This window comes from Corylus avellana, chromosome 3 (genome assembly GCF_965113065.1).
Source record: "Corylus avellana chromosome 3, dhCorAvel1.hap1.2, whole genome shotgun sequence".
In the NCBI taxonomy this organism is placed as follows: Eukaryota; Viridiplantae; Streptophyta; class Magnoliopsida; order Fagales; family Betulaceae; genus Corylus; species Corylus avellana.
In genome coordinates, this window is record NC_142492.1 from 33,126,441 (window position 1) to 33,197,892 (window position 71,452).

The following is a 71,452-nucleotide window of genomic DNA, read 5'->3' on the forward strand; positions in this document are numbered from 1 at the left end:
AGATTAAAAAAAAAAAAAAAGCTCATGACCTTAAACTAAGGGGAAAATACTATATGGGTTTGACTTTTTCTTTTATCAAATTACTCGATTAAGGTTTAATTCGGTATCAAATTACTCTCCATCCTACTTCTTTTAACTTCTTTGACAGAATGTCACGTCGCATCTAATAGTTTTGCGACATGTGTATACATTGCACAATTAACTTCACAACATCAGACCATACCACAATGCATTGCCATGTCAATGACACATCAATAAAAACTTATGTCATTAAAAATGCCTTTGTCAACAAATTACTAAATCGCATGTTTAAAAGAAAAATAAAGAATGAGAGTGTCAATGACTATGTGACCACCATTTTGTTGTGAAAGCAACGGCCACCCATCTATAGTGCAACCATCCCTTTTTTGGGGAAGGGATAGACAATGTTGTGGCAGCCTTATCCCATTCTTGCATCCTCCAAAACCCAATTGTCCCCTTCTCAAAAACTCCATCAACGCCACCACGTACCTTGACACTCTCCACCTCCCTACCAAGCTCATCACCAGCAAATGGGTGTCACCATAATCTAGACCGATAATCCACACAGATATTCCCTCAATAATAAGATCGAGGTGGTCATACAACCATCCCTACTATAAAATATGGGGTATTATTGTAGTCACCTTTCTCTTATTTTATTTTTTTACACGTTAATGACGTATTATTGTTGTAGCGAATCACCGTGATCTGTGTTTGACATGGTAAAGTTGATTGTGCAATGTATACACGTGTCACAAAACTATTAGATATGATGTGACATTTTGGCAAACAAGGTAAGGAAAACGATTTGATTATATACGATTAAGATCAATTTGATCAATTTCAAACACAAGAAAGTAATTTGATAGAAAGCAATATATATATATATATATATATATATATATATTGCACTCCAATCATTTCATGGATCGATAATACATGGATTATCATTTTCTCCCGATTATATATTATCCCAAAAAAGAAAAGAATTAGAGTGACGTGGGAAGATCAGCACGCATTGGAGAAGGCGTGGACATAAAAACCGGAGAGAACCAGATTCAATCTGATCCAGTGATATTGGAATTCCTGATGTTGACACCTGTGAGACCCAAACCCATCTCCTCCCTCCACGTGTCACCGCAATCCTCATCCACAATTCACCGCCTTTGGCAAATATCTAAGAGCCCTAGAAGTCCCATTTTCTTGGCATAAATCAGACACTGTGGTCAGAATCTGTAGCAAATTCGCGAAAGCAAATATGCTTAGGCTCGCATCGAAGAGGGTTCTAGGGATAGCGTCAAGGGACGGGGCGACACGGCCGGCCCAGGTGCTGCCACGCCTCTACCATGAGAGGGTCATCGAGCACTACGACAAGCCCCTGAACGTCGGATCCTTTGACAAAAATGATCCGGCGGTGGGCACCGGTCTGGTTGGCGCGCCCGCCTGCGGGGACGTCATGAAGCTCCAGATCAAGGTTGACGAGGAGACCGGGAAGATCGTCGACGCTCGCTTCAAGACCTTCGGTTGTGGCTCCGCGATTGCGTCCTCGTCCGTAGGTTGGTGTTTCTCTGTTTCTGTCATTTGTTTATGATTTGTTTGGTTGCTGAGAAATCGAGGGAACGAGAAAGTCGTTGAGGATTGATAGGTTTGTAGGATTTAGGTTTTTTGTGGTGGATTATTGTTTGGTAGTTATGATTGGTTCAATTATTTGAGATGTTTGTCTGACCGGAAAAAATTGAGAGGAAAAGAAATTGATCTTTTGAATTCATTTTCTTTTTTGTTAGGGTTTTATTGTTTGTTTGGTTGAGATTGTTAAGCAAAGGAGTATATGAAACAAAACTGAATTTTATTTTGTGAAATTGTTTAATAAGGTGGGAATTTGGAAAGGAGGCAATAAACGAGAACTTGGATATATATGCATTGCGTTTTGTTAATCAAAATGCCCAAGTCGTTGATCAAAACCTCAAGATGTAAAATTTTTGAGTTTTGTTTACTTTACTGTAACTCGGCATCAAAAGTGCTTAAATGATATTTTTTTGGGTGGTTTAGGTAATTTGTTGATTAGAGTGATGGATTAAAACCTGTCAAATTTCGTGTATGTTGTTTAAAGTACTGAGTTTTATCAAGTAGTGATTGATTCTCTTACATTCTTGGTTTTCTGGAATAACGTTTGTTTCTACATCTTGAAATTCGTTGACAAACTTATACTTGTGAAAATTTGCTTTGGTGTTTGAATGATATTTTGCTTCAATTGCACCAAATTGATTGAGACATATATATCATGTATCCTCCCAGCTTGTGCTCTTGTTGGGAAGTTTTCTTCCGAACACCCCCCCCCCCCCCCCCCCCCCCCCTTCCCTCTTAATGTGGGTGGGCTATATTCTTAAACTAAAGCGTGGTCTCATAGTATAGTTTATTGGGTCATGCATGCACAAATTGTCTAAGATTGTTATGTAGGAATATACTCATTGGGATGACACTAAGGTAGCTTTTTCATGTTTTTAAATTAGTGACTTGTGGGGGCAACATTTTGGTTTCGTTGCTCAACAACCATAATTACCTGTGATAGTCCAGTTATATAAAAATTAGTATGAGTTATTGGCCTGCTTTTTTAACTTATTTGTCAAGTTGCTATTGAGTTTCTGCATTAGCTTGTCGGTTATTTTTCTTGAGCATTTGTGGTCTTTGTTACTACTGTTCTAATTGTTTTCTTGCACATTTTTCAGCTTCTGAATGGGTTAAGGGGAAGCAATTGGAGGAAGTCGTTTCCATTAAAAACACGTGAGTTCTGCCCACTCTCTAAATCTAATCTTAGCGTATGACTTTAACTATTGCATTTTGTGCTTATTATTATCTTATTGCCACTGTAGTTATAGTTGTGTGATGATCCTTGTGTGGTATTTCTGCTGTGTTCGTAGTTACTTTGTAGTTGATCATTGTAGGTTGTTATTTTTCAATTCTTTTTTAGTTTAATTTTTATAGTATGTGCTATGATTTATCAGCGTAAGCAGAAAATTAGATCACATTATAACCTTGTTAGTTGGGGCTGGTGATTGACATGTATCTGGATCCCTTCTGTAAGCTGAAATCAGATTATGAAAGTAATGAAGATCTAAGGAAAAGAATCAAAAGATTGCATGACAGTAAATTTGGAGTAATTTTGTAACTTATATAAAAAGAAACTGAAATCTGATTTTGAAAGTAATGAAGATCAAAGGAAATGTTTTTTTTTTTTTTTTTTTCAATAACCCCAAAACAAAAAGAAAAGGGGGATCTTTTTATATAGTAAAAAGAAAAAATGTTTTTGTATGTCTTTATTGATTTTGTCGTGTTTAAACTTATATGAGTAACTTGTAGATTGATCTCAATTTCTGTTTTATTTAGAGGAAGAAATATATCTCGCCTTTCGTTCCAGATATGGCTACTATTTCAAAACAGAGTCCCAAATATGGTTGTAATGTTTCTGTTTCTTCTTGTTTTTCTTGAGAGTTTTATGCTGATCTAAATGAGGTGTTTTTGAATCTGCTCAGGGAAATTGCAAAATATCTCTCTCTCCCACCAGTAAAGTTGCACTGCAGCATGCTTGCTGAGGATGCAATCAAGGCTGCTGTTAAAGATTATGAAGCTAAACGTACCAACTCAAATGGAAGTACAACGGCAGAACCTGCAGTGAAGGCCGCTGAAGCATGATGATGCCCATGTTATTTGATGACGAAAATATATGGGAGTCGGACTAGTGGTCTCTACGTACTGATTATCTAGTGATTGTATAATAATGAAGTGTACTTAACGAGAACAGCTTCAGAACACAAGCTCTTGGAGATATTCAATTAAGAAGTGTTTTTAAATTTTGTTTCCCTTGGACGATGTTTAAGGTTTGATTTTGTTATATTGCGCGACTGTTTGTGGACCTGTTATACTAAATAGGGTTTCTCCGCATTATAGTATAAAATTCAGTTATCTTTTCTTTGAGGTTTATTTGTAGATGGGAATTCGGAGAACTCCAGCCCTTTACTCGCATACAATGTCGCCTTGGGCAGATTTTACCTTCCAGGTTACGAAGCCGAAATTCCTCCCAAAACCCTTATAGTGGGCAGATTTAACCTTCCCGTCATTAAGTTATAATTAAGATCTCTTAGAATTTGTAATAGTTGTGTACTTTGTTTGACATAATGTTTGAGAATTATAATCCATAAAAACATCATAATTCTCGTAAAATGAAAGAATTTTAGCTCGCATCTTGTAGATAAGAAAACACAATTCTAATATGCATTACTTTAATATTAATATGATACCAACATTTAGACTATGCATCATTACTATCAAAGTATTTAACTTTTTGGGTTTTACATGACAAAAGATAAACAATCATAAGATTACTTTACTAATCTAAAGTTTGTTTTATGAAGTATAGCTTAAATTATGTGTTGGTTATTGATAGAGAAACAATTGATAACCCAAGTTGCCTACAATACGTTGGTTTTTTTAATGGGCTTTCGTGCAGTACTAGGCTACCGAGAAATCTGTCTTTCCTTGTAGATGTTATTTTGTAATTAAGTAATGCTAGATACTATCTGTCCATTGTAGCATTCAAAAGTAACTATAATATCTAGCATTTCTCTTTGTAATTATGCTTATTGATTGATTTTCGAGTTTGTTTTGTTAGATGTTAGGTAGGATTTGTATGGTTTCTTTAGCCTCTAGGAGTTGGTCAACCGTTACTTTCAATGGATAATAATTTTAACAAACCCAATGGTCAAAGTGAGGGCAATAACCTTTAATAAACCCAGTTAGCTAGTGGTTAAATAGAAGCAATACGATTAACAACCCATTATTAAATGAGGACAATACGCTTAACAAATCAATAAACGGAATTAAAAAATGCTTATGTATCTATTTTAAATATGTTCTGAAATTGAAAACCAGCTTTAAAAAATAAATAGAGATAAAGGGTGAGGATTAAGGAAGAGAGACCTAACTGAGCTTAAATTTCTACCCTTGAGATCCGCAGGTGTTCTAAGCTTTTAGAATTAGTTGGACTTTTGTAGATTTTTAGTTGCCATTTAATTTGTAGCATTTTTGTAATTTAAGGCAACATTGTTTTGCCTTAATGTAATGACTCTTAATATATATTTATATGAAGATGTATTTTTAGAGTTCTCACAATCAATTTATATTTATGTCAAGGTGAGTTTGTGATTTAAACAAAAAATACATCCAATTTCTATTGCGTGAATCAAAAATAAAAGTAGTAGTGTCACTAAAATATGCGAATATTTTATTTATTGACTTAATATTTTTAGTCGAGATGTTATATTGAGACTACCCTTAAATGCCAGTTATGGGGCTGGTTGGGCCATTCCCAAACCGCAACTTTTTTATTTTATTTTATTATTGTTATTATTATTTTGCCTTTTTATTTTTATTTTTTTTATTTGGTGGTAATATTATAAGTTCATAAGAATTCCATCAGAAAATGCCAAGATCTGTTTAGGATGATCAATTTTGTATACAAGAGCTTACCACGGGGATCTTTAAGATAACTTTTATACTTCAGATATCAACTTGATACAAGTCTGAACTCTAAGAACTAATTTAATAATTTTTCCTTTGTCAAAATTTCAATAATTTATTTGTAATTATTGGTTGTGATTTCACCACATCAATATATTTTTTATTACACATCAGAAGAAAAAAAAAATGTATTTTTCTATTTTTAAGCCTTATATATATATATATATATATATATATATATATGATTTCACCACATCAATATATTTTTTATTACACATCAGAAGAAAAAAAAAAAATATATATATATATATATATAAGGCTTAAAAATAGAAAAATACATTTTTTTTTTCTTCTGATGTGTAATAAAAAATATATTGATGTGGTGAAATCACAACCAATAATTTAAAATAAATTATTGAAATTTTGACAAAGGAAAAATTATATTAAGAAAGATATAAAAGAGACTTAGGGCCTGTTTGGGATTGCGGTTGAAGGGTCTAAAAGTGCTTTTAACACTCAAAAAGTCCGTTTGAATAAAAAATTATTCATTTGGTAAAAAAATTAAAAGTACTTTTAACAGTTCAAAAAGCTTAAAAATGGTCAAAAAAACACTTTTGGCAAAAACTTAAAAATGAAGTTTTTACTCAAAAACATTTTTTGACTTAAAAGTTCTATTTCTCAAACGCAATCCCAAACAAGCTCTTAAATTGAATTTAGTATTACACATGAAAGACCATATATATGCTCGACCAATCCATGTCAAAAAAAACATGGACCCAAGAGCTTAGAATTTGGGTCAGGTTGATAAAGCTCAAACAACAAGTCTTGATCATATCACGAAGACTAACGCACAAGAGCGGAATAGAGAACATACAATAGGACTCGACTATAGGGAAAAATCCTACTTAAATAAAGACAATAATTCCCGCTTAAGGAATTCCATAATTGTAGTATTGAGGATAACTATATTATAATTTCAGTATGACTTAAATTCAAATAGCTTATAATCTGGCTAAGGCTAAGACTCATCATGTACTCAATTTGAGAAACCCCTAATTCTTCTTTTGGGCATTATACAATTTTGTTTGCTGACTTAAGCATTATAGAATTATTATCCCGCCGACAAGCTGTGACAAGTCTCCAATTGTTCCCATTTTTTCAATTTTTTTTTTTTTTTTTTTTAAAGGGTAAACACGTTCAATTTTTTATAATAACTTGTGACTTAACAAACAATTTGCACAACCCATCCCAATAAGGGAAAAGGGTAATCGCGCGTGATCATCCCTGTCAACACAAAGGTGGCCTTGTGATCACTGCACGAGAGCGATGGGATGGTTGAGCAACGACCACAATAAAGGAGAAGGGGTGGTTGCGACCACCTGAACGAAAAATATGGAGCGGCTGTTCAACCACTTTTTTTTTTTTTTTTACTATTTTAGTTTTAAAAATAAATTAAAAAAATTGCCAAATATTTTTTATTTATAAACTATGTAGTTATAAGTTTCAAATGAATAATGTTATTTATTAATTACTATATAACTGTCATATAATTATTATAATATGACAATAAAAATAAGCAATTAATTTTCTTTTTAATAATGTTATCTTTTTAAATTTAACCTTTCTTTGAAAACACTTTTCACTTTCTACCTCATCAAAAACAGTTTTCTGGTTGCGAATCCCTTCAGCAAAGATAATCTTGGTGACAGTTTAAAAAAAGAAAAAGAAAAAAGATAATCTTGGTGTCGGCCTAACTCTCGCGCGTGCCTCCGTTGCGAGTACGACTTACCGCACCTAGACCCAGGAGAGACCAAAATCAACCATCACTCCGAGTTCAATAAGCATAACCAGATTGGTCCGCAAAATCCCCAAAAGAATCATCAAAAGCTGTCATCACTCATTTAAGGTCCGTACTTTTAACACCGTTTCCTTCGTTGTTCTTTTTGTTTGTTTCAAAATTTTGTTCAAGTAGCGTCTTTTTCACTCCCTTACCTAAACCCAGTATATTTAATGCTTTATTAACATTGTTTATTTTCTGGGTCGATTTCTTCTCCTATAATTTATATCCCTACAGTACAAAAGAGCGTTTGGATCTTGGGTCGTCATTTTCTTTGAGTTATTTACTTTGGAGGTTTATGTTTATCTCTTTCATTTATTGTAAGCTGTCTTTTTGGCTGGTCCAGAGCTAATATAGATTCATTAAATTTCAATAACATTCTATAATTGTTTATTTTTCGTCTGGGTCGTAATTGAATTTATAATTTTCCAAGTTTTTATATTTTTCTAGCATTTTTAATTGGGAAACTTTAACATTTTTGTTCTAAAAATGAAATTGGCTGGCTTTTTCTTGGCTGTACTTTTAGTAGGCACGCTGAATTCACGTACTTCAGTACTTGGATATTATTTTCCAATAATTCCTTTTCTTGGGAATGATATTATTCTTATGTGTTAACACATTTGCTCAATTATTGACAAAATCGTTGTTTTTGGGAATAAGGCAATTGACCAAACAGGCCTCTGACCAAAGACGGTGGGGGTTGGGTTAGGCAGCTAGCTAGCTGGGCGGTGAGGAATTTTGGACTAATGGCTACCCCAACGGAGGACCCAGTTCTTGAAATTGACGGTATAAAGGGAGAGGAAGAGGAAACTGAGGAGAATAACAAGCCTATAGACAAAGTGGTGGGGGTCGTAGGAGAGGAGAGTGGTCAGGGTGAGAGAGATATGGCCCTATCCGCCGGCAGTTTGATACACAGGTCCGGTTCCAGGCCTCAACTTGACCTCAGCAAGGCGGCAATTCAAGGGAATTTTGAGGAGAGGAATCCCACAATTCTGTTGCCTAATCAGTCTGATGACATATTCCATCTGGCTCTTGACATAGGAGGTATAATTCACCTTTGTTTTCCAGGCAATCATTCTTGTTTTTTTTTGGCAATCATTCTTGTTATTTATTGGTTATGTTGTTTCTTCTTTTTAGAAACTCGGTATGATTATCATTACATTACGATCGTTTTTGTTTGGTTTCTCTTTCTCTTGGGTGATGGAGAATGAAAAAGAACGGCTTGCTTTTGTGTATTTGAAGTTGTGGTTGTGCACAACATTTTGCTATGCATGCTTTTTTTTTCTTCCCCGTGGATGGTTTTTTGGGACACTACACCGCTTTTTCTATTTCTTCATTTTTCATGATTCGGTTATGTTTTACCCTCCCTTTCCATTTTCTTTGTGTTGGAGGAAGACTTGGTTCTTCAGCGCCAATATTTGTTGCCCAATTACTATCAAGGTATTAACGTATTGCACTTCTAAATTCAGATGGACAACATGATGCAGAAGGTAAACACTAATGGGCATAACTCCAACATGATAAATATTACTATTTGCAGGAAATTTTGTGGTTTGATTCTAAAGCGTTACTAGTCTTTTTATCATATATGCCTGGCTAGGAGAAACTGCATGTAGCATTATGTGCCCCACCCACCCTCGCCGCGCAGCTTCAGGGAATTTTTCATAACCATTTGTCCACCTTAGCTATTTCCCCTTTATATTATGATGATAGGAGTGGATGGTAGGGCTAGGCATACTTGTGGGAATGGTTAAAAGTGAGCCAACTATCTTCTATAAATTGCTGAGGCCCTTTACAAAAGTATGGGAAACTTTTATTGGCAAGGCTGAGGCTAATCGGTTGGAGAGGGAATTTGAGGAAAGGGGCGTGTTGGAGGTAGTGAAAACTATGAATGGTGACAAGGCGCCGGGCCCTGACGATTAGTCTATTCCTTTCGTTTTCGTCCAGGCTTGCTGGGATGTGTTAAAACATGACTTTATGAAGGTCTTTCGTGACTTCCATGCTAGAGGTAAGTTCTAAAAGGCCTTATGCTATGTTTATCGCCCTCATTATGAAGATCCCAGGGGCTATTGATCCCAATAACTTTCACTTGATTAGTCTTGTGAGTGGCATTTACAAAATTATTGGTAAGATTTTAGCAACATGCTAAAGATGGTATTGGAGAAGATTATTTCCAAGTCTCATATTGCTTTCATCCGGGGAAGGCTGATCTTAGATCCTATTCTTATTGTCAATGAATGCCTTGATAGTAGAATCAAATATGGGGAGCCAAGTGTACTCTATAAGTTGTATTTAGAAAAAAAGCTTATGATCATGTTAATTGGGACTTTTTGTTGTACATGTTGAGGAGGTGTGGTTTTGGGGAGAAGTGGTGCTCTTGGATAACTCATTGTATCTCTTCAGTGCGTTTCTCAGTTTTGGTGAACAACACTCCAACCGGTCATTTTAGTAGCTCTCGTGGCTTGAGGCAAGGGTAGCATTTGTCTCCTTTGTTGTATGTTATTGTGATGGAGGCTTTGAGTAGGATGATTTTTGTTGTAGTGAGTGGGGGCTTGTTATTTGACTTCTTTGTGGGGACAAAGAATATTGGTGGGATTGATATCTCTCACTTTCTGTTTGCGGCGATACTTTGATTTTCAGTAGGGGTGGCCCAGATCATCTACAGCTTTTGTGGTGCATGCTCTTATGTTTTGAAGTTGTCTTTGGCTTGAAGGTCAATTTGGCTAAGTTGGAATTGGTTCCTGTTGGTAATGTTGTTGATGTGGATGGGTTGGCTGATATTATGGGCCGTGGGATTTCCTCTTTGCCATTGAAATATCTTGCGCTTCCATTGGGGGCCTCCTATAAGGCCAAATATGTTTGGAACGATGTTATTGAAAAGATAAGAGTGTCAGTTGGCTAGTTGGAAAATGATGTATTTGTTTAAGGGTGGTAGGGTTAACCTTACTAAGAGTATACTTTCTAATTTACCTATGTACTTCATGTCCCTCTTTCCTCTCTATGTAGGTGTTGCAAACCGTATTGAGAAGCTTCGAAGTGATTTCTTATGGGATGGACTAGATGAAGAGTTCAAATATCACATAGTTAATTGGTCTAAGGTTTGTTCTTCAATCTTTGAGGGAGGGTTGGGGGTCTGAATTTGTTGATGTTCAATCGTGCTCTCTTAGGAAAATGGCTATGGCGTTATGTGCATGAGAAAGAGGCTTGGTGAAGAGTTGTGGTGGACTCTAAATTTGACAGTTTGTGGGGTGGCTAGTGTTCTAATAAGCCTCTTTGGACGTATGTAGTGGGGTTAGGGAAGAGTATTAGGAGGGGTTGAGGGAAGTTTTCAAGTCATACTAGATTTGAGGTGGGAGATGGATCCAATGTTAGATTCTGGCATGATTTGTGGTGTGGGGATATGGCCTTAAGGAAGCCTTTCTAGATTTGTATGGCATTACTTTTGCGAAAGATGCTTCTGTTGCGGCTCACTTTGTGGTGACTCTAATTAGTGGAATGTAACCTTTGCTAGAGCAGCTTATGATTGGGAGGTAGATGTCTTTGCCTTGTTCTTCTGGGTGTTGTATTTAATTATAGTGTGACGGAAAGGTAAAGACAAACTTTGGTGGCAATCCTTCAAAAGAGGTTTGTTCGATGTTAGATCCTTGTATAGTGGCATGGTTCGTAATGATGGCTTTCGTTTCCATTGGAAGAGTGTTTGATGGACTAAGGTTCCTTTGAGGGCAGCCTTTTTTGCTTGAACGGCGGCCCTAAGAAAGATCTTTACTATGGACAATATTAGGAAGAAACACGTCATTGTGGTCGATAGGTGTTGTATGCGTAAAAGAAATGGAGAGTCAGTGGACCATATTCTTCTCATTTGTGAGGTTGATTGTGTCTTATGGGATGTATCTTCAGTTGATTTGAGTTGTCTTGGGTTATGTCTAAACGAGTAGTTGACTTGTATGCATGTTGGTGGAATGTTGGAAACGCTCAAAGTGCTGCTGTGTGGAAGATGGTGCATTCGTGCCTTTTGTGGTGTCTATGGAGGGAAATAAACGACATAAGTTTTGAGGACCACAAGAAGACTTTGGAGGAGATTAAGTCTTTAATTTTCAGTACTCTATATCTTTGGACAACTACTTTTGTTTGTCCTTTGGTAATTAGTTATCATGATTTCTTTGTTCTTTTTTTCCTTCTAGTTAGATGTTTTCTCCTATACATTTCTAGTGTATATAGGGGCACCTTATGCTTTTAATGATGTCTCGATTATTAAAAGAAGTTTGGGAAACCAGAAATGAATACTTAGGTTTTCAATTTACCTTTTATCTTCTTAGATAAATTGTAGAAGTGTCAGCAATAACTGTTTCATATTAAATAACAGGCCCCTGCTGTTGCAACTTACAACTATGTCTTTTTTCTTTTCTTTTCTTTTTTCAAGTTTCTTGAAATGTTATTTTTCAGTTTTATATGTGCAAAGGTTTGGAAAAGTTTTGGCAGCCTCTTGAAATTTGATTGGAACATAAGATTCTTCAGTGGTTTATTGGCAGGATCACTCATCAAGTTGGTTTACTTTTCAAGACATGAGGATGAAGCAAGTAATGATAAGAGGAAGAAGACTGTGAAGGAGAGATTAGGGATCTCCAATGGTAATAGAAGAAGCTACCCAATTCTTGGTGGGAGGCTTCATTTTGTGAAGTTTGAAACAAGCAAGATTAATGACTGCTTAGACTTTATCTATTCCAAGCAGCTTCACCATGGTGGTATTCCTTAGCATTCTTCCTTGTCATCATTGAATTCAAAGTTATTAATTAATTAATTAATTATTATCATTTACTGCTAAGCATAGCATGCAACAACTTGTTCTATCATATTGTTGATTTGTACTAGTTTATGTGACTACATTTAAGTTGCTTACATTCATTTTCATTACTTTTTTTTTTTTTTTTTTAATCCTTTTTTGGGACACTTCTGGTATTCTTGGTTGGATAGGAATGGATTCGCGTTGGCATTCTGAGCTCCCAGTCGATTACAATGCTGTAATCAAGGTAAACTTGTGTTCATGACTGCCAGCATTTCAAAAACTTGGTTGCCTTTCATAATGCCTTATGAATTAGCCACCTCAAGGCTGTGCTTTTGACTTTCGACAAACTAATATATGCACGGAGTGTAAAACATACATTATCTATTAAATTTTAGAGTTGGTAATACAAAGCAGAAGAAATTTGGGACTAATTTTCTTCTGGACCTGGATTATTTGATCAAAATTTATCTACTTTTCCTTGTATATATGGCAAAATATATTCTAAAAATTTAACCACTAGAGATTGTGATATTGTTCCATTAATTGGCTGTGCATTTGCACTCTTTCGTAAGCCCATTTTGTATGAAAATGCTTCTCGGCTTGTTGTGAGGCCCTCCTCAAGTTCAGAACCCATTCATTTGGCCTAACAATGAAATCAGTCTTATTTCCTTTCCTTCCTTTCATTCCAATGGATGCAAGGTACCTATTCTATGGATTCCTTACTTCTGAATCCTCCATTGTCAAAATATTTCCTTAATGTGCTATTGCAAGTTCTTGCTTGCAGTCCTCTGTTTTGAAGTTGAGAAACTCTTTCATTAACTGGTTTTTTTGCTTTTGTGAATTTTTTATTTGGCTACCTTTTACACATACTATCAACAAGTTGATTTTTGTGTGAAGGCCACAGGTGGTGGGGCATACAAGTATGCTGACCTCTTCAAGGAAAGGCTTGGGGTTAGTCTGGACAAAGAAGACGAAATGAACTGTCTTGTGGCCGGAGCAAATTTTTTGCTGAAGGTGGAAATTTTGATTTAAAATTCCATTTCTTTCATGTGTGTTGCTTAGAATGTGCTTGTTGGTATAGTGCATTTTTTTTATTTTTTATTTTTTATTTTTATAAATAAAATTAATTGTTAATAAGCTTTAAGTTAAATGTAGGTTTAGATATTTTTTTCCTTAATCTTATTCATATTATAATTGAAAACTTTGAATTTGACTCAGGTACGGAGTTATGTAAAAAAACAGAGTATATAATTTTAGTATTCTCAATATGCTCCCTATTTCACTAGGATTTTGTTGTTGTAATTTATGTGAAATTAAATTAGTAGTTTCTGGGATAGATTTACTGATTTACAAACCTGGATTTTTTTTTGGTGGGGGGGGGGGGGGGGGGGGGGGGGGGAGGGGGTTGGTTAGACCCCTGACTCTCTCTCTCTCTCTCTCTCAATATATGACAACAGCTATGACAAATGGCTGAGGATGTTCACTTATCGTTAGTAATTTATGTGCCACAAGCAAACACATGCAAAGTCAACAAACAGATTGCCTCTGTAAATTATGTCATGCCAATTGAGATCAAAACGGCATTGCATAATTCATATTGTTGCTTACAAATTGTTGGTATGACAATGATCATCAAAATTTTTTTTTTAAGCTTAGCAAAAAAAGTTACTTTTGTGCGCAAGTTTTTACAGTTATATCTTAATCCCATTTTAGCCAATATAATGGTGCATGTGGGAAGAATGTATTAATATAAATAAATATTTTGGCGATCTACAAAAAATACTTTTGGGTATTTATCTTTAGGTGCAACTTTTTGGTTGTTCTTCCTCTATTAATCCTTTAATTCTCTAAATAACTAATGGCATATTGCACCATGTCTTTTAGTAGGCCATTCGCCATGAAGCTTTCACACACGTGGAAGGTCAGAAAGAGTTTGTGCAGATTGACCATAATGAGTTATTTCCTTATCTTCTTGTTAATATTGGATCTGGTGTTAGTATGATCAAGGTATATTCATTTTTTTCCCCTTTAGGTTATTAAGTGCTGAGCTAAAGTATGGAAAAACTTATTAGATTATCATCTATGCTTTTGATTTGAGTTTTGATAGGTTGATGGGGATGGGAAGTTTCAGCGGGTTAGTGGAACAAATGTTGGTGGTGGTACTTATTGGGGCTTGGGAAAGCTCTTAACAAAGTGCAAGAGGTCATTTTGATTTTTAGTCAATTTGTTTTTTGTATTTTAATATCTCCACTTCTCTGTCTTGAATTTTTGTTGATGGTCTTCCATACTTGATTCCATTCTCAGTTTTGATGAGTTGCTAGAGCTGAGTCAAAAGGGAGATAATAGGACCATAGACATGCTTGTTGGAGACATTTATGGTGGTATGGATTACGCTAAGGTATATCTTAAACTTGATCTTCATTCCATGTGTTATTGGGATATATTGCTGGTCCGCGCCATAGGAAAAATCTTAGCTGCTTTGAGTGAGTCCAGATTTTTATTTAGAGAATATATTAACTTCAGTTATTTCAATTTTTATAATCCATTAGAGTGCATAAGTATCCCTTTAAATCTTTTTAGATTGGTCTCTCTGCATCAACTATTGCTTCTAGTTTCGGCAAGGCTATTTCAGAAAACAAGGAGCTTGAGGACTACAGACCTGAAGATATATCCCTTTCTCTCTTACGAATGATTTCTTATAATATTGGTCAGGTGAGTTCTACAACTGCAGGATTTTATTTCTTAGAAGATTCAATCATGCGAGTGCAATGGTACCTTATTCAAAGCAGTTGGCTAGAAAAAAATAAGATGTTCCGCCATTTCATTGTGTCATATTTGCATTGCTTTCTGCATAAATGAACTAGTAATTGTGTTAAGAACGTAGATGCATTCTCTAAGTGAAAATTATTGATTCTTTTTAGGTTTAGCATTTCCCTTGAGTTATATTCTAGGGGATCCTTCTTTATACGTACTTGGGATAGTTGTTGGTACATTTACCACTTGCTATTTGTAAAGCAACGATAGAAAAGTTAACAAGTGTGAGGTCCTTAAAAGTGAAGCATCTGACACATGCCTAATGTGTCAATAATTAGTGCGCTTTCTAATCGCATGCAGTAAAAATTGTATTTTTTAATTTTTTTTAAAGATATGGCAGTGTTCAAGTGTTGGGATCTAATAGTGGTAGTATTAAAATTTTATGTTCTTGCCACTTGTGAATTTGCTTTGATTATTGTAGCAATTCTTCTAATTGAAACTGTTGTTAGAGAATTTAGAGCACTTTATTGTTAAATCACTACTTATCCCAAAAGCAAGCTTATGGGTTTGGGCCTAACTATACTATATTAACTGGAATGTTCCGTCTTCTTTGCCGACGTAAGACCTTCATCCGGCAGCAAAAAGCTGTCACACTCGTGATATATTTCCAATATGGGATTCAATCTTTTAAACTCACATGTGTATACTCAACAATCTCCCCATATTCATATCACCCCATTGACTTTTGACGGCATGCTTTTTGATATCTATCAGGATAATGGTTGTGATTATATAATATATTTCTTTATATTTTATATTTATCTGTTTTTTTATGATTAGGTTTTATCGATGTTCCTTGATATAGTTGTGGCATCTTCAGACTAGTAAACCTATCAAATAGTTGGTATATTTATGTGGTGGTTGATAGATCTGATTTGACTCTTTTGCTGTGTAGATATCTTACTTGAATGCAATACGATTTGGGATAAAGCGAATATTTTTTGGGGGGTTTTTTATCAGGGGTCATGCGTACACCATGGACACCATCTCCTTTGCATTTCATTTCTGGTAAGTACTACTTTATTGAGGTTCACATTTAAGATTTTATCTTAAAACAGAATTTTTTTTAATAAAACCAAATTAGTGTGCTCACAAAAATGTTTCCTTCTCTGAGTTGTTTTATTCACTATTGTCTGGGTCAATTTCTTCTCTAATGTTTTTTAGTTAATTAATCTCACTATTTTGTCTTGAGGTTTTAGAATATTATTGTTTTAGGTCAAAAGGAGAAATGCAAGCGATGTTCTTGCGGCATGAAGGGTTTCTGGGAGCTTTAGGGGCATTCATGAGCTATGAGAAGCACGGTCTTGATGTGTTGATGGCCCATCAGTTAGTTGAAAGGTTCCCAATGGGTGCACCATACACAGGAGGAAAGATTCATGGCCCACCACTTGGGGATTTGAATGAGAAGGCAAGTATAGTAAAAGTTGGCAAAATCTGATTTCGACCTGCCAGCCCACTTGAATATAATGGAGCTGGCTTGGGTATTCTGCGTACTGCAAAGCCAACTTGATGGCAAATGAGTTACGTTTGAGTTTGGCTGTTAATCCATTTACCATCAAGAAAGTCTTAATAATTGTTGCACAGGGTTCTCCTGGAAGGACACTAATAGAAGTTGAGAAGAGTAACTTCTCCATTATGATTCCCGGGAATCACATTCTCTGTTGGTATTCTCTGGAATCATATTCAATCAATGTCAAAAGTTATTCCTCCACTTGGATAGCTATTGAATGCAGAAAAATTGGAGTCCACTGCTTAATGATAAGAGAACATTTAAAGTTGAAGAATGCAATTGAAAATTTTGCAAAAGAAAAGAATTGAAGGTTGGCCTTTCAATAAGCAATTTGGTCACCTTTGTAGCTAACTAATCTGTTTTACAACTTTATCTTACAAAATTAACCTGTGTATGAATCGGTGTTTGTCTTGTTGATTGATTCCTTAAATCCTTCTAGTATATAATTCAGATTATCATCCTTCTAGTATATAATTCAGGTTATCATGGGGTATATATGATTTTTTTTTTTTTTTTTTTAATTTTTAAATTTATCAAGTACTTGTTAGATTGACCTGAGCTTTCCTCATCCTATATCTGAGATATATGTTGTTGCTTGTCATTGGTGAGCATCCCCTTTGCTATGTAAAAGGAGATTATTCTTTTTGTTACAAACATTAGGTCCTTTGTTATCATTTTAATTGAAATATAACATATTTATTGATTTTGTAGATGACCAGGGGAATTTGGTACTCTCACATACCTGGTCGAAGCCAATTTTCTAAATTTCCTCCTAAAACGGTTGATAGTGTAGTACTTGAAGCGAGAGGCCTGTGGGTGGTTGAATGCCAATGTTCTAGTTTAACCAATTCTGAATTTTTGCTCCTATGCTTTGTCCTTTTAGCTCCAGAAGCCCATGCCTCTTTAGAAGTACTTTTGTTGATGATTTTCTTGTGTATTCCTACAAATTCTCATGAATGTTTCATGTGGGTTCAAATGCAGATTTCATGGATGGAGAAGTTTGTGCAGAAGGGAACTGAGATTACTGCCCCAGTACCAATGGCTCCGCCTGGAACTACTGGACTTGGAGGGTTTGAAGTTCCTTTATCCAAAGGAGGTATTCTGCGTTCTGATGCCAGTGCTCTAAATGTTGGTGTTCTTCATCTGGTTCCCAGTTTAGAGGTGTTTCCATTATTGGCTGACCTGAAAATGTATGTGAAATGGCGTACTGGAGTTTCTCAACTACTCTAGTTAGACGAGCTTTTTTGTTACTATTATGTTTTGATATTGGGTTATTTCTTCTTTTCATAGATGGCAAAAATGGATATTCTTTGTTGTTATCAGGAAAAGTTTAGTCTTTGATCTTTTTACAAATTGTCTTTCTCATGAATAGTCTCACATCCAGCCACTTGTCTTTTCTGGTTGCTGCATTCTTAACTGGTCATGCGATTAAATTCACTGATTTTATTAACTTCATACAAATTAAGTAAATGAATGAAATCATCTTATTGTGGTTTTCTATTTTGCATCACTCATTTAGTTATCACCACTTGGATATTATTTTGTGCACTTTCAATTGATACACCGTTTACACCAAAGAAGCGAAAAGGGGAAGCCTAAGATAGGTTTAATTTGATAGGCAACCATGATATTGGTTTGTCTCTCGTATAAATGTAGCTTCCATCATTATTAGTAAAAACAGTTTGTTTAAAAAGTGTGTTATTTGCTGCACCATTGTGGACTTGATATAACCATCACACATGTTGACTATTGTTCGTTATACTATAATCTTTACAAGTAATTTTTTTTTTTTTTTTGGTTAAACTGCAGGTATGAGCCTAACACTATTGATCTCTCGGATCACAATGAGTTAGAGTGAGTGCATACAGTAAACATGCTACTTTTCATGGAATCCCTGAGAAAACATTTTTTGCAGAATAAGTGATAATGTTGGTTAATGCCCAATCATTACTCCCAAAAATAGGAATCCCGCTTTAGCTTATTATAGATGTTTTTCTTGATGTAGGTATTGGTTTACTGTGCTGTCAGAGCATTTGCCGGACCTTGTTGATAAGGTAAATAGAGATATCATCATGAAAACCCCAATCTCTCTCTCTCTGTGGCACACATGAGCACATGTAGGCCACACAATGAAATGATAAAAAAGTTTAAATATCTGCTAAGTTCTTGTAACATTGGAATTAGTCAACACGAGATTTTCCAAAGTGAACCAAATGTTATGAAAGAAATAAAAATGATAATGCCCTCTTGAATCTAATTTTCAATGTGCACCCTTAATTTGTTTGGTTATCATAATGTAGTGCTACCATGTTTATATGGTTGGGACTAGCTTGTGTGCTTTCTTAGTCTTTTCCTTGATTATTTGGTAAAATTATAAGCTGGATGGTTTCATCATCGCTTTATGACTCAGATTTTAATGTGAAATATGGTAGGCAGTAGCAAGTGAAGGTGGAACTGATGATGCTAAAATAAGGGGCGACGCATTTGCTCGTGCGTTTTCTGCCCACCTGGCAAGGTAATTTTATGGTTTCATAAATTATATCTCATACATTTATTGTAGAGTTTTTTACTCTATCAGGGAAAAAAATTTAAAGGCAAAGTACTGATACCTCCATTTAGATAGCTTCCTACTATAATTTTAGCACAAGTTATTGTTCTTTTCAAATAATGTAAGTTGAGAGAAAATTTTGCAGGGAAAGGATAATAACTTTTATAATAAGTATTATCAGCTTAGGTCACTAATTAAAGACAAAAGTAACTTGCACATGGCTTGTTTCTGCAATTTCATCAACAATGTATTGGTTTCCATAACCTGCCAAGCATGTGTTGTCTATTTCCTGGCTAGTTTTGAATGAACTGAGCATTGAATCAGAGTGATCATATATCCGGTGTTGGACAACTTATCATAAAAAGTGCATGAAATTGTTATTGATCATATATTTCTTTTGAAAGACTATACGTACCATTATTTCTGTTACAATATCTGTTCTGCATTTTCAAAGACGAATGAAGTCTTTAAGCTAATAACTTTTCCTTTTACTAATTCCCAATTGGCTGAATAGGTTGCTGGAGGAGCCTGCAGCATATGGAAAGTTAGGCTTGGCCAATCTATTGGAACTGAGGGAAGAGTGCTTGAGGGAGTTCCAATTTGTTGATGCCTATAGAAGCATAAAACAGAGGTAACTTCATCTTTCTTGGTCAAGCTGTAAAGATTTTTTTGATTTCCTTTTTGACCTATTGCAAGTAGCAAACATGTAATGGATATTTACTTCCCCGTACCAACTATATGTTTGTTCTATTTGGAAAAGGATCCTGTCCATATTAAGTGAAATAGAGAGGAGTCATTTCATGGTCAAGATTTTATTTTGTTGCATCTAACGGTGTGTATGATGCCACACCATTTAAATTTTTTAAATGACGTGACAACATATTCACCACGCAACATTACGTTCATTGATAGATGCAACAAAATTAAATCTTAACCATAAAATGGCTTCTGTCCATTTCAAGTGAAATGGAAAGGATCCTATTCGGTTGTATTTGTGTATTACATCCATATGGTTTTGCATTTGGGTGCTCTATTTAAGCAGTTTACTTTGAGTGATGTATGTGAGTTCTATGAGCATAATTAGCTTGATTGACTTGATTGTCTGATGGCTTAGAGGAAATACATGCATGACGCACGCAGAACACTTTTCCTAAATGTGTGTTTTGCGTTATCACATAGCCCGTGTAAGATTATTTTCATTAGAACAAGATCAAAGAATGATTATCTTCTTGTTTATAAGACTTTCATGTATCTTTTTCTTATATGATATTATTTGCGACAATATTTAGCCAGGGTTGAATTTGTAAGTTTCTTACAACTTTACAAGAGATTAATCATGGAAGATCAATGTGCATACATTCTGTTAGGTGTTATGTTCTCCCTTGATAAAATATCTATCAGGCGTTTTATCTTTATTGGGAATATTATAATAAAAGACTATATGAATAAAATAATTTAATAAAATGAAACAAAAAAGGTCCAGGGGACATCAGCACCATGCTCTCTCTCTCTCTCTCTCTCTCTCTCACACACACACACACACACACACACAGTATTCTGACACCTATTTTACTAATTTTCTTTTATCCCACTTTTCTGAATGTACCAGGGAGAATGAGGCGTCACTTGCTGTTTTACCTGACCTGTTAATGGAGCTAGATAGCATGAGTGAGGTATGTGTATTTATGACTTTGCTGTTCTGTGCCTCTCCTTGCTCAAGGGAATGAGTTAAATGGTTTAAAAGGAAAGTTATCCTTGGGGCGAGCCCACGGGCAAAGCCGGAGTATTACCTGATCTATGTGGAGAGGGCGCTTTACATGGGTCTGAGGTTTACCTAATAGGGATGGGTACACAAAGTGACCTTGCCTTGGAGGGGTTCCTCGTTATCAAAAAATAAATTTATTCAATATATTTCATTGTCATCTCTGCAAAAATTTAGTTGAATTATCAATGGTGCACATGGTCATCCAATTCCTGCCAGCACATTAAGGGGACTGTTCCTGGCAGCCCGTTGGCCATTGTTCTGATCCTTTGAACCACTTTTTTCTTTTTTCTTTTTTCTTTTTTTTTTTTTTTTGGTGCAGGAAAGAAGACTGCTAACTCTAATTGAAGGTGTTCTTGCTGCAAACATTTTTGACTGGGGAGCACGTGCCTGTGTGGATCTCTATCACAAAGGAACAATCATTGAAATTTATAGAATGAGTCGCAATAAAATGCAAAGACCTTGGCGAGTAATTGGAGCCAAATCCCATGCTCAGCATACTTGATTTGCTATTTCTATAGATCTATCTTTAACAAAAATCTCTTGTTACCATGATTTAGGTGGATGATTTTGATGTCTTTAAAGAAAGAATGTTAGGGTCTGGAGACAAGAAGCCTGCCCCACATAGAAGAGCTTTACTCTTTGTGGACAACGCAGGTGCTGATGTTGTTCTGGGGATGCTTCCCCTTGCAAGGGAATTCCTTCGACGTGGAACTGAAGTAAGTCTATTAATTTCTAATGCTAATGAAGCTCTTATATCACCATGTTGGCGGAGGACTAGTCTACCATCTACGATAGTAGAGTTTCTTGCGCAGTTTGTGTTGTTTTTGTTGGTTAACAACAATGGGAATGGTGTCACTTATCAATATAATCTCTGAAGGGAAGAGAAGTTTTGTTGCCTTAAAACAGTGTGTAGAGAGAAAGAGAGAGAGAGAGAGAGAGAGAGAACAATCAAAATGATGGGTGTTACCGTGTTAGGCTCAGTTTCTTCTTCCAACTCGTAATGAACGTATGTAGCCAAAATGAGTGATGAAATTGTTTTTGCAGGTTGTTTTGGTTGCAAACTCTCTCCCTGCTCTAAATGATGTAACTGCTATGGAGCTTCCTGACATTGTAGCTGAGGCTGCCAAGGTGTGTGCATATGCATGAAAACTCCTGTACACTCGATCTCTGTCCTTTATTTGTGTGTTCCTTATGTAGATCCATATCATTGTCCCTAAAACTATTTAGTCTCCTTCGTATCTTTCAATGAATTATGGGTAGTTGAACAATTTTGGAAATTGAAAATGTTAATTGGGTTACTTCCTCCACTTCTTTTTTTTTTTCTTTCCCTTTTTGCTGTACTAATTTGGCAAGAAAGGAACTGATTCTTCTAGTGCACAGCATTGTGACATTCTTCGCAGAGCTGCTGAAGCAGGAGGCTTACTTGTGGATGCAATGATCAACACCTTAGATGGTTGCAAAGAAAATTCATGTTCGGTTCCACTGATGGTCGTTGAGAACGGTTGCGGGAGTCCATGCATCGACTTAAGGCAGGTCAGCTCTGATCTAGCTGCTGCTGCCAAAGATGCTGATTTGGTATGATGCTTGTTCCATTTATTTAAGTCCTTGTCAAGCATTACCTTGTGTACGACCTTAAACCATTGTATATGCCTTTTCTCCTTTTTTTCAATTTTTTATTTTTATTTTTATTTTATTTTTTATTGTCCCTTCTGTTGAAAACAAATTGTTGCAAATATAAAAAAAGAAAAGAAAAATCACACTATAATAAGAGTTTGTGCTTGGCAGATTATTTTAGAAGGTATGGGTAGAGCTCTCCACACCAACTTCAATGCTCAGTTTAAATGTGATGCCTTGAAGGTAAGACTCTATGGTGTTGTGTCTAATTTAGAAGTATTTGTCTGGCCTTCTAAATAATTTGGGAAATTCCATTCATTGATTGATTGGGAAACTCCCTGTCCAGTTTGACACTTCATGTAACATGAACAACTTGTCTTGCAGCTTGCAATGGTGAAGAACCAGAGGTTGGCAGAGAAATTGATTAATGGAAACATATACGACTGTGTTTGTAGATATGAACCAGCCAGCTGAAAAGCCTCTATTCATCCATACCTATTTTACCTACACAGAATACTTTACATTTTGCTATGAACTGTTAAAAGTGTTTTCCCAACGATATTTATTATATGGTAAGAAATTTTACGATGCCACCTTCATGATACACACAGAGGTGGAATTTGATAAAGATTGAAATACATTTATTGGTCTCTAAAATTGGCTCACATGGTTTTTTTGTTCATTTTGGTATGTAATTTTTTTTTTTTTTTTTTTTTGGGCAAGATTAAATATAGAAGAAGATACATAAAGGGGTGGGGGATTCCAACCAGCTCTTAGAATCTGTTTGGGATTGTATTTGAGAAATAAAGTTTTTCAGTCAAAAAACGCTTTCAGGCAAAAGTTTCACTTTTAAGCTTTTGCTAAAAGTGCATTTTGGCTATTTTTAAGCTTTTTGGACCTTTAAAAGCGTTTTTAATTTTTTTACCAAACGAGTACTTTTTTCTTCAAATAGACTTTTTGAGTGTTAAAAGCACTTTTAAGCCCTTCAAACGCAATCCCAAACAGGCCCTTAATATAATCAATAGTGCCAAATAAAAATAATAAAAAAACTAAAAAGATAGGCTAAATAAATTACCCGGTCCAATAGTTTTTTGGTAAGGCGGTTTTTGTAGCAGACCAAAAGATTGGATGTTGGTGGCCACACTTACGGCAATAGACTTTGCCCACCTAATTAGATTTTTTTTTATTTAAAAAAATAAATAAATCTAAGAGTTCGTTTGAATTGCCACGTCAGCATTGTGGGATATTTGTGCGATAAAAATGTGATATATTGCAATTCTAGTATAGTATTTTTTTTATTTTTTGAGAAATTCTAGTATAGTATTGAGTGATAATACTCTTCACACCCATTAATCACATTTATTTCACACCATCTAAAGTGATGCATTTTAAGTGGGTTTTTTTTTATTTTTATTTTTATTTTTATTTTATTTAAAATACGTCACATTAGTTGATTTGAAATGAGTGTAAAGAGTAACATTACTCTATCATGCCACATACCATGGGTGACATTTACAGTTTAATCCATGACGACGCTTAGAAGCAATGACGATATTACTATCTTATAAATTTTTAAAAAAATACAACTAGAAAATTTCCAAACTTTGTGGACCAAATTGAAACTAGGGTCAAATTTTGTGTATTAAAAATGTATTTGAGACTTTAATTAACCATGAAAGTAGCAATAATCCCATCATAATACCATTAGTTCGAATCCCCCTCCTCTCTCTTGTGCTGACATGTCAAAAAAAATAAAAAAAATCATTTTCTGTGGTAGTAGCTCCTAATTAATACTTTCCAATTAAAATAGTCAAGAACTAGAGAGCAGCAAAGGAATGATGGATGCTGCAAAATTTGAATGGAGACCAATTAAACCCTCATATGGGTATGCAGTTTAAGAAAGTACAACCATTGAAATGGTATCCCAATCATGCTTTTGCCATCAAATGAAAGCAAGAAACCCTTAGGAGTGCACAAAGGTTAGGGTTTTTTCTTTTTAAACAGTCCATCCAAATATCCAATCCTCCTGTTTGTAGTCCCTTTCCCTTCCCCCCCATCTGGCTTAGAAAAAAAAAAATAGCCCATCCAATCCAATATAGCCATCTTTTTCAGTTGTCCAAGTCCAACCTAATTATTTTGCCTTATTGCCTACAAATTGCAAGGACTTGACTATCCACTAATGGGTATCAAATCATGAATAATTTGATTCTTCTTCTTTTTTTTACCTCCATTGGTGGCGGACAACTTAGATTCATTCATTTTAAAAGGCAAAGAATATGTAAAATTTCTTATATGTATGAGTATTTTTGCATCTATGAACAAAATCTATACAAATAAAGAAACGAGACCCAAAAACAAATAAAGAGAAGCCAAGAACAACAACATAACATAACAAGAATTTAACCTTTATAATCGTGCATTTAAATATAGACCAACTTTTTTTCTTCTTCCCTATAAAGAAGACAAGTCCTTTTCAATTGGCAAAAAGAATATCTATCAAATAAATGTTTAAGATTTGCCTTCTTTTATTTGGGAGGAAGATGGGCAGATGGCCCTTTCTCAAACGAATTTAATAAAGTGCTTTTAGATGACAATATAAAAAGCATAAGATTCTCACAGAATTTAGTCCTTCCTAAATACTATTAAATGGCTTTTAATCCCTCAATCAAACTGTCAGATTGACAATTAATGTAAACATGTGTCCACTCGTTGGATTTTGCTCCATGGAAAGAGTTATTTCATGTTTTAGATTTTTATTTTTAATTTTTTTAACGATGCATTTACTATATATTATTTAAACATATTAAATGATAGTCTGTCACCTTGTTGAAGAGTAGCTGACCACCTTAATAGCTGGTGTAATTACCTTTTATGTATTTTATTTTATTTTGTATTTTTTAAGTTTATGTGAGAAGATTTGGTGAATGAACACCTTAAGAATTGCGAAGACCCAATCCATGTAAGAATTGCAATATATATACATACATATATACACTATATTTTTATTTTATTGGACTGACGTGATAGTGCTTATCAATTTTTTAAGGACATAAATTTCCTTTAACTTATTTCAATAATTGACAAGTATCATTCAACATCTTTGAGTTTCTAAAAAATTAATGTTTAGGTTCCTAGATTAGTAGAATGAAAATAAATTACTCTTAAAAATATTAAAAAAAAATGTAAGAAATGACACTTGTCACCTATTGAAGTAGGTTAAAAGAAATTTCTTTCAAACTGGTTTGGTGAAAATTTCTGTCCATTTTTTAATAGACACTACCACATCGATCCAATGAAATAAAGCTAATGTGAATGTACTATATAGCATTGGGCTGTTTTAAATCAACAAGCACCAAACCATATTTTTATTATATAGACTACAACTCATAAAACTCTTCTAAATTTTCACTCGTTTTGACACTACTTGTCTAAAGTTTAAAAACTCTTAATTAAGAGTATCAAATTTTCAATTACCCCAATTCAATTAATTTTTGTCAAAATACCCAAAATATCCGTATTTTTTTAATTAAAAAAAATGCTTGAGTTTTTTTATAATAATAAAAAATGAGTATTTTAAAATTTTTGATAAGATTTAACAGAAATGTCTAATGCAAGTGAGTAATTAAAAGAAATTAAAAGTTTTTTTTTTATTGTAAAAAAAATTAAAAGTTATTAAACTTTAAAAATTACTTTCAAAACGAGTGAAAATTTAAAGGAGTGTTATAAAGTTTCTTCACTATATTACAAAACTTGTGCTCCATACGTGACGTCTCAACTGACTTTTAGATGTGACATCAACCATACGAAATAATTATTAGATAAAAAATTAAAAAAAAAAAAATTCTATTTGTAGTTTTTATTCATAATCTTAATCTTATCTGCTTTATGATGAGCAGAATTCGCCGCTCGTGTGGGTGTGAGAACTCAATCTACACATCGAACCGAGCCATCCCTTTCTGTGTCTCTCTTGTTTGGAGCTACAGACAGCTCCTACAGAACAGTCAAAAAAGGGTCTCTCTCTCTCTCTCTCACTCTCTCACTCTCGGAGTAATTGCCGTATCTTTGGCCTACATACTATTCTCTCATCGTTTCAGAGCCCACAGGATTTTGTTTTCTTCCTCTTTCTCTGAAGAATCGAACTTCTCTTCGTCAACTCGGGGGGTTGGATCAAGGGCTAATGTAAAATCCTCTGATTTCTTTGTTCCTCAGGTACTTTGATTTTTCGTTTTTTTTTTTGGGTAATTTTGTGAAATATGTTTTTTTTTTTTGCTTTTAGTTTTGTTTTCTTGCTTGTATTGTTTGATTGAAATCCTTCTCCGAACAGTATATAGAGTATACAGTAACAAAGCTTTGATTTTTGTTTCTGATTTCTGTTCTTGATCAGTGCGAAGTGGTTGTGTGATCGATATATTGGGTACAAGGAAAGAACTATTGGTGCGGTCTTCATACATGGAAAACCCTAGAACCCCAGAAACCCTAGAAGAAGGTTCTGGGCCTGCTGGGTTGTCTGATTTGAGTGAGTACTGTACTGGGTTAGAACCCATTCCGGAGATTTCCGTTGAAAAAAATGGCGAAGGGGTTGATGTAAATGATACTAGTGTTGGGGTCGATAATGTGGAGGTGGTGAATCGAGTGGTTGAAGCTGAGGAAAGAAATGATGGTATTGAAGGTGAAAATGTGGTTGTGGGTGTGGAAACAATGGGGGGTAATGAAGAGAGTTGCATAAATGGTGTTGGTATTGAGAAGGGTTGTCCTGTAGATGGTGGGCTTGATAGGGGCAATGAGGCACAAAAGGGTTCCATGGACTCAAAACAGGAAGGGGGTTTGGTGGGTTTGGTGAGTAATGAGAGTGAGGACGTGGGAGTTGAGAAGATTGTGCAACAAGAGGGAATGAAAGAAGACGGTGGGTCAGGATTAGATGGGGTTAATTCAGCTAGGAAGGAAGAAGTTTCCGGAGATGGTATATCCCTTTTTGTGGATATTTGTGGTCCTCCAGCTGGACCTACTCAAGATAACCTTGTTGAAGAAAAATGCTGTGGATCAATGGCAAGTGGGGAGAAATCAAAAGAAGCTGGGGATGTGGAGGAGGATAAGGAAATTGATAATCCAGAATATAATTTTTCTGTGGGTGATGTTGTGTGGGTTAAAACCAAAAGTCAAACATGGTGGCCGGGAAAGATTTATGATCCTTTAGATGCACCAGAGCATGCTGCTAAGAGTGAGCAGAGAGACTGTTTACTTATTGGATATTTTGGGAGCAGCCATGTTGGTTGGTGTAGCCTATCTCAATTGAGGCCTTTCCAAGAGAACTTTGAACATATGTTGGGACAAAATAAGTCTAGAAGCTTCATTCGAGCTGCCGAGAAGGCTGCACACGAATTTGGTAGGCGTATAAACCTGGAGATGACTTGTTCCTGTGCTTTGAAACAAAGTCAGCAATCGGCTAGTGTTCAATCCAAGGAAGGAGTTGCTGGACCTGATCGCAAATCTGGTGAACTTGGTGAATTTTCAGTCACTCAGTTTGAACCTGCAAATTTTATTTTGCAACTCAAAAATCTTGCATTGGTTGGTTCCATGCCTGGAATGATTGAGTTTGCTGTTGCACAAAATCGTTTATCAGCATTCTACCGTTCCATAGGGCATTCCCAGTTGCCAATGCATCAACTCCAGGAAGCAAGTGATATCGAAGACAGTGACGATGGCTTGTTGATGGTTAAAAGCAAATTTGATGTTCAGATTGAAGACCAAGTTATACAGTCAGCTGACTTGCAGAAAGAATCAGAGGTATTAGGGAATAAATTTGTACTGCAAGAGAAGAAAGAAGATCTAGCCGATGGTTTGGACGGGGGAATGGGTGCAGTTCTGGAGGACTGGAAAAGTAATGCTGCTGAAAAAGATACCGTCTCAAATGACAAGACATCAAAATCCATGGAGAGAAAAAGGGAGAACGATTCAGAAGTTAAAAATGGGAGTGAGTCGAGAGAACGGAAGAAGAGCAGGTACTTATCTTTTCCCTACGTAAACTGGGGGCATAAAGGCTTGCCAGATGAAACAGAAGACCCTAAGGCTCCACAAGTTCCTGAAGAAGCGGATACAAATGTCAATCCTGGCCAGTTTACTGGGTCCCCTGCAATTGTTAAATGTAGCAGCAAGAGGTTCTGGAGAAAATGGTACACTAAATTCATAAGTGGGAGCAATAAATATGGTAATCTAGAGTTAATAAATGCGTCTTCAGCTGAATTTCTCTCCAAACTTCGTTTTACAGCTGTGGATTGCTTATATCCAAATGAGAGTGAAAATTTTGATTCAATTGAGTGGTTCTTTTCCAGATTTAGAATTTCAGTGTATCGTGATGAATCTCTTTATGAGATGTACTGCAAGAATATGGCTGCTCATAATGAGAATATAGCTGCTGAACCCAGCTTGTTGGCAGACAACCCACAGGAGATTAAGCACTCTTCCCCCACAGCTAAAACTGTTTCTAAGAAAAGAAAGGAAAAGACAATTTTGCAGCATTCAGGGGCTGAACTTACTGCTAGTGTTAACGGACACCCTGATACAGACACGGGAAAGGATTCAAGAGAGATTAATCATCCTTCTCTCAATGGTAAACCTGAGGAGAAGATCAGAAAGAAGAAAGGAAAAGCAAACTCGGGGCGATCGAAGACGAAATCACTTTCAGGCCTATCAGATGTGAATATAAACATTGCTACAAATAGTTCAATTTTTAATGATTACTTGGGGACGGGCCCCCTCAAATCCAGCAGTAAACCTAAGAAAACAAAGCCAAAGAAAGGAGCAAGTCCAACGTGTCTGCAAACTAAACCCGCAACTGGCATACCAGATCTGAATGGGAACTGTGCTGTACCCATATCGACTGTCGAAGATCAACTGGTTACTGGTCATGTTACTTCTGCAGGTAAACCTGAACCAAAAAAGAGAAAGAAGAAAGCAGCTGCTTCAGGTCCCTTGGAGATTCAAGTCACGTCTGGCTTACAACATTTGAATAGGAACATTGTTGAACCTGGTTCATTGGTCATAGATCTGGGGGTAATGAGACCGCATTCTCTTGATGATATTACTCGGAAAAATGATGGGGAAGGGAAGGAAGAGGTGACTTCAGTATGTTTGGATTCTAAACTTGCTGGTGGCCCACAGAGTTCTATTGGAAGTTATCCTAGGCCTGACTTAGTGGTTAAAGATCCACAAGATTTCAGCCCCCTCTCAGCTGAAGGTAAACCTAGGAAGAGAGAGAGAAAGAGGAAGGATAAAGCAACATCTGAGAATAAACTCACTGTGGGCATACCAGATTTAAATGGAATAAGCTCTGAATACAGCTCATTGGGAAAGGAATTTCAGGAGACTAATGGGCTTTTATCTCAAATTAAATCTGAGCGGAAGAAGAGGCGGAGAAAAGGAGAAGCTACTTCAGACCATCTGAGAGGTAAATTGACTGCTGGAAGACCAGACATCAATATAAATCATGATAGCGTTGAGACTAATGGAGAAGCTCCAGAGACTGCTCTTCTGTTGACGTTTGCCCCAGGAGTTCCCATGCCTTCAAAAGAAGATTTGGTCGCAACATTTTGCAGGTTTGGGCCCTTAAAGGAATCAGAAACACAGTTGTTGAAAGATTCTGGCAGTGCCCAGGTGGTTTTTATGAAAAGTGCTGATGCTGGGGAAGCTTTTCGGAGCTTAGAGAACAATAACCCTTTCAGTGCGGCCCTTGTCAATTACCGGCTCTATCATCCTTCAGCTGTCTCCAAAGTTTTGGAACCAGAGAGGACTTTACTCACGGCTTCAGGCGCTCTACCGACGGAAGGATGTATCACCCCTGGGATGCCTTCTGGGTCAATGCCTAACACTGGTGAGGTGCCTCCACTTGACTTTATAAGGCAAAATCTGCAGATGATGACATCAATGCTGGAGAAGGCGGGTGATAATCTTTCTCCAGAGACAAGAGCCAAACTGGAGGGCGAAATTAAAGGCCTCCTGAAGAAGGTGACCTCCGTGGCTGGTTCTTCCTCTACTTGATAGTAACTGTAAGATTTGGATACTCTATTTTAGATTTTTCATCAATGTAGTCCCAGAATGTTTATGTTAGGTCTGTGAACCTATTTGATTTATTGCAACTGAGGAGGTAGGATTTCATGTCTCATAATCTATCATAATCTAGGAACCCACATGCATCTTTACTTGTTTTTCTTATCACTTTCCCTTAAGATGTTAATTTCGTGTTGTTGGGAACCCCGTGTGAATGAAGCCACGAGTGATCATGTATTCATATTGGCTTAACATGCTTGATAAATTCATTGCTGAATCTGAGTTCCTGGGTGAAAGAAAAAAAAAAAACTAGAGCCCCCGCTGGTTATAAACCTTGTCTGTTAAGTCATTTTTGGCAGGATGAGGATTGATTTCATTTACTGCTTTTAAGCATAAACATGTTCAAGTTAACCAGAGGGGAACCCTATTGCTCAATTTCCAAATATCAGAGCCTGGTAGGAACCACTGCATTGGTTTTTGAAAACTGAAAAAATGCCAACAAATGTAAAATCCATGCAAATACTTCTTTTTGTAGGTTGTCCATTCCAAAAGAAATTTAAATGTTCCGCATAAAGAATTTTGAAGTATTCAAATGTATCCCCCAAACGTTTCATTTTTCTTCTTTTTCCTTTTTTATTTTTTATTGATCGAGTCACCTTGAAGATTTTTTTTTTTTTGATAACGTAGGAGAACTTTACTCAGATTAATTGCACGTCGCAAACGCATACTGTACAACAATCCTCACCGTTAATCAAACTCCTACGAGTAACTGACCCCACCCGCCAGAACCAGTTATTAGGTAATCGAGTCACCTTGAAGAATTTTCCCCCCATTTAATCTCCAAAAGGAGTAAAATATCTGTCAATACCAAGAATAAGATAAGACTCTTTGGAAATGATTTTTTATTTTTTTAATTTAAATTCTTCATTTATTTAAGTTTCGGATAGGAGTTGATTCTTTTTTTTTTTTTTTTTTTCGGCTTGGCCATTTTTAATAATATAAGACGTGCTATATGCTATCTTTTTATTATTATTTTTTTTTAACTTTTAAAATTATTATTGAATTTAAGATCGATTATTATTGAATTTTAGTCAATTATAATTTTAAAAGTCACATTAACTTTGAGAAATTAATTAATAATATATAACATATAACGGTGGTCCACGGGCTATCTTCGTGTTATTCAAAGCAGTCCTTGAGATTTCATTGTTCAAACTTCTATGGTTTTAAGTGCAGTGTTACATCAATCAGCTTCAGCATATAAAAGAAATGCACATTCGGGGAAGATGGATTGCATTACATATCTTAGTTGTGCCTTTGTGCTTCAATAACACTTCAATTTGATTCAAAAGTCGTTAGCTTATCAACTCTCACTGGAGGACAAAAGTCGGTGCCCTTCGAATGAAAAAGACAGAAATACTTGCACATGGGTGCACCTAAATTGAGAGCATCGGGCTCCAATTGTAGCTATGAAAACCGTTTCCCCATTCTTTTCACTCTTAAATAAAATAATATCGAGGGCAGTAACCTTGCTGACAGTCAAAACGAACCAATTTTACTCTTCAGGAGTAACAGTCGAGATTTATTGATGCCTTGTTAATATTAAGGCTACACAAGGCAAAATCACCAAATAACATGCAAGTACGTCTGATCTGGAGGAGGCACTTCGAAACCTTCCTGTTTGTTAATGTGTTTTAGAATGTGCTTTTTATTTTTATTTGAAAACGGTATTTTGATGTGAGATAAAGGTAAAATTAGTTTGAAGTGTTTTGTGTATTAAGTTGTTTGTTAATGTTTTCATTTTGAGAAGAAAAAACAAAAGACAAAACCTGCCTATACATTCAAAACTAACAGAACTTCCCCATGACTCCGAAATTATCATCATCTTAAATATTTGAGTTATCTTGCTCTAAAACAGGCCTACATGTTAGTGCATTTTTGTGTGTAAATCCAACCAAACAAAACAGTCCAATCAAGCAGTCTCATTCAAAAAATGTTTCACATGAATGAACATAAGTAACTACTCTTGCAAGAAAACTTAGTTCAGAACAAGAACAGCATAATAAGTTCTCAACTCTCAATTATTCTTCGATATCTCTTCTGATGACTAATCCATCCACGTTACAAAATTCATATTTTTGAATAATGGGAACTTCCACAAAATGTCATAAATCCGATAAGAGCAAAATCAAAATACCCGGGAATTCTATTCCATACTCGCAACTCCTCCAGCAGTCTTTATTTTCTCTATTATCTCATTTGCCTCCTCCTTAGTGACCCCTTGTTTAAGCACAACAGGAGCCTTCTCAACCAAATCTTTAGCCTCCTTCAATCCCAGATTAGTAAAAGCCCTGACTTCTTTGATCACCTTGATTTTGGCAGCCGCATCAAACTTCTCCAACTTCACATCGAACGCTGTCTTCTCTGCCTTCTTCTCCTCACCCTTGGCAGACCCAGCAGCCCCTCCTCCCTGAGGACCCAAGTCCATACCTTCCACTGAAACTGGCTGCATCTTTGGAAGCCTTAGCTTGTCTCTGAGAGTCGGACCAATTTGTCTGCGGTCCTCAGGGGTTAGTGCTGCTATTCGTTCAGCAAGATTAATGATTTTCTCAGAGGGTGGGGGTCTAGGGCCATATGGGTCATAGACTGGCGGGTATTTGTACCGTTTCGGTTTGGCCTTGGGATCTCTTGGTACAAAATCGGGCTGGAAGCAACGAAACTGCAAAGGCCCCGTTATTTCGGGGAGAGTGGGACTGACACGAATGGATCTAGCAAGCACGATAAACTTCATTGCTTTTGTAAATCAGTGAAAACAATGACTCATGGACTAAAGATGGTTAAAACAAATTATCTGCTTTAACCAAGTAGTTGCAACATTGTATACAATCGACGGCCTTCTTTTTCCTTATGACAATTTGAAGGGCATGCAGTCTGCTGAGAACTCCGCTGGAAAAGCAAAAAGGAAACAATATCAACAAGCATAAAGGGAAAGCATCTCTTCCCATTCATGTACAACAGCAATCAAAATATGGTGGTATTAAACAATAGATGCTACAATGGCTAGTGTTGCATCATACTGAAGAATGACCCTAAACAGCAAGTAAGAATACATTGTATAACCTATACATCTTCACATATCCTAATGCAAAGTCTTATTCTTTACTTTCAAACTTACTGCAATATATGGGATTTAATCAGCTTCTCAATTTGAAATTACGCAGCAAAAGACAAATCCACTAGAATTTAGAAGTTCATACGATTTTACAAACACAACAGAAGTAAAAGAAATTTCCAAATGCAATGACCAAGTCCACTTATTCACAAATACAACAAAGTTTTGTTTTGTTTTTTTTTTTAAAAAAAAAAAAAGGAAAAAAGATTTAGCTTAGTTTTTTAGTTAATCTCTCTATAATTTTCGCTCTAAAAGATCATCAATTATTAAAGAAGAAGAGAGTGTTCCGAGATTACACAATCAATTATTAGAAACCATTATAAGACAATATCAGGCTGCATTTCTACAATACACAAACCTACTGCAAATAAGAATTTAACATATAGTATGTTTGAGTATAAAATCAGCAAGAAATAGAAGGTTCAGAACATACTGCAAATGACATAATATTCAGTACAATTGTCCCTTCTTCACCCTAGACTAGAAATAACAAAAGATTAGTATTAGATTGTCTAAATTAGTTCTAAGTGAAGGTGGTTACATCCTCAATGCATGACATAACACCACACAATTCCAGAATAATCAGCTTGTAGCCAACAGAAAATGACAAGTGTTACTAAGATAGAAGTGTCCAGTATATAGAGAACCAACACATCAGACATCCAGCAACATTAAAATTCCTATATACGCTAGTTTAGAATGCCTATCATTGTATTTAGATGAATCACTGATGTGGCATGCATACAAAGATGAAAGCTAACACTTGCTCGCTCCTCTGTATTCGAATAATGGACATAAACAGACAAGTCATTGCTTCATTCAAATAGTAATCAACAAAACTGGGCAAACAAACGAATTGAACTGGGACATGCAGTAACATTCTTCACTACCCAATAAGATTTATCATCATCCAAGAAGAATTTCACAAATGCAGGGGTTACGGCTTTCCTCCTTCAGATCTTCAAACCACACTGGTTATTAGTCAAATAACAAATGGGCGTGTCAAGAGGGCTATAAATCTTGTGGGTAACCCAAAAAGAAAAAGAATAAAAAGAAATTAAATCAACCCAAACCACAATGAAAGTTAGATTTTTAACTACAATTTTCCTTAATCAAGCTAAGATTGATTAATTTAACACATGGGTATATCAAATGGGTTACTAATCTCATGGGTAACAAGAAATTTCGCATTTTGCAGCATCAAGTTCAGATTATTCAGTAAATAAGAGAAATGAAAACAGTAAAACAAAGCTGTGAGAGAGAGAGAGAGAGAGAGAGAGAGAGAGATGAGGAGAGGGTGAGAGAATACCTGCTGTTTGATACTCCAGGCTTCTCAGAGTTATTTCGAAATTTTTTGTTGTTGCGGAGAAGAGCAAGAATGGTTCTTTATAAAGGGGACCAAGGCACAAACCATACTCTCTCGATATTTTTCGCTCTAAAAGAATCTCAAAACGACGTTGACGACTGAGACAAACGCAATTTGGACGCTCGAATAACAACAGTGAAATACGCTATGGGGTTTTACAGAAAAAAAGAATGACAGTTGAGGAAGGTAAAGAATGAGGCTTTGACGATCGGAGATCTTACCGGAGATGGGACTCTGAATAGTGAACTCCAAGCTTCGCGTCCGTACTGATAAACCCTGAGAATCGAATAAAAATGGGGGGTTTCATGTGTGATGGGGCAAGCAAATGCTTGAATCATTTGGGTCGGTTATTTCCGGGTCGAATTATATTTGACCGGAGTTTTAAGTCAATACCAAAGTAGCAAATTTTTTACTCAAGAAATGCTAGCTAGGAAGTAGGAACTCAACTCTCAAATAATGTTTAGGAATATTCATTTTTTTTAAATTCTTTCGGAAAAAGTGATGTGCGATGGTAAAATAGTAATATAAATGAGTAAATGTTAAATGCAAAATTACCTTTTTGCCATCCCACATCATTTTTTTTGGGATTTCATATGGGAAAAGTGAAGCTCTCAAGCATTACTCCTCAACTCTCATCTTATCCTTATATAACTAGATTGATGTGATAGTGCTTATAAGTCTTTAAATTAGTCTTTATTAAAATAATAATAATAATAATAATAATCTAAGGACTAATGGATACAACACATTAGCCCAATTGTATAAGAGTGTTGATGTGTACTAACACATTAACCCAGTTATATGAGAGTGCCAATAAATACTAACACATCAACCCAATTGTACGAAGGTAAGATAGTTGTTGAATATTCAGCATTACTCGTTTAATGTTGAAATAAAAATATATAAAAATAATCATATGGTCTCGTTCACACCTATTTATCACACACATTTTACATTGACTTACATGACATATTTTAACAGACTTCTCATATCAACTCCTTAAAAAGAAAAGAAAAGGCAAAGACACTTAAAACACTTGGATGGACAAAAGAATCTATCCGATAACAATTGAAACCTTAGGAAGTAAATCGATAAAATTTAAACCTTAAAGGGTGATTTAATAAAAAGTTATTTAAACTATAAAGTTAAAATTAATCCGCCATAGACATAAGAGCATAAGCTATATATATATACATAAAAACGAGTAATGCACAACGCTACTGAATGAATAATTGCCCAAATCAAAATCTCTCTCTCTCTCTCTCTTTCTTCTTTTTATTTCTTTCTTGATAAAGCATTCTTTGCCAAATCAATCACCTGTGAAAAAGATGATCACCAGTTCTATGCTGCCATATTATTTACCATTCAAACAAGATAATCAACACATAAGAAGTAACTCCCCACAATCGTGAATGACGCCAACCCACTACGTGCCATACGCAACCAAATTGCACGGAACAAGAGATTCCTGTCTGCAGGATGAATCCCTGTAGCTCTCTCAAACCTATTCCCTGGCCGTCTCCATTTCAGAAGCTGCCTCTCCATAGATATATACTGAAACCAGAAAACAATTTATTACAATTTAACTATTCCTCATCATTGTAACCGCCATTTATATGCTTTCCTTTAACTTCAATTACACAGGTGACAAAAACACAGGAAAACACACATGTCAGAAAGGAAGATGTGCAATCTGAAAAGTATGAAGACTTAATATCCGTTCCATGAGAAAGAAAGCACAATCCTGCAAACTGCAATAACTTAGGTTTTGATGTAATTCACAGCCTATGTTCCCAAACCAAGGATGATGACATTGGTTTGACTACAACAATTTCCGCTATGGTTTATGGAAATGAAATAGTTAACACTATGCCTGGTAAAGAGGTGGAAAGTAGGAGAAGTGGAGGGGGAGGAGAGAAGGGGAAAGATGGGGAAGAGAGGGGAGTCCACTCTCCCTTGTGTTTTTTGGTAGGAAGGAAAGAAAGAAATAATTGAGAAATAGAAATTTATTTTACCATTATGCCCCAAATTAAATGGTTCAACGTGATGATGAAGTTGAAACTTCACACATTTGTCTTAAAGCCCATTTTTCCCTCCTCACCCACCCTTTTCCCTCCTCTTGATCCCTCCAATCCCTCCAAACAAACAGAGTGTAAGATACTATTACTAGGGCATATAAATCCCATTCAAGGAGAAATCAAACCATAGTATAGGAGTGCATAACAGTAACACATGAAACCATAGTAATCCAATGCAATCACAAACCCACACACGCACATAAGGAAAAGGATCAATGCATTTCTGTTGAAACTAATTGCTCAGCCCAAAAAGCACTCATCGGCATCACGTGGTATAAGGTAAAGAAAAGAAGTCACAGGAAAAGATGATTAATGGTAACATTGCAATAAATGAAACAGACACCATTTTCTAAGTATTAAGAGGTACGTTAATATAATCAGGAAGTTTATACGATAATCAAGGAAGTGCAGAAATGTATCAATAACAGGTAACACACCTTGGGCAGCACAGTACATTGTGATCGACTTTTTGCAGTGTCAAAACAATGAGAAGCTGCAGCAGCTACACTACCAGAAAATCCAGCTGCAAGACTAACAGCTAAAGGAGACAGAGGCCCAATTTCTTCATCTGACCTAAGTGAGAGCAATTTCACTTCAAGAAAAAGGAAACACGAACTGATGCGATATTTAAGATATGTGTGCTACTAATTAATGAGGTTAGACATCTTATGTAAATAATCAAATAATGCCTGAAATATAACCAGTGTAGAAAATGAAAATGTTAGTTTAGCTCAACGGTAAATCAAACCCAAAATGAAGTATAAGCTCCTTGAATACTGGTCTGGTCAGATATGAACAACAGGATCACATGAACAACTCATCCAGAAGCATTATAAGCAAATATAAATGGATCAGCCGGGTAATCAAACTAGATCACTTAATTTTGGGAAAGCTTGAGACAACCCAACAGATACAAATGCAAGAGATGGATTTAGAAAGCAATTCCCTAAAATTATAAACATATAGATAAGCAAGGAAAATAAAAACCTGAAGTAACAGAACAAGTATAACAAATTGAAAAGAAAACATAAAAGAAAAGAAGAAGAAATAGAAAAACTGAGACAAGCACCAAATTTTAGGGAGCTAGCAGTGGTAACATAAGAAATAACACATTCACAGAGAACAATAGCCATTTATTTACCTACATCTACACACATTTTAGCTGCTCAACCCGATGCTTCAATAATGATAACATCATTTATAAAATAGAGATCACAAGACGGCAATACATTAATTAGAGAGCCTAATGTTAAAAATGTTCTTTGGATCTTCACACAATTTAAACACCAAAACATAAAATGTGTATGTGCAGACTGGTGTGTATGCACTCTTGCATTTGTGTAGACCACATACGAAAGAAAATAAATTAACCAACCCATAACAGGTTCCCGCATAGGCCGGTGAACATAATAATATGGGTTTTCCTACCTAAAGGTGACTCAGAAGGAATTTCTTATAGAAACATACAGTACAATGTAAGTGTATTATATTGTTTATAATTTTTTCTACCTCTGCAGCACTCCTTGGCTATATATATATATATATAATTTTTTTGGAATAGCTAAAGGCAGTTCATGATCCATTTAAAGCAAATCCAGAAAAGAACCGCATACTTGGAGACTAACTTTGACATGGTGATGTAAATGAGACTCGGTCTTTACATCATACAAGGCGTTCAACAGAGATGCTAAGGGAACTGGACTGCTCAACATCATCAGTTCTATTTTTTGTTTCTCTTTCAAATCGCACTCTTTCACCAATCAAACATTAAGAATAGTGAGGGGATACCAGATATGAGTAACTTCATTAAGAAAAAACCAGAAGAGAACACACAAAAGGGACTGTCCAGCAATTAAATCTCATAACACAGATCACTAAAGGATGAATTTGAAACCTAGGTGGAGGATCCATCCCAACCGCTTTCCAGTCAAGCATCGTTCGGTGAAGAAATTGCCAGCTAGAGAAGAATATGCCACCAAAAACAGAATCTCGAACAACTCCTGGCCGAATACCTCTCCATAATGCACCCCATCCTTCCAAAGAGATGATATCTGATGGCCTCCTCATGTCACAGACAGATGGTGGCCTTCCAGACCCAGTAATCATCCATGGGTACTCTTGTAAAGCGCTCATCATATTAGGATGTTTGGTTGCTAGGGTGGACAAAAGACCAATAGAACCATTAAATGCCTTCTTGTCTGGAGAATATCCATGTAGCAATTTTGCAATCACAGGTGCAACAGCTCTCTTTTCTGTAACAGAGGAAGAACTTGGAATGCGAGAAGCAGATTTGACCTGCTCACGGAGTTTAAAAAGTTCAAATGGAGAGCTTATGAGTGATTCTGTGGCACCAGCTGCAATCCCTGCCATAAGGGCCTCAGAGACAGAGACAAAATTGTCTTCTCGCCCATCTGCCAAGAAAGTAAATTTTTTGTTTCTTTTAAACTTCATGGACCAAATGACAGCAAACTCAAACTTGAAGGGACCAAAATGTATTTTGGCCTAAACTTTTATCCATCTCATGCAAAATAGCAGCTTCCAGAAATAGAATAGTGTAATACATATTATTTTCATTCTTAGTTTCTATTTATTATATGAAGTTAGACATTCCACGTACATATAATAATACTAAGCCGCACCAATTCATCAACCTAAATATAAGGTGATTAATAACAGAAATAAATACAAGAAAACTGAAGTAGAGTACCTTTATAAAAAGCTGTCAATATTTCATAGATCCCAAAGCGAGCTCCAACACCAAAAACTCTCCCCAAAGCCAACCAGCCAAAACCACTGTATAAACCTACAATATTCAACACAAGAAAACTTCACTAGTAGATAAGAGTTATGAAGAACGAAGAAAACGGGAGAAAGTACATAAGTAATTCTGTAAGAAAAGAGATTCCTAGAAGCATCAACGGAAGCATCAATAAGCAATGGAGAAAGAAATAGGATTTACAAACACCAAATAGATAATCAGTAAGCATTGTACTCCTCTTATAGTTTATGCCTAATTTAACGTTTCCCTATTTTCTTGTCGTATCTCTGTCCTCACCACAACAATGAAAGCATCAAAGGAATTAATCCTCTGCCATGAAAATCCAATAAAATTCAAAAACTTTACCACTTTGTCAAGTTCATTCACATATGATTTGGATATGAAAAAACTAGAGCATCACAGTGAACTTCCTCTGGAAAATCAAGCAACAACTTTCAAGCTGCACCCATTAGGTGATTACAATTGGTCTCTCTCTCTCTCTCTCTCTTGATACCCACAACCAAACACACAAACACTTTTTTTGATAAGTATATCAGAAGGGAAACAATACTGATCTAGAAAAGCCACTTCCGTTTTATGCTCCTTCAAAAACCGCCATTTTTTTTAAAAAAAAATTGAAGTTGAAGTTGAGCAAACATCAGACAAAAGATTCTATTACTAAACCAGAAGTCATAATACAAACCCAAAAACAATAATGAAACCTAAATTTTATAACAATTCAAAGAGAGCATCCTGTTAGGTAGAACATCACATCCCATTTGTATACAGATTTGCTAACTAGTCGTATGATAAATTTAAGCAAATTTTTTTTTTTTTTTTTTTAATAAAAAGCTTCAACATAGAGTTAAAAGAAAAATTAAAAGAGTCACCTGAATTTCCAGATAAAGATCGAACTCTGTCTAAAATCTGAGCAGCAGTAAACTGTTTACTGGAATCTGAACCAACCTGTTCATCACCTCACAGAAAATCATGAAAAGAGAGATAAGGAGTTCGGTATGTTGTTAAATTACAACTTATTAACATGTACGACTTCTCTCGTGAAATATTTATCAAAAGTGTGTGAAATGCAAAGACAAAGAACCTGGGTAAGGACTTTGACGGTATCAAGAGGGTAACTGAGAGCTGTGCCCAATGTCACGGACGCTACGCCGGCGACAGCGTGGGTTGCAAACATTTGGTTCTTCCACAACTCCTCCATCTCAAGTATTAGCGCCGGAGACGTTAAGAATAAGATCTGGTTGTTTCTTTCTTTCTTCAAGTGTGATAGCCGCGCTGCAGAAGCTCTCTCACGAATTTACTCGAGCACTTGGCGGGCGAATCTAGTTTCTGGGAGCTACAAACACACCTAAGTTCAGCCCATTTGGGCCTATAGTTATTGGACAAGTGGAAGCCTAATTGAAGTTAAGCCAGGCTAGCGGAACCATGTTAGATCTCCATGTCGGCCCAACAAGATGTGTGCGTAAACATGTTCTCTTCAATTTTATTTATTTTTTTAATAAAAAATAAAAATAAAATACAAAGCATGAAAAAAGTTCTGTTATATACTTGGTTGAACAAAATGTATATGCATTGTTGTGTGAAAGTTCACTAGTTTAGTAACGGTTTTATGATTCCAAAACTATTAAGAAACGTACAAAACAAAACAAATCAAAACACTTGTTAAAACACAATGACTAATTTCCTAAATTTTTTAGGACTGCCTTTTGCTTTAACAGAAAAGCAAAAGCATTAACAAATAACCTATAAAACACTCAAAACTACTTTTATCATTATGTCACATCACAACCAAAAAGCAAAAACCACATTTTAAAAAGCAATAGAAAACGAGCTTCGTTTGTCAAATTTTGTTAGACGGTGTTTTTTGCTTTTTGATTTTAATTTGCTTGTCATGTATCATAAAGTTTTGAGTGTTTTGAGTTTTGTATTAATATTTTTGTTTTTTTGCTAAAAAGCAAAAAGCTATCCTAAAAAGCATTGTCAAACGAGAATACATTTTTAAATATAAACCCTCTAAAAAATACTTTCGCATTTATATCATATAAAAAAAAAATCAAACTAAAACCAAAAAAATACTTTTCAAAACTATTATCAATTGACATATATGTTAAAAGATTTTCAGGTATTAATGGATTGCTATAATAATAATAATAATAATAATAATAATAATAATAAAGTGAGTGATTAATATATAATTGTTCAGCATAAATTCATGATGACTTCCTTATCACATGTTATCTCAAATTCTCAATTAAAAATGCTTCAAATGCATAGGGTTTGTTTGACAATACTTTTTACATGATGTTTTTTTGCTTTTTGATCGTGATGTAATATAAATGTGAAAATAATTTTGAGTGTTTTGAGTTATTTGCTAATGCTTTTACTTTTTTGTTAAAATTAATTTTGAACCTCTTATAATGTTTAAAACGTTTTTACAACATAATTTCTTCTAGGTAGAGTGAGAGTGGTGGCAAAGGTCTCTTCAAATTCCACCCAACAAATAAGAGGATAACAAAGTAGAAATAGTGTTATAAATCTCTCTTGTGTCCCTCTTGAGTTCCTTCAAGAATGATGTGGCTATTTAAATTACTATTGTGCTTATGATTAATCATTATTAGATTTTAATCAAATTATGATTTTAATATTCACATCATTCTTGGAAGGACTCAAGAGAGATACAAGAACGATTTATAGCACTACTCATAAAAAATTATGATAATGATTTGTTTGAATTGTTAATAATTTAAAGATTTTATATGAAATTTGCAAGCCCGAATAAGTAATTGAATGTTCTAAAATTTATTTTGACTACTAAAGCTTCTTTTATATTACCTACTTTAGTTGTTAAGTATCAGAAGAGGTAGTTGTTATTAATTATACAAATCTATCAAAAGTATATTAATTGCTGCGGCCACATGGCAATCACACGCAACACAAAGAGAATGTTTTGCTTTACTGCTTTTTCTCTTCTTCCAGACAGTCCTACCTGGATAGGTAGCTGAAACACTTGTACGAATAATAGCTTAATCACTGACCAAACACAGAAGAGACACGACAGCGTATAAAGATAGACTAAGTAGTAATAATATTATGCAATTTTTTAATCTGAAAAAAGCAGTACTACTATATCTTCCTCGGTATTACAACAAAATCCTAGAGATTTGAATGTCTTACACACAAGACAACAAATATAACAAAGAGATATAAAAATATAAAAATTACAAAAGAAGCCAATAGTAGCGCACTCCGGCAGTCGATTTTGGACCCTCGTCTTTCTCATTCACACTCCCCCTCCTGCTGTCAAAGTCAATAGATTATGGAAGACCGCCTTCATAGAAAGAAACACGAAAAAAACTAACCCTTTCCATTAAAGGCATACATATTACATGAAACATGCAATATTGGTTGGTGGATCTTTGACCTGCGATCAGATTTGCTTTGCTTAGACTAATGGATTTGTTGTAGACGGTCCGTAGCCGTTCATCATGCCAGTCCACGATCCTAGACCGTTGAGATACACAAGCGAGTCCTTCCCAGCATCAGAACAACCTTGTTGGTCTTGCCAATCAAGGGACAATAGCTTGGTGTTTGGCTTCACATCTATTGCATGATGATGATGATGATGTTCCTGATGATCATTTGCATCATGATGATGATGATGATGATCATATGGTAGCATTAACCTCTGACACGTGTCCATGAAACTCCCACTGTTCCCATCAAGCGTCGACATTCCGAAAGGAGAGCAAAGAGTATGAAAATTTGGTGCCAAACCATGACCGTTGAGATCTCCAAGCCCACCAACCATCCCCATGTGATGATCACCATTCCCCATAAAATCATAATTCCTAGAACTCCCAACAACACCTTCCAACTTGCTCTCCATGAAATCAATAGGCCTAGGGTTAGGGCTCTCCAGCATGCCATGATACCTACTGGCGTCCATAAAATTAGGGTTTCCAAGTGTGGCGTGTGTGCCAAGCATACTAGTGAGGTGAGAAAGCTGCGCCTCCGGAAAAGAAAGCTGGAGATCAGTAGGGTTGTGAGAGGACGATGATCCTGGGTGGTTTTGGTTCATGGGTTGATCATTGGATTTTTTAGTAGAAACCTTCTTGTTCTTTCTGCAGCCACCGCCGACAGGAATGTTCCTCAGGGTGCCTCCTTTGGTCCAATACCTTCGACAGGTCTTGCAAAAGTACCTCGGCTGAGACAGGCTGTAGTTGTTGTAGTAGCAAAATTTTGTGTGTGTTGACTCACACCTCGGGCACTTGAGCGCCTGGTCATGCGGTGGCCTCAGCCGCCTCTCTATCATCGGCCTCGAGCATGCCAGCATGTCTCCCGATGGTGATGAAGAATTCATTCCAGAATCATCGTGAATTGAACCCTGAGTACATCAAAAAGAAATAAATAAATAAATAATGAAAATCTGTCACAATATTTGAGATATTCAACAATGCAATGAGACTAGAAACTTAATTATCTGCTACTTCATACAGCTATGCTAATATTGTATGACTACCCAATTGCAATGCTGCAATTTATGAAGAAAATAATACTATTGAAGCTTCAAATGCGTGGCATATATATATATACCTGTAGCCAGTCAGATGAATCCATGCAAACTTGCAAAGAAGTAAGACCCATTAAACAAAACAGCTCTCCTCGACAACCTAAGTACTCACAAACACTCTACACAAGTGTTTATGAAGTTGGTGAGTCGTCTCTTTGAGAAAAAAGAGGATAAGAATGAAGGCGAGAGAGAGTGATGCTGGAGTGAGTTGTGTGTGTGTTTGGGGCTTTGGCCTCTTCGGGCTGTGAATAAGAAGGAAGAAAAAGGTGAGGCTAGGAGGGCAGCTCTACTCTGCAGCTACGTCTATACCACCGTCGGTGGAAACACTCGCGGGCCCCACTGTCCTCCACTGTCCCCAACACAGGCCCCACGCATTACCTCAGCTTGACTAAATCTTCTTCTGACAAAATCGGACGGTTCATATGTCATCACAATCCTTTTTGGTTGGTTAGGTCGGAGAAAACTTGAACGGTTGGATGGTGATTGAGGGCGATACGTCAGAAATCGCGGCGTGGTCGTCACACAAGTCGTGTCTGACGTGACAGAAGTCTGATTGAGAATATTTGGGTCCTCGATAAAGAAAGCATACCGAAAGAGCACTCCACTTGCGGGCCCAAACGAGTGGACCCACTCGCTCTCTCCTCCTACAAGCAAAGGATAGATTCTCTAACAACCCCCGTCTCACGTGCCTTACCCTTCTTCTTTGCCCCTCTACTGCCACGTGCATAACTTCTTCTTCTAATATCTAATTGGATAGGAATTCTTTCAAACCAGTTATGCAAAAATATTTTTCAAACTCATTTAAAATAGTATTTAGTGTTTATAAATATTTAAAAAATATATTAAATTCTTAACGTCATTAATAACAGTTTATTAACTTAGACTAAATTTAATATACATTTTAAATGTTTATGGACACTTGTCTATTTTAAATGGCACAAAGTTTTCTTTCAAACTAGGTTGGAAAAAAAAATTTCAACTTACTCTATAAAAGTGACATGTGTCCATTTTTTTTAATAACATGTGAGATGCACATGAGTTTTTAATAAAATTTATTTCAACTTTGTTCATTCTATTAAAAAGACATGTGCATCTCACATGTTATTAAAAAAAGTGACACATGTCACTTTTATAGAATAGGTTGAAAGAAATTCCTTCAACCCAGTTTGAATGAAAACTTTGTCATTTTAAATGGATTTGAGAATATTTTCTTCAGATTGGTTTGGAAGAAATTTATGTCCTTTTAATATATATAATCTAATTTAATCTAATATCTTCATATACTAATTACACTCACTAGTTTTCCCAAGAAAAACTCTGATCAACATTTGTATAGTTAAGTATTTATTTTCTAAGAAGTTGGATTCTAGAATTTGGATATTGGAAATATTGTAGAAAGAGGAAAAAGGATAGGGTTTTTGCTCATTAAATGTGCTTCGATCTATCACTTTAATTTGACAATAAAAGTTTGAACTTGTAAGCAGAAGTTGAATCAAAGAATCTTTCTTTCTTCTTTCTTTTAAAGATTATGATCAAAACTTATATGATAATGATACCAAGTTCAAATGAAAGTTGTGTTCCGGTTAGGCGGGGTTGGTCCTACGATCTGAAAATGAAGATTCGAAGCTCTCATAAGAAAAAACGACGTGAGACATGCAGGAAGAGGGAGGACACTTTAGCCAGCTGAGATGAATATCATGGGAAGAAGATTGTAGGAGATGGCGTGAGGCTTACACTTCAGTCAACAGGGCCCCAAAGTAGTGATGAATAAAGTGAGTCTGTTGCCCATGTTCCACCGTACACCTGACCCGTTTCTTTTTGTCAGGAGTAAAAATTAACACATGGCATGCATTCTCTACATTCTATTAATCATTTGCTCTTGTTTGGTACAAGAATTAACAATCATGTCAATCATATTTAAGGTTGTTTTATATCCTCAACCCTCCTCGATTGTCATCCTTAGGTGCTGTTTAGTGGGGCTACCGAAACAGCAGCTACTACGATATATATGTTTTCTTGGTCTTGTTCTCGATCGTGTTGCGTTCGGACTTAGTTTCTTATTCTCTATGACAAGTGAGAGTATCAATGGATCATAAAAAAAAAAAAAAAAAAAGGTGAGATTATCAATGAATTGGCAGTATCCGGATCTCTTACATGAGATTAGCTTTATATATATAATATACTAGCTTTGAGTACAATTTGATTAATCATTTCAAAATGATAACTTAAATGTTATGAACAAAACTAGTAGAAGCAACTCTCCATGTATATCACCCAAAATAAGGTGGACGAAATATACACACACACATATATATATATATATATATATACAAAAAAGGCCGGAAAGGATGAGAAATGATTACAAGCTAACTATTTTGGTACCATTTTCTTAAGCATACCGGTTAAAATATGAAATAAATAATTAAATTTGTCGCTTTCTATTAACTTAAATTTTTAGTATAAATGGTAATTTAACATGATATCATAACAAAGTTTCGAATTTAAACATTTGTTTTTTGTTATTCACATCTCATGTCAATTAAATATTATACGTGTCGTTAAATATTTTCCGTATTAACCTATCTTTCTGAGAGAATGAATATTAAAGTATTAAAACTTAAATTTTTTTTTGATATAAATGATAATTTAACAACACTAATGCATGCCAGACAATACGTACTTATGTTGTGTATCACTTCCGAAGTATCTCCTCCTGATTAAGATAATAACAAATAAGGAAAATCTTGAGTTACAAGCTACTTCAAGCACCCTTTAAAGTTTAATCTATCTTTATGTACATTTTGCTTTTACTTTTTTTTTTTTTTTCCGCTTTATTGTTTTTCATAACTCAAATAAAAGTTTTGGAAAGGCCGATTAACACATCAATTCAAAAGTTTCTATTTTTTTTTTTTTTAACCCTAAAATCCTTTTATACTTGTTTTTCCAAGTTAAGAAAGCTGGTCATTATACCTACACGACAGAAGAGAGGAAAAGATCAGAAGAATACAACTACAGCCTTGTTGATGCAGGTGAGGACCATTGCAATAGGTCGACACGTCACACATCCATTCCGTTTAAATTTTAAAATTGTTAATAGGGCTGTGAGGTTGTGACCTTTAGGCTGTGAGCATCTCGGCCCTCTGATCGTCAGATTCTGGTGTGCTCTTTTGTCATGATGATGGTCATACCACCAGCCCCTCGTAATTCGTGCAGTCAATCTGATAACACCTGCCCGAACAATGGGCCCCACCATAAGGCCTCTTTGATCCCCAAGCTTTGGGGGCATCCATATGTATGGCAATGATGCAGTCATGCCCCCAAAGAACCCCCAGCTTGGTTTTGGCTTCCTTTTGGGACCAATATCATTGCTTCAAAAGGTTGGAATCATGGAACCATCTCTTGATCCAACGGCTCCTTTACTTCCACGCAAGCACAACAGCTTGGCACACATATTGCTCATCATGGTAAAGTTTTTGGACTCTTCCAATCATCTTGTCCATTTATATATAACACGTTAATAATTCCCGTGACCTAGCTAGGAGTTTGATTTAGACGGGTCAAAATCTCGTATCGGATTTAATAAAAATTACATTATACTTTAGCCTTGGCACGGTCGATCTTATAAATGTTCTACGAGGGCCATTACACATAATAATTTGGTCGGTTGAGGTAGTAGTGAATTTAAGAATTCGTATTAGGAGAAGCAAAAAAAGAAGAAGAGTAGGGGCGGAAAAAAGAGGAGTAGAGGCTATGGTCAAGAAAATTAAAAATATATACTTAGAAAACAAAAATTTCAAAAAATTTTGTAGGGCAGACGCCCCTGCCCACCCTCCTTTGTATCCGCCACTAAGTCGAGTGTCATATGCTTCCTTTCCTTTGAACACTCTCTGGACAACCTGGTCGAGTAGGTATGGCCCGAATAGCCTCTATCCATCCAAAATCTTTAGCGTGAACTGTGAACAGAGCAGATTATCCAACTTGTCCGACTTATAATCTTTTGTGACAGCTAATTCCAATGATATGTTGAACTTTGTGGCTTACTTAGCACGCTTGTTTTCAGTGTGTACATGCAGAGCGCTCCAACACGGCTCTCTCACGTAGTCCCAACAGCTGTGGAGCATGCGCGACACGGCCAACGGTGACTGCGGCGCAAGCCACACCATAGGAGTCACAAATATTCTACGTGACTACGTCTAAAAATTCTTATAGGCGAATCTACAGGGGCCGGGGGACAGGATCTTTAAGCCCCCCCACCCCACATATATATTCCAAGCTTATTAATGTAGTTTGTCGCTTTTCTCTACCTCTTATAATTTGTTCTCTAGCTAGCTAGCTCGATCTCCTGTTATTTTACTTCATAATCTTAAGCCCTTTTGGGTCCCATTCTAGGCTATAGAAACCGACCATTCGTCCATTAGCTTGTCCCCTAGCACCCATCTTCTCTTCCAAAATTTTGTCCTTGTTCTTTTGGTCATGTCTTGATTCCACGCTGACATGTGTCCAACGAGCTCAGTGGCCAGGTAGATTCAAATCAACATCAGAGAAGATTTTTCCTATCCACTTTGTTTAATTTAATGGAGTACGTAGCTCGACACCATACTCTTCAACATTATATAAAGATCCGTGAGGCCATGATCAGAATTTTCTTTCTCAATGGCAATGATTCTAATAATATGGACAAATACATGCAATTAGCTTTTTTCACGATTTGGTTAATCAAAGTTGACTTCTATAATTGATTGATTACCAATCAAAAGTATCAAGATGTTGATATCTTTAATTTGTATAATTGTCAACATGATTGCAGTTAATGACCTCCTATATATGGTTAAACCAAGCACAATTTGTGAGGATTTTAACAAATTGCATAGTTGAACGTATAAAGAATCGAAATGATATCCTATGAATTATATGATGACAACAAATTAAGCTAGCTCCAAGATCTTTACTTCTACCTAGCTACCTACCTTTAGTCAGCTTCAAATATTCTGTTCTAGAAAATTTTCTTCACCTTATTGAAAAGGGTTCCTATTTTGTCACTGTAAAAGAAAATATCATACACTAACTGAAGACATAACAAGTAGCATACCAACTAAACACAAAAAAAAAAAAAAAAAAAAAAAAAAAGGAGGTGTAAAAGTCTAATGAAAGATTGAGTGTAATCCTTTATTTTTATGGTCAAGGTCCAACTACTATTTATAGAGAGAGAGAGATCAAGAGAGAGATTTATAGTGTAAAAAGGTAAGTAATAGTCAAATTTGCCTACTCTGCTGAAGATGCTTTTAATTGTTAGCACTAATTAATATGAACGGAGAATCAAGCACGTAACTTTGAGGTGCAAAATTGTACTCTCAAAATGATATCACAAATTTAGCTGCTAAATTGATTTAAATACCCTCACATAGTTGTGCACAAGTTAAAAAAGGAAAAGAAGGGTTGAAGGGTGGATCCAGCCACCCAAAAACTCCTATCGATCGGCTAGTTGAACCACACCTTAGATGTTTCAGAGTGATTGTATAAAAAATAGAGAATATGTTAGAGTGTATAAAAAATGAGTAGCTAAAATAAAAAATATGTTATTTTTAAGTAGTTATTTTGATTACTCTTACTGAAAATGCTCTTAGCGGATCAATCAACTCCTTAATAATGATTGAACTACTCTCGAATAGTTTGGAGGTGGCCTAACTGCCTTCAAACACCTTCAGGAGCGTTTTAAGGTTGGCAAACTACTCCATTTGGGGTGATTCGGCCAACCCAACCGACTCTCTCACTCTTTTTTTTTTTGGACATACTTCAAAATTAGAATGAAATTTTGGACATCCAAAAATATCCATGTGCATGTTATGTGCTCTTTTTTTCCATTCATTTGAACAATATTAACAGCTGATGGAGACGTCTCTTTCACCTAAATAGTAATTGCCAATTGGAGATAATCAAGTGATCGGAATGATAGTGTTGGGAGGGATAAATACACATGGGATGTTAGGCCTAGGCTGTCTACTCTGTCGCCTGCAAATCAACTTCGGTGAACATTTTTTCCTTTTTGTATTATCTAATTGACTAGACACCATGCCATGTGCTTCAACCCTGTGACATCTATGTTGAATTTAAAATAAGATAAGACTAATTAATAATAGAATTTAACCAGTCGACATCTATGTTGATTAATCATTAATAATCAAAGAAGATGTTTATCTTTTGTACAATATTTGTGAACAGGCTTTTTACTTTTAACCACCTTAAGTCTGCTTCAAATGTCTTGTCCCAAAATCTCTCTTGACATAACTAATAAGTTAATCATTTATAACGCTAAAAGGAATTAATTATTAAGCAATAAGTACTGAAGACGTAACGAGTAGAAGCATATGCTAATCAGATAAAAACGAATCTAATGAAAGAGTTGTCATTTGAGAGTTGAGAGGATCCTTTCTTCTTGTTATCGTTGGCTTGTCTATATATAGAAGTGTTTAATTTGATTACTTCTCTTTTCCTTAGAGAGTAACTGTAGCCGTTGACAAAAGACTTAAATTTGAAGAAGATTATCCATAGGTAGCTAACCCAATACGATGCACTTATACGCCAAATTCAACTTTCAAATAGTCTATATGTTAGAGTATACTTGATTACCTTAAGTTTAGGGATTTGACGAATATTTGATTAGGGATTGATTAGATTTGAAAATCATTCTATACAAAATCAAATGATCAAGTGAATAAAAGCAATATCTCTTAGGGCTTTATTTATGTTAATTATTTGTAATTCTTTTGTGATTTTCAAATAAATAACGGAATAAATGAAAAATTAAGACAAGAGATTTTAGATGATTCAATCTATGACCTACATCGTCGACTTGTCCACATGATAAAGCTCTAAATGATACTCTTATTCACTTGATTATTTGATTGTGTACAAAAAGCTATATTTATCGAGCTTCACACAAAGGATAACAAAATTTTCCAAGTTAGTTTGAAAAAAAATTTCCTTCAACTTCATATAATAAGAGTCAAGTGTTATCTCTCACATTTTTTCTTTAATATTTTAACAGTCATTTCACTAATCTAGGGAAATGAATCCTCTTTAGTTAAAGGATAAGATTTTTTTTTCAAAAATCTTAGGGCTCAAAATGGGACACATGTCCCACTAGTAAAATACTAATAAAATATTATTTATAATTTTTTTAAAAAAATTAAAAAACAAAATAATAAAAAAATAAGGGATGGCGGAAGCCACCCGAGACCGACTAGTTTGGGGTGGCCATGGCCCTTGGGAGTGGTTTAGCCACCTCCAAGGGCCAAATAAATAAAAAAAAATAAAATATATAGGGTTTGCCTTTGGGAGTGGCTGAACCACCCCCAAAGGGTGGCCGGCCACCACTAGATCAGTTTTTTTTTTTTTTTTTTTGTGATTTGGCCCTTGGGGTGGCCAAAGCACCTCCAAGGGCCATAGGGTGGTTTCCGCCACCCCTGATTATTATTATTATTATTATTATTATTATTATAAACTATAAATAATATTTGTTTATTATTATTTTAGTAATGGGACAAGTGTTCTATTTTGGGCCTTATAATTTTTCAAAAGAAATCTTAGCCTTTAGACTGGAGAAGATCTGTTTCCTTAATCTAGGAATCCAAACATTAATTTTTTAGAAATAAAAAAATGTTGAATAACACTTGTCACTTATTAAAGTGGGTTGAAGAAAATTTCCTCCAAACCAGTTTGGAGGAAATTTGTGTCAATAAACAAATTCAAAGGTGGATTCACTTATTCACTATATGGAGATAGTTGAAAGATCGTTAAGAGAATGATTTTTATCATTTCTCTTTTTCAAATCCCTTTATTTAGAGAAATGCTAATTCTCCTAACCATTACCTATAACCATCTTTTTTTTTTCTTTTTTTTTTTTTTTCAAATGGATTCAAATTCATCATTGGATTTGTAGGTTTACATGTGGGTCCTTATATATATATATGGAGATGGTTGAGAGATGATTAGGAGAATGAAACCTAGACTTTCTCCCTTATTTAGGTTAGTGAAATCTAATCAAATTTTCATCAAATCCCTAAATGTAGGGTAATAATCAAATATAGTCGATCTATGGCATGTTTGTTAATGTGTTTGATGAAGTGTTTTTCTTTTTTTTTTTAATTTAAAAAATGTTTTGATGTGACATAAAAATATTTGCTTTTGTTTTTTTAGTTGTTTGTTAATATCTTTGACTCCACAATAGAAAACAAAAAATAAAAAATGGAATCGTTAACAAACCTCGCCTTTATGACAAAATTATAACCCATTTTTCAATGATCATACTTGTAAGTTGTTGCATGGAGAAAGCATTGATAAATTCTCATGGCCATGGGTATCCCTATGTTCCAAAGGCTTCCTTCCATGTGTAATTTTCACACGAAAGAGAATTTTGATGTATACCTTCATAATAGGTCCATGTGGCAGATCCGGTCTGGATTAGGATGTACTGAAATTTTTAGGTGAATTATAGTTTCTAAAATTTTAGATCTAGGTCATTCATTTTTCATCTAAAGGTCATTGTTCTGTTACGTGTTCCACTATTTTATTAGTAATAAAACACGTGAATAAAAAATAAACGGACTAAATTTAAAATTTTATAAACTGAAATTTACCTAAGCATTGCGGTGGATACACGTCAGGTCCATGTAGGCATGTAGCCCATACATGAAGCTATTCAACTACAAAATTGAAGAGTCCCAACAATGCTCCGCCCTCTGATTGGATAATTCGTACGCGGTGGAACCCATGGATTTGGTTCTTAGTGGAACATGAGATGCACATGGTCGGCGGCTTACATGGTTTTAGAAATTAAAGAAGACTATGCATGTCACATCACTAATCACGTCCTAATATATTTGGGTCATGGTATTGGATTAATTCTTCGAGCTCATATTATTAAATTGATATTTACTGGTTAAAAAAAACTTACAATTATCGTTAGATACCTGATTTTACACGCACTTTTAAAAATGCAACGAAACGTTTGATAAAATCGCAGTTTAACTTTTAAAATTGATGTTTAACGTTTAAAAATTGTGTCGTTGTTGAAAAACTTTTTCAAATTACAATTATTTAAAAACACTAACCAAATCATCTATTTTTTGGGATTTTGTTTAAAATTATAGTTTTTTATTTATGAAATCGCAATATCATACACACTCTAAATAAAATTAAAAAAAAAAATCCAACAAATTGTACGGCCCCGCCATTCTAGGCCTTGATGGCAGTGCTGCTTCCAACTGTCCAGTCCGTGCTGCCAATAATGTCAAGCCCATTGGGCCATTTCTTCTTCCTACTCCTTAGTGCCTACTGGCTTGTGAGTATGCATTTTCAAAGCCCATCCTCATAAGAGCTTGCTTGTCACCTTACTTATTTAGGTGGCCAACCGTAATAGTCTAAAACTTAGTTGACCAAGTAAAATTCTTTTTGGTCTCGAGACCGTCGTACTCTTTTCCAGTCACTTGTTGGTCCGAAATCGCTTTCTTTGATGATGGGCCGAATTATTTATTCAATTAATTTTCAATTATTCTAACGATGGCGCTATTCCCTTTGTCTTTTATGTTTTCGTAATTCTCTTGTTTTTCCCTTCTCCTTCCCGGCATTGAAAAAAAAAAAAAAAAAAAAAAATTCATTTATAGTAGAAAGTTTAGTTGTACGTACTCTATTTTTTTATTTTTTTTAATCAAATGCGAGAAAATGTTACATGGGATGGGATAGTTGTACGTACTTGAACACAAACTTATGTGATGCAGATGCTTGATAAATATTTGAATACAACTGTTGTTTTGGAAAGTTGACCAAAAACATTTCGGAGTCATTTATTTCACATTTGCTTTCATAATGTATCTTGGAATATTTTCTATCTTTTAAATTAGGTTTAATTTATTAATATTTTCCTTAATACTTTATTTCTCTTTATGTTAGAAAATTTTTATTATCCGTTATTATATTTCCTAGTAAGGTTTATTTTCTTCCTTAATTTGTTTATGTATACTTTAGGGTTTCTTGGTCACTATTCATTATTTCTCTATAAATAGAGAGTTATGTAATATTGTTTGACAGTAAATATACAAGAAATAGCTCATACGTCTCTTTCGTTTCCGTGCTCTCTTTTCTTTCACTTTTATATTTTAGTATTTTAGTATTTTATATATTTATTTCAACATGGTATCAGAGTATATATATTTTAACAAGAAGAATCATGGGTCTTCTGCTAACACATTTATTTGATGGATGAAGCTGAACTGACATTTAGAGTAGAGTACATATTATTTTTGATTTGGATATTATGTTTTTTTTTTTTTTTTTTTTTGATGAATAAGCATTTCATTAAAATCAAAGCTCAAAATAGAGCAACACTGAAACACAAATACAACCCCTTACAAAGACAGGGGAAAACAAAAAACCTACAAAACCAGCAACTATTCAACACCAAAACAGCCCCTTACAACCCTTACATATTAAAAACAAAAAACAAAAACTACAAGCCAACATTACAGAGGATGGCAGAAGGCAAATTCCACAATGAACACAACAAAAGGTTCTCCCTAGTTCTAGGAAAACCTCTTTTTACAGCAATTCTAGCCCTGATTTCCCAGAAAATCTGCTTCAGTAGCTGCTCTTCAGTTTTTGGAACACCATCATGTCTAAGTTCATTTCTAGTACGCCAGAGATTTGGATATTATGTTATTGATAACATTTTTTTTACACATCAATAGATGTCTAATACATGTAATAGACGGAGTGCCAATTTGGGGCTCGGCCCTGGAGGTGTGTTAGAAGGTGGTGGCGGTGGTTGAGGTACTACGCTCGTGATTAATTTTGCCAAGAGCAAAGGTTGGCATTTCCTTTGTTTCGCAGTAAAAGCTATAGACAATTATTCAACATTCCTTGCATAAACTAACTTTTCTATTTTCTCATCTGATTAGAATAATCACCACCGCAGTTTTAGATATAATAATAATAATAAAAGATAGCGTTAATTGGTGTTAGAAGATCATAAATAAAATGTAATTGGAAGCAAAGATGACATAAACGCAGGTGTCAGATTTATAAATTAAGATCACACTACAAAAAACCAGATGGTTTCTGACGTGGCAAACAGTAACCAAATTTTGCCACGTCAGTAATTATTGACGTGCCAAAAGTGGCACGTCAACAAAATTTTTTTTGACATGTTGAATGTGCCACGTCAATATTTATTGACGTGTTACATTCAACACTTCAGGATTCCCTGACGTGTCAATATTTGACACGCCAGGAAATTTAAATTCAATTTAATTTTTAAAAATTTTATTTAAATAACTTAATATTTAAATATTTATTAACGTGGTAAAATTAGACATGTCAAGAAATATTGATGTGTCATTTTGACACGTCAATAAATAATTTTTGTTTTAAATTTTTGTTTGTTTGTTTGTTTTTTTTTTTTTTTTTTTTTTTATATATATCATGTTTATTTATGTTATATATATTTCATCTAATTTTTGTTTTTTTATTAGGAATGATTTTAAATGAAAATGAGACTCAAAATCTTTATTAAATAACTCTGTTGCTGCTCTTGGCCTTCTGATCTGGATTTCTTTGATTTATTATTCTCCATGTAGTAATATAGAAATTAAAAAAAAATATATATATATATTGTTTTCTACTCTTTTTTTTTTTTTTTCACGCAAAAAAAACTATTTATTTGCAGATAAAACAAAAAAACATGAAATGAAATTGTGGTTGCATGTACTAGATTTTCTTCTTCTTTCTTTCTCGTCTTCTTCTTTTCTTGTCAATCAATCGGACCATTTTACAATCAAGCGTTTCGAGATATGGGCTCCAAGTTGAGGACTTGGAGGCACGAGCTTAAAAAAGGGCTTGCCATTACGCCGGACGATACTCCGACCACCGTACGGGTGAGAGTGGGGCAAGTAAGGCTTACCGAGTACAATGTTGTCGACTTAGAGATCTTGTTGGAGAGATGGTGTAGCCAGAAGAACAAGGTAGGTCATTAATTATACTATAATTTTGAGTAGTGTCATTAATTGTAATTGTGTAGGATTATGCGGCATATATGAAGAGCTTGGGAGCATTGAATAATACGCCCCATTACATCGGGTTGAAGAGCTACGCCAGGCTGACACATGAGGAGGTCAGTGTGTAATTTACCCTATACTTATAAATGTAAACATTTTATCTATAGATATATTTAAACATATCTATATGTTCTATTTTTTTGGCAGGCCATACGTGTGGGCACTCCTCCTACTCGTGCACAGGCTTACATCCGTACACACAAGAAGAAGGATGGTGCATATCCGAATGACATAGTCAAGGAGAGATGTGTATGCTACTCACCTTTCATACGTTGTTTTGCTTATATATGTGCAAATTTATTTGTTATTAACAGTTGTATGACTCATTGACCAAATAATTAATATAACATACAGGAGAGGATGGAGGAGCTTATTCCCACCGACCCTGCAGCATCGTCTAGCGTAACAGAGGGGACAGTCAGGTGGGCGCCGAACGACGTGTACGCCCAGGCGCTTGGAAATAAGTCTGAGTACGCTGGTAGGGTTCGGCAGGCTGGACTGAATATTCTATTTGTGCGGGGCTACATACACTCATACTATACACTGTCACAAGCACGGTCACAAAACACCGGGCACTCCACGATCTCACAAGAAACACTTGACAGAGTGCTTGAGGCGGAGAAGGCAAAGCACAAGGCAGAGATAGACGTCTTGTTGGCCGAGAACAATACGCGGGTCACTCAGCAAGTGGCAGAGCAGATGGCTGCGAACAATGCGCAGTTGGCTCAAAAGGAGGCTTAAATGACAGCAATGTTTGATGCCCGTTTTCGCCAGCTCGAGGAAATGATGCGGTCGAGCTCCACACCAGACAGAGCTTCCCCACCCTTTGCGATTGTGCGATCGTCGGTCGATAGTGGATCAGGTAATGACAATTTTTAATGGTCAATGTGGTTTTAGAACTGTTTCTATATATATGCACTTCTAAATTTAGAGTTCCTGCACGTTGTAGTCATTCTTATTAATGATGTTGTAAATCTTGTTGAATTTTGTTTATATATCATGATTGGTTTGGTGGTGGATGTGGGTTAGAGATTTGCATTTGAAGTGTTTGGTATTATGAGATGGACCACTATGGTCCTTGTAGAATATTATTTGGTGCATTTGATTTAATCACGAAAATATGTTGGGAGTGTAGATATAAATCTGAATTTGTTGAGTATGATGTCCTTTGTTTACATAGTGACGTTGTTCGATGATTGTTTGTTTTATCATTTGCAGCTAGTAGATATCATTTGTTTGGTGATTGTTTGTTTTATCATTTGCAGGTAGTGAACATCATGGAGAGGATGCTATCGATGTCGATGATCTGCATTGAACGTCTGGTTGGCCATTTGCATTTGTTGTACATAAGTTATTTTGTTGATGTAATTGTATTTGTGATAATTTTCTTGATATATGTAGTTAGATATATATGATAACAGAGATAGTTTTATTGGTGTATATTATTCTATTTGTGGTTGGTGTATATTTTTTGTGGTTGGCCATTCGCACTTAGTATATATGTCATTATTTTGTGTCTTGAAGCTAGTTTTGGTTGATAGTCTGTGATCGATGTTGTTGGATATGAATTATGTTATTTGCATGGATCAATGAATAAATTGTATATCAGGTTAATTGTAATCCAAACTTCGGGTACAGCTCCGAAAAAATTCAAAAAATATATAGGGGAAAAAAAACAAATTTTAAAAATCAGCAAATTTTTTAACGTGTTATAATGTTTGACACGGCAGGAAATTTTTGACGTGTTAGAAAGTGACACGTTAGAAAATTTTTCTAACGTGCCAATTTTAACACGTCAAAAAATTCTGACGTGTTACATCTGATAACACGTCAGAAAATTTTCATTTCTGACACCCAAAATTTTAACTTCTGACAGACGTCAAAAATGCCACGCTAGTAAAATTTTTTGACGTGTCAGACCACCTAGCACGTCAAAAAATGCATGTCAGGAAAAAATTCTTTTTTTGTAGTGTCAACTCTAGTTCATTTGAACTTGAGAATATATAGTTAGCTATATTGGAGCGGAAGTAAAAAAAAATACCTTTAAAGTATAACTAATTGGATACCTGAAGTAAAACAAGCACTGTAAATTAACTACATTAGAGTAGCTTCCTCGTATTCTACTAATAATTCTTCTACTATATTTTTTGGTTGTAAGGCTATTCCGCATTTGGTGCCACAAATTTTACTACACATGCATTCAATCAAGTTATATATGTATATGGAGGTTAGACCGGTATATCAAGAAGAGAAATTCTTGATGAATATTGATGGAGTGGTGTGATTAAATCATTTTACGCTATTCATTCCTAGGATTGTCAGCACAAAATCTATCTATCTATCTATGTTGAGGCATGAGTCGCATGACATATCATTTAGTATTCACAAGAGAAAACTGAGAAAATATTTCATTTGTTTTTTTCTTTTTTTATATTGATGTTTAATTCTTACCACTTATCCCAAAAGTTTAAATTTATAGGAATAAGTAAATTTAATCACTCAACTATTATTTTAAAATATATGTCAAACAATATATACGGAAGAATCATATATATATATATATATATATATATATATATATACACACAATCTTACTGGTGATGAACAAACTCCATGCAAGGAAGAGGGTAGTAAGCAAAAGAAAACCAAGGAGGAAAGTGTCTCTTTACCGCAAACCACATCTTGCATTGCCTTGACAGCCTTGTGGAAGAGAGTTGCCAATATCACAATGAATATATATCCATTTTCGTTTACTGGGTCAGAGCGATTATTATATTATATGCAATTTCAAACCTTCGCCAGGAAAAGTAATTAATGGATGATTTGGTAGGAAATCCCTGTCCCTCATGATTTAAATGAGCCAGCCAGCGTACCATATATGTCTCGCTTCCCAGACAGCTCCTGAAAGCTTTCCTTAATCACAAGGAATCTCCACGACACACATGCATCCAAGTCACTGGATCCGATATTGCTAATGTACTGCGAAGGCGTCGGTCCAATTAATTAAGAAAATAATAATAATTTATGAACCTGGCACCAAGTCCCAGTATAAATCTTGGGTTGTTTAAAAAAAAAAAAAAGTATAAATCTTGGGTAATTAAAGGAGTTTTGCATATATATATATATATATATATATATAAGACCAATAACTCACAATTAAAGAGTGATCGAGTTGTTGGGACGCAAGCATATATATATCATCCGTCACTTATATATAAAAGCAACCGAGGGAGGAATTTACAGACGACCATCCCCTACTTCCTTCCTTTCCTTTTCTTTAATTTACTCAGTCGTGTTCAAAAATTACAATCTAAATTAAAATCCAAGTATAGAAAAACATTTTTCCTAATTAATAAATAGTAAGCGTTTTTTATTATTATTATTTTTTTTATTTTTTTTATTCCTAATTTTCAGAGTTTTTTATATATTCTCATTCACCGAGTCAAGTTGAAAAATCATTATCTATAATCCAAATTTTCTTTATGTCAAAGAGCTTTACGTCAGATTTTAAATATTAAATGACGTTTATACCTCTGATTTTTTTTTTTTTTTTTTTTTTTTTTTTAAAATAAAATTTCAACTTTAACCTTAATTTCAAAACTTTTTTTTATTTAAAAAAAGTGAAAGTCAGGAATATTTTTGTCTTTTTTAGTATTTCTAACTGCTAAATTTGATGGAGGGGTTTAAATTGAGAGTAATTGAAAGTTCAGGGGACTAAATTAAGAGATTTTGAAGTTTATGGATGGTTTATCAAATCGAGTGAAAGTTCAGGGGTCTTCAGTGAAGTTACCCCAAATTTTAATGAACTTATACATCAACGATGATAATTATCATCGTTGATGTGAAATTCAGTATACCAATTGTGAGAGAAATTAAGCCATCTTATTGTTTCTGCTCTTGCTCGATGTTAGAGAATATATGAACTTGTTTCACATTGCTTATGTATGAGAGTCTCTCTCTCTTTGGCCTCTATATATTGAAGCCTCCTATGTACTATCAAATCATTCAATAAAACAAGATATAACCTATATGGCTTTCATGTATAGATGTAGATTATAGACCGAATTAGCCACTTTAATTAATCTTGTGTCTCTTTCTTGACTTTGTTATTATTTCATATTCTATACTCATTATATTGTAAGTTCTTACATGATATCAGAGTCAAATGTCCTGAGATCGAACCTTTACTCCGTCAATTCACCCTCTATTTAAATTAAATATTTTACATGTTGGACATCACCTATTAAAAATGAATTTACCCACTTATGAGGGTGGAACTTGTGAAACACGATTTTGATCAAATTGCCGAAAATGGGGTTGGAAGTGTTTCAAAATCAAAAGACGGCTAAACCTAAAAGAACCCAAATGATTCTAACGCATGTCAACAACAATGGCCAGACAATCAATTATAAGATTGAAGGAAGGCAAAAAATCGTGATACACGATGCAAATTGGTGTTCTGTATCTGACGAGAACGAACCTACAGCTAGGGTTTAATTTGTTACAGCACAACACCAACGATAGCTAGGATATTCGATTAGAAAAATGAAATAATTTTTATTGAAAAAAAAAAATTATATATGAAATTGAATGGTTTTGGAATAGTCTTTCTCATGGAAATAAGGGAATGAGATTATGAGAGAGACTACTAATTCTAAGCGTTATAGTATACTTTTAACACTAAGACTATTGTATTCCACCGACCTTTTTACGTTTCTAATAAAAGCCACTTATTTTTCCTAATAGAAATCATTCTACGAATCAAACATACCATATGTGTTGTTTATGCCGCTTAAAATCGGAATTGAATGAGATGTTAAAGAAGTTGACATTTGGGATTCGGAGATGGTTGTTAAGGTTTAATTTCGTTTAAGAAACTAGCTACTGGGAAAGGCTTCAAAAGATGTCTATTTTCAAAGAAACCCCAACGCTCAAAAGAGACGCAAAGAAGCGTTCTCTTGTCAACAACGACAACAATTAATTACAGTCTTTTCCATAGAAATTGATGTCTTTGAATTGAACGTAACCCCAGGGCTATTGCGAATTGGAGTTTGGAGTCTTTAAACACGTGAATTGAGAGAGAGAGACTGAAGAAAAAAAAAAATTGAAAGGAATAATAAAGTCAGTGTCGTTAAGAAATATCTCAATATATTAATTTGTTTCTTATTTTAATAGTGGGAAAAGATGGAATTTTTACACTTTTTTTTTTCATCCTTCTAAATATATTCCTCTTTATATATATGCATGGTGAGATGTATATGTAAACTATTATGTGAAAATATGGAAATTAAAAGAATGCTATTAGTATATTGAGTAATGTTACCTACAATTCTTCAATCTTGTACATTTTTATCCTCTCAAAGTTGAAATCATTATTAGATCAAAATTTAATAGTAATCCATTTCAAATTCAATGATAATTTTAAAAGTAATATCAACTTTGAGATGATAAAATGAAGATATTATGATGGCATGTAGCATTACTCGTTAGTATCAAAGGTATTATAGCATTTATTATAAGCCTCTTATAAATTGATGTAGTAATTCACATGGTGCATTCATGTGTACTATCACGTCAGCTACTAAACAATTAAATTTATTTGTCAAGATTTTTGTTTAATTTTTTTATACATGTTGGCCACTTTAACATGAAAGTTACTGTCAAACTGAATATAGGATTGAAAATGGAAGAGAAAGAGAGAAAATGAGAGACTTTAAGAAAGAAATGAAACTACTTCTTCTTAATGAATGAACTTGGCCAATTCGAGATGGCTAATCTCCTTACAATGCTTTTACAAACTTCCAAGAGATACTTCCTCCTTGCACTTAACCAGCCTTATATAGGCTTAACAATTAAGGCAATTTGGTTACAATCTGTTTACAATTGATCAACCCAACGGCACAACTAACTATAACAACTTCCATTAACTAACTATAACACTCTCATTATACACGTGGAGCATTAATGCTTCCTAACAGAATTAACTGTCATGCTTCATTTCCTCCAACTTCTCCTCTCTTCTGCAGCTCCCGTGACAGCCATGTGGCACTCATGTGGACTACTACATGAGTTTGGAAAAGTGTTATAGTATCCAATATATTTTCTAAAAAGAAAGATAGTATCTTTGCAACAAATTATTGGAGTTAGATTTTTTTTTTTCCAAGCATTGGCCTTGGAATTTGAAAAGTACTTTTGATGGACTATCATGATAGATATATGTTCACACATAAATAACTTGATGTTATTTTGCACATCTTGCATGTGCACATAAGAGCTCTTTGTATTAACAATGAGCAATATATATATTTTTCATTGAATTCAATAATTCAACAAAATATATATAGACACACACACATCTGTGTGTGTACTAAAAAATATACGATAGAGAATAAAAGTGTTTTTATTTTTTGATGAATCTCGTAGTATGCACTGTCTTTTGTCATAAAAAATGAAAGTCTATTAATTCATTTGAAGAAAATGGATAAGAAAAGAAAAAAAAAAGTATGGAGGAAATTAAAGGATTTTTCTTTTTCTTTTTTTTTTTTTTTTTTTTTTCTTTTCTTTGAAGAAAGTAGAGCAATCATTCATAGAAAAATAGGAATATGTATCAACAAAATATTTCAAAGTATTTTGAAAATTATAGCCTAATATCTTGATTGTTGGAAACAATTTTAAATTTGTTTTGAAGTACTAGTCATATTCTACTTACAACTAGGTTATAAAATTGAGATCGAGCATAACTTTTTATCTCTGTTGTAAATTTGATCATGATTTAATTGAAAATTATCTAAATCTTTTATATTTTTCACCATTAATTTTGAAAATTGAAAGCCTTACAAATTTAGAATATTGAGTTTTAATAAGGCTATACAAGTTTGTGTCAAGCTGAAAGATTAATTATTTGATCGAGGTTCTTCCAAGATAATCATTCACTCATATGTATATGCATATGCAAACCAGGCCATATATATATATATATATATATATATCACCAAATGTTAACTGGAAGTGTCTTATTATTTCAAAATAACTAGTTAAGTTGTAATTCAAGTTTCCTAAAATTGCTTATAAACTTCAGTTTCATTTAATAAGAAACAAATGTAGGACTTAGCAGTACTCATGATCTTATTTATAATCTATTCACTCTATGTAGGCTAATAATTTTCTTCATGTAGGACTGAAGTGTTACACATGGATCTTCTACTAATACATATTCAATGGTTGATGGTGACTGACATTTAGATATAGTAGAGTACATACTATTTTGATTTTTATATTATACTATTGATGACATTTTCACCACATCAATAAATGTCTAATACATGAAATACAGGGAATGCCTAATGGTGATGAGGCCCAGGGGGAGATTTAGGAAGAGGAGGCGGCGGTTCAGATGCTCGAAGTAACGTGATTGGTCGACCTATCATTTGGTTTGTAGTAACAGCTCCAGACAATTCCTCCGCATCTCTTGCATGAACTAACTTCTCCATTTTTCCACCTGGTCACAGTAATTATTGCCGATAGTTTCAAGCAAGAAAAAAGTAAAGATAAGATGTACTAATTGGTGTTAAAAGATCATAAATACAGTGAAATTTGAAGTAGACATGACATAAACACAGGTGTCAAGTTCATCAAATTCTAGTAGCTAGCCTTGTATTGTACTTTATAATTTTCCATTATATTTTGTAGTTGTGAGGCTATTTCACCACACATTCAATGAATTTATGGAGGTTAGACTGATATGTCAAGAAGAGAAATTCTTGATGAATATTGATGAAGTGGCGTGGTTAAATCATTGTACCGCTATTCATTGGTGGGATTGTTAATTATTTGGACAAAATTTAATATATATATGAAGCCATATCATTTATATTAATTACTCCCACAAGAAAACTGGGAGGAAAAAAGAAAATTGATTATTGTCTTTTTTCGTGTCATATGACATGATAAAAGACAATAATCAATTTTTTATTGTTACCATTTGCGTCCGTCTAATATGAAGGTTCTCCATTCCTCTCTCTACTGTTCACACAATAAGAAAAGATATATGTAGAGATTATGTAGACATGTCAAACAATATATATATACAAAATCTTACCGGTGACGAACAATACGCTCCATGCAAGGTACAGGGTAGTAAGCACAAAAAAACTAAGGAGGAAGCGTCTCTTGATCACCTCAAACCCCATGTTGCATTGTGGAAGAGACTTGCAAATATCACGATTAATATATAGCTACTCCTCTTTGATTATTCCATGCAATTTCAAACCTACCTACCAACTTCAGTTTTGTTTTTTCCTTCACTGGGTCAAAGATTCGAGTAGAAAAAATACCATAACGAAATAAGAACAAAAATTTCCTCCAACCGAGATCAAAAGAAATTCTTTCAACCAAGTTTAATAAATTAATATGTGTCATTCTAACGTGTGAGAGGCGCGTGTTTTTTTTCCTAATATACTTAATACTCTTAACTCCTTCTCTCCTCTTCTAATAAAAGAAATTCTCTGTTTCAAATATAGAGAAAGTCCAAAAATCTCTCTTTCAACTCAATGCAGAGACGCATTAAGTTTTAGGGGTCTGGTCACTAGTGGATGAACAATGTTGTATTATAGTTCACCCTAAGTATTTTGGTTTTATTAGATTTTGCATGGTCTGTTTGGTTAGGGAGAAAGTGGAGCAAAATGCGTAAGGAAAGTTTGGTGGATGAAGCCATTGAAATTGGTCAACTTATTTGTTTGTACAATTGATCTGTATCATGTGCCTCTTTCTTTTTGGCAATTTTTCAGTTCTATTGCGTGAATTAAGATTGAATGTGCAATATTTTTCTTTTTCTGTACATCTGGACCACGCATGAGTTGCACCTGGCCTCTTTCTTTTCGAGAATTTAAACAGGAAGAATTTTTAGTCTTGTGGACCATTGACGATCCGGTAGAGAATTTCCAAGGAGGAAGCGTCTTGATCTTGACCTCAAATCTCATGTTGCATTGGAGAAGACTAGAGTCTTGCCACTCCTATTTGATTTTTCTAGGGCTAGCAAAATAGGCACCTGTTTATCCTATGCATATAACTATTCTTTATGATGCATAGATAAACCTTATTATAAAAAAACATGCATAGGATTAATGGGTTGTAAATAGGTCATGGTAGGTACCTGTTGCCAACTCTAGATTTTTTCATGCACTTTGGTCCTTTTCATTTACTGGGTCAAAGATGGAGAATTTTCCATTTACATTTCGTTTAGCATACGGCCAGCTGTGACCTTCAATTACTAAAATCTAGTTAAACACACTAAGATCATTTACATTGGCCTCAACAAATTGAAGGAATAATAGCACTAAGAGCCAATTGGGGGTTCGGCCTGAAAGTTTTCTAACAAGGAGAGGAAATTTTCATTGATGGTAAACAGTAATATATATGTACACCACTATATGGTGATGTGATTCGTGTTTTACAAGACAAAGCAATGGGACAAGATATAATTTACAGCCAGACAATTCCACATATTGTGGGATAGACAATTCCACATATTGTGGGATCGTTAATTAATGAGATTTGCTAGTCAAGTATCTCCCATAGGTGAGCTTCTTTGTTGAATATTTCCTTGATGATCGAGACAAATTCCATTTATTATGATGGTTGAATAGGACAAATCTTTCCTTGAGTGAATATTCTGGATTATCTCTCGTTTCTATTCCTGCGTGATTGACAGCAAGGCTCCTTCCCTTCTTTGTATCTCCAACAGCTGCAAGGTTATTGACAGCAACACTCATTTCCTTCCTTGCATGATTGACAGCTGGAAGGTGATCTTCATTTGGCAAGTGGAATCGCACTACGCCTTGGACAGAAACAGTATCATTTTTATTCTTAGGACTTGGGGCAGAGGCAGTAGCACTATTCACGTTAACACGGCCGCCCCCAAGGAATAATGCGCTTCCCCCCTTAGGGTTCGGCCACCCCCAAGGGCCCATTGAGTTTTTTTTTTTTTTTTTTTTTTATTAATTAAATATAATTTTTTAATTTTTTTTAAAATTGATTTTTTAATTAATTAATTATATAGACACATGTCAAACCATGATTGGTGTTGGAGTAACATTCCATCAAATTTTGGATGGAACTTTGACGGAGGGACCATCTTCGCCTTTAAGCAAATCAGAGGACCTCCTGTGATATAAAGAAAACTCTAGGGGTCAAAAAATAAAAAAGTTAAACTACATGAATGAATAAGGTATTTAACCCTAAAAAAAATCATAAATAGACCTATGAAATAACACGGGTGTCCAGATTTGATTCCAAAGTAAAATAGCTAGGCATTGTAAATTAATTTCATTTTGGAGTAGCCTTCCAATTTTTCGGATGTAAGGCTATTCCGCCAACATTATTGCTACAAATTTCACCACACATTCAATCAAATTATGGAGGTAATTAATTATTGATGAATATTGGAGTGCAGGTGTAGTGGTTAAATCCTTGTACGCTATTCATTCATCTAGTATGGATATGTTTACACATAGCAGTTCAAAGAAAAGGCTCTCTTCCCCTCTCTCTCTCTCTCTCTCTCTCTCTCTCTCCTTTTCTCACGCACACCCACAAGTAAACAACACAAAATGTGAAGCATTAATAGCCTATATATACATATATAAATGTCAAACAATATATATATATACAAAATTTTAGAGAGAAAAAGGTTCTTCGATCTTAACAGAAAGAAGAGAGAAGAATGAAAATGGAGAGAAAACAAAGTGTATTCGATGGAATGAAAAACTTGATTATTACAAACTGATTACAATGGTGTATTTATACACACTGAAAGTATAGCTAAAATATCACACGTGCTTAACTAATCTTCTAACTGTCTCAACTAATCAACTAACAAGCTTAACAAACTGATTAACAAGCTTAACTAAATTACACAGCTGTAAATACACTAGATACGCCCCTCAAGTTGAATGAAATAAATTATGAACATTCAACTTGGACAACAACGTATGAAAATCAGTACGAGCAAGAGGCTTTGTCAAGATGTCAGCAAGTTGATGTTGAGACTGAACATGCAAGGTTTTGATCATCCCTTCAACAATCTTATCACGCACAAAGTGACAGTGAATCTCAATGTGTTTCGTCCTCTCATGAAACACAGGATTTTCTGCAATGTGGATCGCAGATTGGCTATCACAAAAAATCAAAGCAGGCTGACTGTGTATTAGTTGGAAGTCTTTGAGAAGGGCTTTCAACCAAGAAATCTCACAAGTCACTGCTGCTATTGATCTATATTCTGCTTCTGCTGATGAACGAGAAACAGTATGTTGCCTCTTGGACTTCCATGAGATTAAAGAATCTCCTATGAAACACAAAATCCAGTCACGGATCTCCTGGAATCTGGGCAACCAACGCAATCTGAGTCACAAAAGGCCTTCAACTACAGAGAGGAAGATGCAGGGAAGAAAATACCCTGGCCTGGTGAAGACTTAAGATATCTTAGAACCTTGTATGCTGCATCCAAATGAGGCTTGCGAGGAGAGTCCATAAACTGACTGAGAAGCTGGACAGAAAATGAAATATCTGGTCTCGTGAAGAATCAATATATACAGAAGAATCATGTATCTATATATATATATATACACACAAAATCTTACCGGTGATGAACAAACTCAATGCAAGGATGAGGGTAGTAAGCAAAAGAAAACCAAGGAGGAAGTGTCTCTTTACCGCAAACCCCATCTTGCATTGCCTTGTGGAAGAGAGTTGCCAATATCACAATGAATATATATCCATTTTCCTTTACTGGGTCAGAGCGATTATTATATTATATGCAGTTTCAAACCTTCGCCAGGAAAAGTAATTAATGGATGATTTCGTAGAAAATCCCTGTCCCTCCTCATTTAAATGAGCCAGCCAGCCTACCATGTCTCGCTTCCCAAACAGCTCCTTAAATCTTTCCTTAATCACAAGGAATCTCCACGACACACATGCATCCAAGTCACTGGATCCAATATTGCTAATGTACTGCGAAGGCGTCGGTCCAATTAATTAAGAAAATAATAATAATAATAATAATAATCATTTATGAACCTGGCACCAAGTCCCAGTATAAATCTTGGGTAATTAAAGGAGTTTTGCATATATATATATATATAGAAGACCAACAACTCAGACAATTAAAGAGTGATCGAGTTGTTGGGACGTACGCAAGCATATATCATCCATCGATCACTTATATATAAAAGCAACCGAGGGAGGAATTTACAGACGACCATCCCCTATTTCCTTCCTTTCCTTTTCTTTAATTTACTCAGTCATGTTCAAAAATTACAATCTAAATTAAAATCCAACTATAGAAAAACATTTTCCTAATTAATAAATAGTAAGAGTTTTTTTAATTTTTTTTATTCCAAATTTTCAAAGTTTTTTATTCTAGCTCATTCACCGAGTCAAGTTGAAAAATCATTATCTATAATCCAACAACAGCAAAATGTAAGTCATGAAGAGCTTTTATTTCAAATTTTCTTTATAATTAATGTATACTAATTTCCTTTTCCTTTACCGAACCAAGTTGAAAAACCATCATCCAACTTCAATTAATATGGTAGTCCGAGATTTTTTATTCCAAATTTTCAGAAGGACCTGTAAACCTAACCCTATAACTTCCATCCCTTCATCCCCAATTAATCGAGTCAATTGAAAAATCGTTTAAAATCCAACTACAGAAAACGTATCCAAACAAGACAGTTCAAAGAGTTTTTTTTTTTAATAAAAATATTTGTCCCTAAGTTTTAATGCATTTGAGAAATGTTACAGGTATACAGAATTTTACTCATAGAATCTCAAAGAAAGATGTGGCACTGCCAAGTCAGTAAAATACCGTCTACTGACCGCTTATCGACTGCCACCAAACTGTCATCGACTGACAACTGATTTCCGGCGGTCGGTAGGCGGAATAAAAATACTGTTTCGACATCAATTCAGTTCGGTAGGCGGTAAAAAATTATTTTTATCGGTTAACCGACTTAACCGAGTGAATTTTGACTTTTATCTGATAACTTTCTTTATTATGTTTGTTCAGTTGATTTGTAATTATCATTTTGGTCGTGTTCCATGAATTTACTTTTTCTTTTCATTTATAAAACATATTCTTTACTGATGTAGTTACAAACAAATTGATAAATCTTAACATAAAAATTTGTAACCAACTTAATCGACCATCTATTAACCGATTAATTGAAAAAGTCGAAATTATTCCTTGTCGGTATGAAGTCGGTTAATTAATTGACTTAACTAACTTTTACGAATTGGTAGGCGAAAATGCTTCTACTGACACCCACCATGCCATAAATTATAGGTAAAAATCAGATTTAGCCCTTAAGTTTTTATCTAATTTAAATTTAGTTTTTGAGTTTTCAATTTCAAGTATCAGGTTTTGTCCAAATTTAAAATAGATCAATTTGTCACTTTATCGTCGAAGTTAACGGTTTGTCATATGGGGTGGCCATGAGCCACCCCTTGCCCACCCCTGGAGTGGCTTGTAGCCACACCATAGGGGTTGGGGGGTGGCCAGGGGCGGTAGCCCCACCGTTGGCCACCCCTTCAATTTTATTTTATTTTTTAATTTTTTTTAAATTAAATTAATAAAAAGTATTATGTTGTTGTGGCAAAACGGTGCTTTTTGATTGGGACTAACGGGCTTTACAAAAATTCAACGGTGGAGATTTATTTGGCATTTTGATGGGTTTGAGGCTCACAAATGATGGTCAAGTTGGATTGTCGCAGCATCTCCGACTCAATCCGTGCCTCCGATGTTGAGATTGCGCCCTAAGAATGACAACCCCGTTATGTTCATCCACAAAGCGTGGATATGGCCGATAGTGATGGCCAAATTGGGTTGTGATGGTCTGTAGCTTTTCCCACTAGATCTTCATCCGCTCATCCATGTATTGCCACAAACGGATCTCCGATTTATTCCCTTTTTTGTTAGAATTTTTTTTCTTTTTTTTTTGGGTGTTGAGCTTGACGCATGTGTCCCGTGATATAACATGGGCTTGTGCCATTTGAAATTCCTTTCGCACTCTGCGCCCCGCTTAAGGATTGACAGGTTCACTCTCAATGAAAAATTTGTCTTCCGCCACTATGTACAGCGGTCTTGGTTGACAATAATGAACGCTCAGACAATCCATGTCGGCTATGTGATTGGTAGCGACCTCGTGTTGGGTGCGCGCACACCCTTGCTTCTTCCGCATGGTTAGACCACCAAACCTCTCCTCCATGTGCTGCAAACGAATCGCCTGTTACTCCTTACGTGCTGCCTCCGTGCGCACGTGCACTTTGTTCATGTCTGCCAGACGATTGCTCCTCCCCATTCATGGAAAGTAATTTGAGCTCTGATACCAACTAATGCAGCGTGACTTAGTGAGCTGCAGCGAAGAACAACAATAAGCAACGGATAAATATTTTTAGATATTGATTCAATCAAGGAGCTAAGAAATCTTCTTGATAAAACTAGATACTCTCTAGGTTTGAAAGAAAATAGAGGAATAAACTCAATTCTGAGTAATTCTCATTAATAAAAATCAATAATCAACAACATCTCTCTTTCTCTGGAGGTTATAAGCAAATATTTTTATAGCCCAAAACTCTAAACCTAATAAAATATGACATAAATACCTCCAAAATCCTAAACCTAATAAAATAATAAAATAAAGACTCCTAAAACCCAACTCTACTAAAACAATGAAATAAAGTCGGTTTAAGTAATTAAAAACAAAAAAATAACATAATGTCCTCGCATGCGCTCGATCGCAGGCACGCGGGCGCTCGATCATGCACTCGGTCGCAGGATCGAGTGCAATACCGGAACCTGTCTTTTGCGATTTGCATCAATATATATATATATATACATATATATATATATATATATATATATATATATACAAGTGTTGTTTT

General features: G+C 35.0%; 6 protein-coding genes across 9 annotated transcripts; 3 read left to right on the forward strand and 3 right to left on the reverse strand.

The window, feature by feature from the left end:
- Window positions 1-1,222: 1,222 nt before the first annotated feature.
- LOC132176487 (iron-sulfur cluster assembly protein 1) lies at window positions 1,223-3,993 on the forward strand. Its single transcript, XM_059588712.2, has 3 exons — window positions 1,223-1,577; window positions 2,748-2,802; window positions 3,552-3,993. The coding sequence occupies exons 1-3, from the start codon at window positions 1,280-1,282 to the stop codon at window positions 3,709-3,711; spliced, it is 513 nt and encodes a 170-aa protein (XP_059444695.1). The 5' UTR covers window positions 1,223-1,279; the 3' UTR covers window positions 3,712-3,993.
- Window positions 3,994-7,260: 3,267 nt separating this feature from the next.
- On the forward strand, window positions 7,261-23,071 carry PANK2 (pantothenate kinase 2). 2 transcript variants are annotated; one of them, XM_059585093.2, is made up of 23 exons: window positions 7,261-7,441; window positions 8,033-8,416; window positions 11,902-12,114; window positions 12,344-12,399; window positions 13,053-13,169; window positions 14,043-14,162; window positions 14,263-14,357; window positions 14,460-14,553; window positions 14,736-14,867; window positions 15,865-15,977; window positions 16,185-16,377; window positions 17,461-17,669; window positions 18,289-18,333; window positions 18,485-18,533; window positions 18,912-18,994; window positions 19,542-19,658; window positions 20,637-20,700; window positions 21,112-21,258; window positions 21,350-21,508; window positions 21,837-21,920; window positions 22,173-22,367; window positions 22,578-22,649; window positions 22,791-23,071. In XM_059585093.2, exons 2-23 carry the CDS (start codon window positions 8,119-8,121, stop codon window positions 22,878-22,880), a joined length of 2,745 nt encoding a protein of 914 aa, XP_059441076.1. In that variant the 5' UTR covers window positions 7,261-7,441; window positions 8,033-8,118; the 3' UTR covers window positions 22,881-23,071. The 2 variants fall into 2 exon arrangements, with proteins under 2 accessions (XP_059441076.1, XP_059441077.1); XM_059585094.2 differs by having other exon boundaries at window positions 11,902-12,111.
- A 3,231-nt stretch (window positions 23,072-26,302) lies between these two features.
- LOC132173900 (Serine/Threonine-kinase ATM) lies at window positions 26,303-30,601 on the forward strand. The gene is made up of 2 exons (XM_059585569.2): window positions 26,303-26,615; window positions 26,791-30,601. Exon 2 carries the CDS (start codon window positions 26,856-26,858, stop codon window positions 30,438-30,440), a length of 3,585 nt encoding a protein of 1,194 aa, XP_059441552.2. The 5' UTR covers window positions 26,303-26,615; window positions 26,791-26,855; the 3' UTR covers window positions 30,441-30,601.
- Window positions 30,602-32,405: 1,804 nt separating this feature from the next.
- Window positions 32,406-35,313, reverse strand: LOC132174900 (Ribosomal protein L12/ ATP-dependent Clp protease adaptor protein ClpS family protein). 3 transcript variants are annotated; one of them, XM_059586642.2, is made up of 3 exons: window positions 34,931-35,313; window positions 34,389-34,592; window positions 32,406-33,395 (listed from the first exon to the last, which is right to left on the reverse strand). In XM_059586642.2, the coding sequence occupies exon 3, from the start codon at window positions 33,238-33,240 to the stop codon at window positions 32,656-32,658; it is 585 nt and encodes a 194-aa protein (XP_059442625.1). In that variant the 5' UTR covers window positions 33,241-33,395; window positions 34,389-34,592; window positions 34,931-35,313; the 3' UTR covers window positions 32,406-32,655. The 3 variants fall into 3 exon arrangements, with proteins under 3 accessions (XP_059442625.1, XP_059442624.1, XP_088370866.1); XM_059586641.2 differs by lacking the exon at window positions 34,389-34,592 and having other exon boundaries at window positions 34,931-35,085; window positions 35,209-35,311; XM_088514740.1 differs by lacking the exon at window positions 34,389-34,592.
- Window positions 35,314-36,148: 835 nt separating this feature from the next.
- LOC132174891 (Mitochondrial substrate carrier family protein) lies at window positions 36,149-41,201 on the reverse strand. Its single transcript, XM_059586626.2, has 6 exons — window positions 40,926-41,201; window positions 40,714-40,789; window positions 39,773-39,868; window positions 38,960-39,476; window positions 37,503-37,638; window positions 36,149-36,541 (listed from the first exon to the last, which is right to left on the reverse strand). Exons 1-6 carry the CDS (start codon window positions 41,040-41,042, stop codon window positions 36,353-36,355), a joined length of 1,131 nt encoding a protein of 376 aa, XP_059442609.2. The 5' UTR covers window positions 41,043-41,201; the 3' UTR covers window positions 36,149-36,352.
- A 1,741-nt stretch (window positions 41,202-42,942) lies between these two features.
- Window positions 42,943-44,616, reverse strand: HCA2 (Dof-type zinc finger DNA-binding family protein). The gene is made up of 2 exons (XM_059587130.2): window positions 44,435-44,616; window positions 42,943-44,225 (listed from the first exon to the last, which is right to left on the reverse strand). The coding sequence occupies exons 1-2, from the start codon at window positions 44,483-44,485 to the stop codon at window positions 43,284-43,286; spliced, it is 993 nt and encodes a 330-aa protein (XP_059443113.1). The 5' UTR covers window positions 44,486-44,616; the 3' UTR covers window positions 42,943-43,283.
- Between the last annotated feature and the right edge of the window lie 26,836 nt (window positions 44,617-71,452).

Bases quoted from the DNA above. Each gene is read 5' to 3' on its own strand.
- LOC132176487 (XM_059588712.2), top strand. From the start codon at position 1,280: ATGCTTAGGCTCGCATCGAAGAGGGTTCTAGGGATAGCGTCAAGGGAC. The intron at 1,578-2,747 runs GTTGGTGTTTCT...CACATTTTTCAG, and splicing joins GATTGCGTCCTCGTCCGTAG to CTTCTGAATGGGTTAAGGGG. The intron at 2,803-3,551 runs GTGAGTTCTGCC...GAATCTGCTCAG, and splicing joins GTCGTTTCCATTAAAAACAC to GGAAATTGCAAAATATCTCT.
- PANK2 (XM_059585093.2), top strand. From the start codon at position 8,119: ATGGCTACCCCAACGGAGGACCCAGTTCTTGAAATTGACGGTATAAAG. The intron at 16,378-17,460 runs GCAAGTATAGTA...GTTCAAATGCAG, and splicing joins TTGGGGATTTGAATGAGAAG to ATTTCATGGATGGAGAAGTT. The intron at 18,995-19,541 runs GTAATTTTATGG...TTGGCTGAATAG, and splicing joins TTTTCTGCCCACCTGGCAAG to GTTGCTGGAGGAGCCTGCAG.
- LOC132173900 (XM_059585569.2), top strand. From the start codon at position 26,856: ATGGAAAACCCTAGAACCCCAGAAACCCTAGAAGAAGGTTCTGGGCCT.
- LOC132174900 (XM_088514740.1), bottom strand. From the start codon at position 33,240: ATGAAGTTTATCGTGCTTGCTAGATCCATTCGTGTCAGTCCCACTCTC.
- LOC132174891 (XM_059586626.2), bottom strand. From the start codon at position 41,042: ATGGAGGAGTTGTGGAAGAACCAAATGTTTGCAACCCACGCTGTCGCC. The intron at 40,790-40,925 runs GTTCTTTGTCTT...GGTGATGAACAG, and splicing joins CCGTCAAAGTCCTTACCCAG to GTTGGTTCAGATTCCAGTAA. The intron at 36,542-37,502 runs GTGTGTTACCTG...TTCTGGTTTCAG, and splicing joins AATGTACTGTGCTGCCCAAG to TATATATCTATGGAGAGGCA.
- HCA2 (XM_059587130.2), bottom strand. From the start codon at position 44,485: ATGGGTCTTACTTCTTTGCAAGTTTGCATGGATTCATCTGACTGGCTA. The intron at 44,226-44,434 runs GTATATATATAT...TGATGTACTCAG, and splicing joins ATTCATCTGACTGGCTACAG to GGTTCAATTCACGATGATTC.